This window comes from Rattus norvegicus, chromosome 11 (genome assembly GCF_036323735.1).
Source record: "Rattus norvegicus strain BN/NHsdMcwi chromosome 11, GRCr8, whole genome shotgun sequence".
NCBI lineage: Eukaryota > Metazoa > Chordata > Mammalia > Rodentia > Muridae > Rattus > Rattus norvegicus.
The window spans coordinates 28,041,146-28,102,093 of NC_086029.1; the positions used below are offsets into that span (position 1 = coordinate 28,041,146).

The window sequence follows — 60,948 nt, forward strand, 5'->3', positions numbered from 1 at the left end:
TGCTGGAGATTAGTATTAAAGAAATCCCTTCAGTAATGGAATAGACATGACCCAAGGGAGACTGCAGAAGTCAACTGCTAACTCCCATGCTTTTCCTGTATCTTAAGTTATGAGATCCCTCAGCAGAACTCTTAATTATATAAGTAAGCCATTGCTTCTGAGATCCACGTGCCAGGCTTCTCATGTCCAAACATTTTGAGGAAGGACCTTATTTTCTCTATTTAAAATTTACTGAATGTCTACACCTACTTGAACACTTTACCAGGCTATCCAACACTAGGTTGATATGTGCATGGTTTTCCACAGGTTAGAATTTAGTAGGAAGCCAGGCTATGGACACAAAGACGAGGCAGTGCACTTTGTACACTTAGTGAAAGAATTGAGTAAAACAGCTATTGGTTAGAAAGGTAAGGGAATGTTTCACTTATGAGGAAATGCATGAGGCAATATTAAACAAAATAGGACTGTGCCACATACCTGGAGTTGCAAGGAAAAGAACAGATATTTCAAGACTGAGCACAGAATATGATAGAATTAGACATGAGAATAGTAGGTATGCCATGGGAAAAGGAAGCAATTTCTTACAACAAAAGTATTAAAGAAGAATGGAAGCAACGAAGAGGAGGAGGAGGAGGAGGAGGAATGAAAGCTCTAGAAGGTATTAACAAAAGGTCAGATTATGAATGAGAATAGTATGTTTGGATTGTATCCCCCAAAATAATATAGCTAGGCTTGGGGGCTGGAGCGATGTCTCAGTAATTAATTGCACTCATTCATCTTACAAACGATTCAGGTTCCACTCCCATTCAACATGGTGTCTTGGAACATTCCGTAATTCCAGCCTAGTGATTAAGATGCTCTCTTTTCAACTTCTTGGGCACTAGTGTACATGGTGCAAAAGAAATGGACTTGTTGCAACTGTAATTAGGACATGAAAGTGAAATGTTAGGCCTGTCATCCAAAATGACTGGCATCCTGTAATTTGTGGGACTACTAGGAACCTGCAAAAGGCAAGACTTAAAAGGAACTCCTAGACAGAGATGCCTGTGTGAAGACACATGATAAAGCCAGAGTTAGGGCACTACACATAAAATTGTGTTGAACTTTTTTTTTAATATTATTTTTATTGGATTTTTTTATTTCCATTTCAAATGCTATTCCCTTTCCTGGTTTCCCATCCATAAATTTCATATCCCATCCCACATCCCCCTGCTTCTATAAGGGTGTTGCCCCACCCATCCACCTACCCCTTCCTACCTCCCAACCCTGACTTTCCCCTACACTGGGGCATCGAGCGTTGGCAGGACCAAGCGCTTCTCCTCCCATTAATGCCCAACAAGGCCATCCTCTGCTACATGTGTAGCTGGATCCTTGGGTTTGTCCAGATGTACTACTTGGATGGTGGTTTAGTACCATGGAGTTTTGGTTGGTTGGTATTGTTGTTTTTATAGGGTTGCAAACTCCTTCAGCTCCTTCAATCCTTTCTCTAACTCCTCCATTGGGGACCCCATTCTCAGTTCAATAGTTGGCTGCGAGTATCCACCCCTGTATTTGTCAGGCTCTGGCAGAGTCTCTCAGGAGACAACTATATCAGGCTCCTGTCAGCATGCACTTCTTGGCATCAGCAACATTGTCTGGGTTTGGTAGCTGTATGTAAATGGACTGGATCCCCAGGTGGGCAGTCTCTGAATGGCCTTTCCTTCAGACTTTTCTCCAAACTTCTGTCTCCAATCTCGTCCTATGAATATTTTTGAGGCCTCTTCTAAGTAGGGCTAAAACATCTGCAATTTGGTCTTTCTTCTACTTGATCTTCATGTGGTCTGTGGATTATATCTTGGGTAATCTGAGCTTTTGGGCTAATATCCACTTATTGGTGAGTACATACCGTATGTGGGTTTTTTTTTGTGATTGGGTTACCTCACTCAGGATAATATTTTCTAGTTCCATCCATTTGCTTATGAACTTCATAAAGTCATTGTTTCTAATAGCTGAGTAGTATTCCATTGTATAAATGTACCATATTTTCTGGATCCATTCCTCTGTTGAGGGACATCTGGGTTCTTTCTAGTTCCTGGCTATTACAAATAAGGCTGCTGTGACACAGTGGAGCACGTGTTCTTCTTATATGTTGGAACATATTTTGGGTATATGCCCAGGAGTGGTATAGCTGAGTCCCCAGGTCCTAATTTTCTGAGGAACCTCCAGACTGATTTCCAGAGTGGTTGTACCAGTTTGCAATCCCACCAACAATGTAGGAGTCTTCCTCTTTCTCCACTCCTTGCCAACATCTGTTGTCACCTGAGTTTTGATCTCAGACATTCTGACTGATGTGAGGTGGTATCTCAGGGTTGTTTTGATTTGAATTTCCCTGATGACTAAGGATGTTGAACTTTTCTTTTGGTGCTTCTCAGCCATTCGATATTCCTCAGCTGAGAATTCTTTGCTTAGCTCTGTACCCCATTTTTTTTCTTTTTTTTTTTCGGAGCTGGGGACCGAACCCAGGGCCTTGTGCTTGCTAGGCAAGCGCTCTACCACTGAGCTAAATCCCCAACCCCTCTGTACCCCATTTTTAATAGGATTATTTGATTCTCTGGAGTCTAACTTCTTGTGTTCTTTGTGCTTGTTTAACGTTACTCCATCTGTAAAAGAAAAAGCAAGAAGGAGAAATGTTCCCTTTTTTCTTTTTGTTTTTTTTTAATGTGGTCCAAAATGCCATCTCCGAGCTCCTCTGTCTGCAGGACATTGCATGGATGAAAAAAGAAAGAATACATTGAAATTATGTCTTCCCAGAGTACCCCATTTAGTGATGGCAATGTCACAATGAAAAATGAGAGTACTAATGCCATGATGTAGACATTCAAATTATTTTGATATTGATATTTTGATGTTGATAAAAATAATTCAGTTGAGACTTTATAAGCATGAAATAGAATTAACCTTCCAGTAGCAAGCCATTTGAGTTCCCAGAATTGTTTTTCTTGATATTTATCCTAATTGAAAAAAGTGATATATATATATATTAAAATTTCCATTCCTATGTATGCAGAAAGACCAAGAAGCATGATATAACTAGAATCAATACTAAGAATATTGAATTACAGTTATTATTTCTGTTAGTTTTAGTTTTATTTTCTCTAAATATCATAAATTATAATAGTGAGGAATTTTATTTCAGGTGCATGACTTCTTTCTCATTCAGACAGGCAAATTACAACATGCCTAAGACTATACAATCTTTAATGATCTCTAATCTGAATAGTTAAATAAGTCTATTTGATATGCAAATGACTTGGTTGTTTTCAATATATCAGGAATATAGAACACATCTATAAGTAAGAGCTTCTTACTAGAGTGCCAGAATTCACTGAAGAGCCACCAGGCACTGCAAGCATTTTCCTCACTTTCTGCAATTTCATTATAACTTCCAGACAAACAGCATGTTATACTTATGCACACAAGTAAAGAATTAAATTAATATACACTATGACATTCATTTCACTTATTGGAATTATATAACTAATAGTGCTAAAAAAATCAGTATACTCAGAAATGTAATGGAAATCTCTAACTGAATAAGATTGAAATAAAAGTTTAGCAAGATTCCTGATCATTTTTAAACATGAAATGTGTGGTAAGAGAAGTTTAAAAATCAATGCAAATATTCAACAGAGACTCTTCTAAACATGAAAAAGAAAACATGATGGGGGAGCTGTATTACCTCTTCTGTCCTTGAGCCAATACATGAAATCATAATCTTTATCTGGAACAATTTTGGGTCATAAAGGAAGTAAAGAAGCTGGGAGGATTTTTCCTGGGGAATACTGACTTTTGCACCTAACAGGAGGGGGAGGACACACCTTGATCATTGGTGACACAGACTAATTGGCTGAAGAACCAGACTGAACATAAGGAACAGAAGAGAGAAATTTGTCGGAGCTAAACAATTTTTCCAAAGATCAAGCCATTGGGTCACTCATTGCTTGTGACTGTGCATGGGAATTCCTCTGGTTAACCAAGGGATATCTATTCCATAGTTTGTAAGAAGTCATTTTTATTTACACTGAGCATAGCAATTAAGTTTGATAATTGCATTAAGTAGAATATAACCAAGAGTTGCAAGGCTGCCAAGGATAACACATCACAGAAATGAATCACTCAGTTTGAAAAACAAATAGTTATTCCTGTTCAACCTCATGCACCAGGATTTGGTTGTATCTTCTTGAATTATTGGCAATAGTGCTTTCCTTGAATACCCCCAAACACTATAGGCTACTGCCAACACCATTGGCTACCCTCAATAACTTGGCAGTAAGATTCCATACAGTTCATATGGCTTAGAAAATAAAGAAATCTAACTCATACTCAAATTGAAGTTTCATCTTCATTGGCCAGTATTCATAGTTCTAGAATCTGCCCTTAATAGAATTATCAATCTGACCCTAGTTACAAGCCCTAAAAAGTATGCTGATAATTTCCTTTAAGATATATCTTCTGGTATATTAGTTACACCAATGCTTGGATATTAACCAATCACTTTTTCATTTGGACTTGAGGCCTTTGCTTAGTTTGTGTTCAACTGCTATGAAGAGATACTATAAACAAAGCAACTCTTATAAGAGATGTCATTAATTGAGGCTTGCTTGTAGTTTAGTCTATTATCATTACGGTGAGGAGCATAGTGACTAGCAGGAAGACATGGTGCTCGATAAGTAGTTGAGAATTCTATATCCAGATCCACAGGCAACAGGAAGAGAGAGGCACTGGACCTGGCTTCGGTTTTTGAAGCCTTAAAAACCCACCCCTAGTGACACACTTTTTCCGACAAGGCCACACATACTCCAACAGGCCATACATCCTGTTCCTCCTCAAGTAGAGTCATTCAGTCAGCATTCAGATGTATGGGCCTATTAGGGCAATTCTTATTCAAACCAGTTTGGGCCTACTCCATGAGATAGAACCTGTATCTACTACTGTCATTAAGCACAGTGACCTGAGAATAGATAGGTCATGAGAGCCATCACTCTGATTCTGGTAGATGATCATAGGAATAATGCGTCTCCTATTAACATACACAGAGATCAGTGCATTGCTGAGCTGCCATCAGAGTTGGTCCTTGCAGTAGCGGGTAATTAACAATTGCCTAACATAAAGAAAATAGAAACTTTGGATCACTCAGCAATAAGCGAGATGTCTTTATCACACCTACTTCCTCGAGGTTCAGCCATATGTTAGAAAACACAGGTGGTGAAATTCTAAGAGCCAGAGATGTTGATAACATTAAGGAAGCAGTGGTTTCCAGACCTAATGGGGCTGAGGAACCAGTAACCTCACAGCTACGTGACAGCATGCATGCGACCCGGACAAGAAACTGAAGCCAGTCAAAACCCCAGCATTAATGGGGGTGGGGGTAGGCACAAAAGCTTATTTCTAGACAAGAGCATATTCAGAAATAACTGCTAGAGAGGGAATACACCTTTTTTGCTAATCAAGTATCATTGAGTATCACAGCAACAACACAGGGTCAGCAGTCCCTATACTTAGGGTTGTTGGCCAACACAAGTCAGATTCCAGGGATTTTGGTCTTTCTCTATAGCTTTTTTGTCTGTTAGTTGCAAGAGAGAGAAAGAACAAGAATTTTCAAGAGGAGCCCTAGATATAGGAGAAGTTGGTGAATGGAAACTGCAAATATATCATATGAAATTCTCAATGAAGAAATTATAAGCAAATAAATTATAAAATAACAAATTTTAAAAAGGAGAGTGAGAACCATATTGAATCAACTGAAAACCTTTGGCACATCTCTTTTAGGGATATATTAGTATTATCAAGTGCAAAGAACCATAGATAATTTTGTACACAACTTCAAAAATCCTACTCAGACCTACTAGAATGGTTCATATTTCTTAAGATTTAAAGTTCATGACCAGACAACATTAAAAACACTTATGTTAGCAAATGAGAGGTTTATAATTAGCAAAGCAGAGGTTTCTTTAGCTCTCTGAAATGGAGTAACATTCACTCTTCAGGAGTAGTGAAGGATGCTGTGTTAGAGTCCCGTCATTATATAACCATGGTACTGACAAAAGTCGTGATGGCCCTTAGAACCATAAAACCAATTAAACACTCATGGAGAAGATTGAAAATAGTAGCAAAGAATATGAAAGAGGCATTGATAAATCACAGGAAGTTTTAAAGTGTGTTCGAAAGTTTAGATGCTAATATTGAAAGGAAACAAAACCATGGTCATTCAGAGCCTGCCCCACCTGAGGATATATATATACAGCCACCAAACCCAGACAATATTCCTGATGCCACGAAGTTCATGCTCACAGGATCCTGATATAGCTGTCTGCTGAGAGGATCTGCCAGACCATGACAAATACAGAGGCAGATGCTCCCAGTCAACCACTGAACTGAGAATGGGGTCTCCATTGGAGGAGTTAGAGAAAGGATTGAAATAGCTGAAGGGGTTTTCAACCCCATAGGAACAACAATTCCAACCAACCAGAGCTTCCAGGAACTAAACCACCATCCAAAGACTACACATGGCCTGACCCATGACTCCAGCTGCATATGTAGCAGAGCATGGCCTTGTTGGGCACCAATGAGAGGAGAAGCCCTTGGTCCTGCCAAGGCTGGACTCCCCAGTGTAGGGGGATGCCAGGGTGGGAAGGAGGGAAGGGGTGGGTGGCTGGGTACGGGAAGGGGGATAACATTTGAAATGTAAATTTAAAAAATCCAATAAAAAATGGCAAAAAAGAAAGTCAGACTGCCTTTACAGGAAATGAAAGAAAATAACTTTCACAACTACGAATGCTACTTACATGCAAAGTTGCTTTGCAAAACCTAGAAGATACGTGGTGAGATGCCTTATGGTTTATTTTACTCTTTGCTTGGAAAGTTTTCTATTCTGTGATTAATAAAAGGTCCCAGAAACTGGTGGAATTTTTAACAAAGTCGGTTGGAAAGCACCAACGTCTCTCGTGCTTTCTCCGTGGTAACCAGGAGAAGTGAGAGAGTGTGTACTGCTCATCCAAACGTCCTTGAGCATTAAGTACTACCAAACTGTGATACAAACGAACAAACAAAATATGTCCCATATGAAGCTTGTGAAAAATGCCCAATGCCAAAAACTCTGGCTTAGCAAGCCCAGAGGAAGCAAATATTAAAAATACCTTAAGTAATTCTGTTGTTGTTGGGTCACAGAACCAAAACCAGAAATGTCACTTATAACAATGTTCTGACCAATTGTGAATCAATCGATGTGATTATTTGGAATCAATAGATGTGCAATGTTTTTTTTCCCATTGGGTTTTTTTCCACTTCAAACCTCCAGTGTTTTACAGAGGCCTCTGATGCTCACACAGAGTAAGTTCTCTAAGCTACTGACTCATAAATATCCAACTTTCACTTCTGAACAGCACTGAGTTCTACTCTGCCTATAACAGCTGTTAGAAAGACACCTTACTGTCTTTCGTAAAGCTGCTTACTGAAAGTTATTCACTGTTTGTGGCATAAAGGGTTGTTTTTGTGGTAATCAAGTCCTTTTCTTCAGGTGATAATTTTAAAAGAATCTGTACCCATTAGTTCTTCTATAACAAAGTTGACTCATGAGCATGAACCTACCAGCACATCTTAATCAGCATCCTTTATAGCCACTACTTTATAACTCAAGAGAAGATACCTAATGCTGTCTGACCTATTTTCCAGCCGAGGATCTTTTCACTGGAAAGGGTTTCCCATACACAGGAAGCCTATTGCAAGCCATATCAACAGTCAGAAAGATTTTGTCCAGTGAGCCAAGCTTTGTCAACCACTGCCCAAGGACCTTAATGTGTTAAATCATGGTTTTCACTCTTGTAAAGGGATACTGAATATGTAAGTTAATGTCCTGCAGATTTTCTTACTCATAAGAAAGGAGGTTCATAGATTTGATTTAGGAAACAGTTCACCATTTTAACAGAATAAAATCTCCCAGGATTATTCTTTTTTCAGATATTGCATGCACTAAAATGTATCATGCAAATTCACTTCGTTTTTCTCGGAAAATACTCTCTCACATAATAAGATGGCAATGTTTTACAGTTTTACCATTGCAGTGTATGTCTCAGGCAATGGTTGCTTGTCATGAAGAAACTCAAAGGCAATTTCTTTTCCAGGTTATATTTTTCATCTTCTTTCCTCATATACACATTAGGAATTAGCTGTAATCCCAGCGTGCTGCTTTGATAGATGGCGCCTGTATTTTCAGAATCCATCCTGCTATCCTAATCTCAGCCAGCCAGCCATGCTCCTTATGACTCTCGCCTTTGGTGTTCTTCAGATCTGTAGAGCTCTGAAAGTTATTGATTATGCAAATGCAAGAAAATTTACTCATCAAATAGTAGCACACATAAAATGGGAAGTGGCCTAAAAAACCCAAAGAATATTGTTTTAACGGGAAGCTGTGCCATTAACTGCTACAACTATTCTATTCCTGTTACAGCCTTTTTTTCTGATGTATTTATCACCGCGTGGGAACAGTTTAATCTGTTCCATACAGGGAGAGCAGGAGGAAATCTCAGTGGCCTCGAAATATGATGTCCCTTGCTGCAAACAACTGATTTAAATTTCCTGCAGGTGGCAGGTCTAACTTTTCTTTTCTTTTTCTTTTTTCCCAAAGAGGAAATAACCCTTCTCTAAAAGTCAAATTTGTTTTGAAAGCTGTGGTGTCTTTAACCACTTCTTTTTTTTTTCTTTTTTTCAGTTTTTCAGTTGACACTCTGTCATGACTTACGGTGAGTGGCATCAATCATTCTAAGTTCTTACAGAAAATATTTTGTGGTGGTTGACTATCACATGCGAGAAACTAAGTGCCCTTTGCGGGTGACTGCACTGATACCTCTGATTTCTTGCCAAATCATTCAGAATGCCGCAAATCCATTAAATCTCTCCACGGGGAGGGGAAAAAAGTCCCCGCATCCTAGAGAGAATTTATGAGTTCATTTCAATCACCACAAATGAGAGCCACCCTTAATATTCATTAGCGATTTTTACAGTGGCAATATGCATTATCTATTCAGATGCCCCTCTGAAAGGCCAATTTCCCTTGAAACCCTGCATGGCTCCCAGCCACTCTGTGGAAACAATGGCCTATGTCCAAGTGGAATGGGGGAATCAAATGAAAGACATTTCCCTATCCACTGGTAATGACTCCATTAAGCCATGATGGTGACTACGAGCTCTCGAGTTTAAAAACCAAAGGGCAGAGTTGGAATATATGCTCAAGTCATTGTATCACTTCTCCCTTCTCATCTGTGACCATATGTCCTAAAGTGAATGGGGCTTTTTGGTTGACATCACAAAAGATGACTTTTAAAACTGACATTTCTTTCATTTAGAGAACTGCAGCTGCGGGGTACATAGTCTGTGAGCCTGAGAATTTTCATTAATCTCTGTCTGCATTTCCCCATTGTTAAAGCCACCATCCCTTCCTCCGCTGTGTTTCCCTCCACACGGTCTCACCATATGTCCCAATCTTGTCAAAATGCAAATTGATTGCCTCACTTCATCCCTTTAACAAGCAAATGAGAATGGAGCAAACAGAAGTCAACATCCCCATTTGTACAGCTCTCCCTTGTTCTTAGAAGATGACCCATACAACTCAGTGTAACTTACAAGGTCCTGTGGGACCTCTCCCTTAGTCTTACCTGGTGCCTCCTCTCCTGAGGGATTTGGACCCCATTCATCCTCACAATTTTTCTATCATTTTTATTTCGCGCTAATTAAGTTCAACTCATTAGACTTGAACTCAACTAGCCATATCATCAAAGTGTTTCCTGATCCCTTGGCTAGGTCAGATCTGCCCATTAAAGACTCCATGGAACCACATAGAGATAATAGCTATTATCCAAGTTACCGATTCATGTTTTCGTGTGAATATTTTCATTTTTGCCTCTAATTTAAATTTTGAGTCATTTAAAATACTCAATATTTTATTCTCATCAAGAACAATGTGAATATTCCAGTTTTTTTGAACAAAACGATAAATGGGTTCTCACTTTTGAGGATTTTTATACATTGTCGTAGAGTCTTTTATCTGGGTGACATACAGGCTTGGCTTTGGGTTAGGCAGAGGTTAGCTGTAATAAGGGCATATTTCTAACCCAATTATTCATCAGTATGGTTGTATTTTATAGCAGGAAACCATGAGATGCATAAAGATTGTACACTGAATATTCATAAGGAATTTTAGAGTGAATTCAACTACTTGTTTTACAACTACCCAGGAAGGAAGGGGAACATGAATTTCTTTCCTTCATTTTTCATTCTTCTATGAAAAATACTGTTATGACCTGGAGTTATATCCTTACCCTGAAATAAAATCTCATGAATTGTGTACAACATCAGGCTATGATAAAGTAGATGAGTTTTTAAAAGCCAAAGTCACTTTACATGTGTGAGGCATTGTGAACACAGTGATAATTTGCCATGTCGAAGTGCAGTGTTGAGGCCAGCATGCTCCCCAGTCCTGAGTTTTGTCTGAATTCCCCAGAGACTCACAGGCATAAAGGCACTACAGCACTCTGGGAAGGCAAAAACAAACCTTATTTACTCTGAATATTTATAGGGAGGTCATTCTATCTTTATGGCCCATTAGAAAATTAGAAAAACTGAAGGCACGAATCTTGAAAACTAGCAAAACCCAGCAATGTACGTTCAAGTCAACCTTCTCACTTGGGATGCCAAGTTGCTGAAAATTGCTAATAGTGAACCTGTAATAGGAACTATTTTAGTCATCTCTGTGACCTCAAAATCTAAGAAAATATATGTGCTCTAATAGATGCAATGTTCTTGTTCGTTTTTTTTTCTATGCAATAAAAACTGGGATACACCAAGTAATTTAAGAATTCCATAAAAATAATCTGAAAGGTACACTTCAAGGCCACTCACTTGTCACCACATATGGAATTTGCACCAAGAGTTTCTTAAGTCGCATTTATCTCTACCTAATTAATAATTGAAGAAGACTTTGTTATATAAACCTTTGGACTAAGATTTGGTCTTATATTGGTATCAGCACTTTCATTACCAGCTATAGAACATCAGCCAATTCACTCAATTTGGTTCAATTTTCCATCTGTAAAATGGCAATCAATTTTGCCAAACTCAGATAGCTAATGTAAGATTGATAAAAGGCAAGGTGGAAACTCTATTTAGCAACATCACAACCTCTCACTTAGAGTTTGTGTATTCACTTGTGTCATGCCATTATATACTGTAAGTTAGGATTGAATGTCCTCATTTATTACACATTAGTAAAGTAAGGATTCTAACATCTCAAAGTCATGTTGTTTTCATAAACCTTGGGTTCTCAAAGGCATTGTCTTTAAATCGAGATCTGCCACCAGGTCCTACACTATGTGGTTCTCTAATGTCTTTGACTTTCGTATTTCAACCACTGAAATAAGGATAATACCACCTCACTGATTGCTGACACAAATAAAGAATTCATGAAACCTACTGACAGCCAGTAAATGCCCAGTTTCTTGAGGCCATGAATATCATCATACAGACTCACACATGTGATCACAACTAAACCGTAAAGATACAAACCAGTCAAGGTGTAATGGTGGGTAAGCGTGTGTGTGTGTGTGTGTGTGTATGTGTGTGTATGTGTGTGTATGTGTGTGTGCACAGATGTGTGTATTGCGTGTATGTGTGTGTGCACATATGTGTGTATTGTGTGTATGTGTGTGTATGTGTGTATGTGTGTGTATGTGTGTGTGCACGTGTGTGTGTATGTGTGTGTATGTGTGTATGTGTGTGTATGTGTGTGTATATGTGTGTATGTGTGTGTGTGTATGAGTGTGCATGTGTGTGTATGTGTGTGTGCATGTGCGTGTGTGTGCACGTGTGTGTGTGTGTATGCGTGTGTGTGTGTAGTTGATAATGATAAACCGGAGGGATCTGTTACAATGCAGTGATTTACACTCGTTAGCCCTCTTCCACAATTTACTTTAGCTTCTTTCATTTGTTTTTTAAGGAATTGATTTCTTGAAATGTCTTCTCTCTGTCTCTGTCTCTTTCTCTGTCTGTCTCTTTCTCTCTCTCTCTCTCTCTCTCTCTCTCTCTCTCTCTCTCTCTCTTTCTCTCTTACAAAATTTTGTTTTTATTAACTTGAGTATTTCTTATTTACATTTCGATTGTTATTCCCTTTCCCGGTTTCCAGGCCAACATCCCCCTAACCCCTCTCTCTCCCCTTCTATATGGGTGTTCCCCCCCCATCCTCCCCCCATTACCGCCCTCCCCGCAACAATCACGTTCACTGGGGGTTCAGTCTTGGCAGGACCAAGGGCTTCCCCTTCCACTGGGTGCTCTTACTAGGCTATTCATTGCTACCTATGAGGTTTGAGCCCAGGGTCAGTCCATGTATAGTCTTTAGGTAGTGGCTTAGTCCCTGGAATCTCTGCTTGGTTGGCATTGTTGTTCATATGGGGTCTCGAGCCCCTTCAAGCTCTTCCAGTCCTTTCTCTGATTCCTTCAACAGGGGTCCCGTTCTCAGTTCAGTGGATTGCTGCTGGCATTTGCCTATAACATAATTATTTTAATAGTTAATATTTGATAATTCTTCTCTGGATGGCATGGCCTATCATAGCTCCAAAGAATGAAAATGTTGACAGTTCAGTTTTTCTGGACAGGAAGTCCTAGAAGGAACACAAGTGAAGTGAATTCACATGTATGGTTGCTTGTTCTCTCTGACCTTGTTGGAGTTATAACTGGTGTTGTGTCCAGAGAACAAAAGGGAGAGGGGAAGGTAGGACAGAGGAAGTATAGTCTGTCGGGGAAGCATGAAAATGAAACCATTAAACCTAAGATAGCTTGTGGAAAGGAACCAAGCATACATACATGTGAAAGGGGCTGACAGTGGTCATTTGAGAGCAGAGAGGAAAGAGCACCTTTGAAAGAACAGGTGGAAATTCTGATGTACTGCTCTTATGAATCTGCTTAGTGTGTAGACTGATTTCTTCCATCATATCACAAAATGTGGGCCATGGAAACAACTTGAAAACTCTCGCCTGTCCTAAGCATGAGCTAGAAGCTGATAGAGGTTAAGAAAACAGACCCGACAAGATCCTACTAAGTGAAAACACGGAACTCCCAGCTCAGCCGAGTACCTTCCTTGGGATGGTAACAGCCAGAAAGGCCGCATAAAATATGTCTTGGTCCTTACCTCACTTAGTAATACTGAATGAGGAAATGTTTCTGCCACGAACGGTAATTAGGCAGTATGTGCTATTCTGACCATTCTCACTATATGAACCATTCATCCTCTCTTTTCCCAGAACTTGAAGTCCATCTTCAGTGACTGGCTTTATGGTGTTGACCACAAGAGAATGTTGAGCTCCAGCTATGAATGGAAAATTTTCCTATGGCCCAATAGCATATGTGGATCCCTTCAGATCGGTGTTCATTGTCCTTCTTTACCTTGAGCCAACAATGAAGCTGATTTCAACTTTCTTGTGGAAGCCAAAAATTAGGTTATAGTTCATTATCGTGACTATGATCCATGTCCCTTTATGTTGACTTTAGAAAGATTTTGTTGTAAGGAATGTCAGCTCAAGTTTCTCCTTAATTTGGCGAAAGTAAGGAAAAAATTAAAATAAAATGGGGAAATCTTGTGCTAATCTGTATTGTCAACTTGACAGGATTTAGAATCAGTAAGAGGCTATTCTGTGGGCTTGTCTGTGGGAGAGTTTGTAGGCTTGGTTAATTGAGGTGGGAAGACACACCCTTAAGTGAGCTGTATCATTGTGACATGAACTAAAAAGAAAAAGCTGAGGACAGCATTCACCTTGCTCAATTTCCTGACTGCGGGAACTATGGAACCAGCTGCCTCAGGCTCTTGTGTCCATGCCTCCTCTGTCTCGATGCAGGGGACACTCAAACTGTGAGCCACTATAAACCTTTTCTTTCCTAAGTCACCTTTGTCAGGCATGTTATCACAGCAACAAAAAGTAGGGGAAGGAAAAGTAACACATTTACACAAGAATGTCTTGTTTTCTGTACCAATTTTGGAATTACATCTGAGATCTGTTTTTCTAACTAACCTTCATGAGCGTTCTGTGGTGAGAAGTAACAAGCTTCAGCCCCCAAAATCACACTGGCTACAATGTTATGTTTCAAGAATCTAAGTGAACAATATCTCTATTTACCTGGGACTTCGAGAATAATACTCCTCACAGGGCAATTACATTCTCTCACTTTATCTTTATTTCATATTGTTAAATATTTTTATTTGAAATGATATTTAAACATTTATATGCACTTAGAAATTATCCTCAAGTTCAACCTAAGGAATTTCCCATGAACCTGACAATATATACTGTTAGAATTCTTTGAATTTTAAATGGTTCTTTCAAAGGCTTATTTTTTTATGAACATAAAATCTGTATGCATGTCTGGCTAGATCTTTCCCAAGATACTTGATACACAAATAATGCAGGATATTTGTGGCCTAGTGAATTTTTACACAAAGGTATGTACTTCGGTATTCTCCATTTTAAACACTTCCTTTCAATGAGATAGCATAGGCTGTCCACTATAAATATGAGATAGGAGCTCATCTGCCTACCGCACTACCCACACTCATTCATATCCTCCTAACCTCCGCAGCTCATACACTGAGCAGCTCAAGAGGTGCTTGACAAGAATTTGTCATATAAGAGAATAACGAATGGGTGTATATGTTGTCTTTAAATCCTTCCCATGTGTAAATGCTGATTCTCCCTCCACCATGCATTATATGGATGATAATCACAAATATGTCATGTAGACTCTTCATGATTAACGCTTTGTTCCCATTCATTTCAAATTGTCTTTAGAATCATTTTTGAGGTTCATTACTTTCAGTGCTGAGTGTAGGAAGTGTAGCTGTCTTTTTGTATCATACTTTCTACTTTTCCTTTCAAATTTTTCAATGTATTTATAATGCCTTTAGTTTTTCATGTTCTCCAAATCTATCAGCATAACTGCTCTTTCTATTACTGCATAATTCTAGCATCGATAAGGTTTTTGACTCAGTCAACAAATGATTCTTAATGATTTAGAGCTGCAACATGACATATTAAGCATGGGTTAATACTCATTGGGTCAAAGAATATCCTTCCAATGAGACCACAGACCTAACATCATCTGGTGAGTTAAATTCATCCTTTTATCTTCCCTATTTCCACTTTGCTTTCTCTGTGAAGTTCCCGTATGTGTGATTCATTCTCACAATCATTTTTAATTTGTAAGTCACTCCTTGATTTCTTACTAGTACATTCACTAGTCCCAGTGCTTAGGAAGTCATCAAATAAATAGAAATAAAAGGCAAAAATGGGGAAATCATCCACATATTAAAAGTCTGGGAGAGAGAATCCACATTTTACTCATATCAAAGATTGTATGAAGCAGACAGAGACATGATAAGGCATATTTGATAAATCAGTTTATCCCTAATCCTATGATCTTGAGGGGCTCTTAAAATTTTGCAAGGTGGCTGTGGCATTACATGTGCATTCTGGATGTCAGTTTGGAAGTTTCTAAGAAAACTGGGAATAGTTTTATCTTAAAACCTGGCTATACCACTCCTGGGCATATGCCCAAAAGATGCTCCATCATCCATAAAGACACTTGCTCAACTATGTTCATATCAGCTTTATTCATATTCCAGAAATTGGAAACAACTTAGATGTCTCTTAACTGAAGCATGGATACAGAAATTGTGGTAAATCTACACAGTGGAATACTACTCAGCCAATAAAAACAAGAAAATCTTGTATTTCACAGGCAAATGATAGAACTAAAAAATATCATCCTGAGCAAGAAAATCCAGACCCAAAAGGACATGCATGGTATGTACTCACTTATTAGTGGATATTAGTCATAAAGTACAGGATAGCCATGTCATAATCAATAGATCCAAAGAAGCCCAATAACAAGGAGGGTACAAGAGAGGATGTTTGAATATTTCTCAAAAGGGAAAACAAAATAGATATCAGAGATTGATGGAAAGAGGGAACTTGGTGGAAGACAGGATGGGGAGGGAGCAGTGCAGGGTGGGGAAGATCATATGTAAGGAGAACAGAGGAGAGAGAAGGGAGATGGGCTAGTGGGGCAATCTCTAGGACATGCTAGAGACCTGAGATAGGAAGAGGCCACAGAGAGTCTAAGTTGAGATTCCTAGCAGTAGGGGATATGGATCCTGAAGTGTCTACTTCCTGTAGCCTGGCAGGACTCACAGTGGAAGGATGCGGACAACGACCCACTCACAACCCAAAAGTGGTCCTGCCTATAAGATGCACAGGGATAAAGATAAAGCAGAGCCTCAGGGAAGGCCAACCAGCTAAACCTTTCTCTGACACTATTAATAATACTTTGTAATGCTTGTAGACAGTGACTTAGCAGACTTGTCCTTTGAGAGGCTGCACCTAGAAGTCAATGCAAAGAGTTGTAGAGACTCACACCCAAACGCTAGATGGAGCGTGGGGGAGTCTTAAGGAAGAGTTGGGAGAAAGATTAAGGGACACAAAGAAGACAGGGACTCCACAGGATCACCAACAGTGTCAACTAACCTGGATGCTTGGGGCACCCAGAGATTGACTCACCAATCAAAGAGCAAGCAGGGGGCTAAACCTAGGCCCTCTACATATATGTAGCAGATAAGCAGCTTGGTTTTCTTGTGGGTTCCCCAAATAATTGGATCAGGGGCTGTCCCTGACGGTTGCATGACTGCCTGCCTGTGGATCCCATGCCCCTAAATGGACAGCCCTGTCTATCCTCAATGGGAGAGGTTGTCCCTAGTTCTATAGTGACTTGATGTTGAGGGGAGGGTATTGACAAGCAGATGGGCTCTTCCGTTCTAAAAAGAGAAGGGGAAGGGGAAATGGGGGTACTTGTCTGAGGGGATACTGGAAGGAGAGGAAGGGCTGATATTAGGTTGTAAAGGGAATAGATTTAATAAAAAATTTTAAATCCTCCTGTGGATGAATCATTACTTTTTTTTTTCCGGAGCTGGGGACCGAACCCAGGGCCTTGTGCTTGCTAGGCAAGCACTCTACCACTGAGCTAAATCCCCAACCCCTGATGAATCATTACTTAAGAGTTCCCATGATCTGATTATGTTTCAAACTGCTCTCATAGACACACCCAGAAGTGTGTTTTCCATTATCTCATAAGCCTTTCCCAAGACCGTCAAATGGACAAGATTAGGTACATTAACCAGGCAACCATGTGACCTGTTGGTTGGAGGGTCAGGTAAGATCAGTGATGCTGGGAGAGGATTCCCAAAAATGTCAGAACAGAAAAACAAAGAGGAAGACAGACACAAGTAACTTACATTGGTAGCAAGGGAAACCTTGAACATTTGTAAGGGACCTCTAAACAGCTACAGGCTTAGAAATGAACTGATTTACCTAACTTACCAGTTTTCTATGGCAGTTTGTACACTTATATATCACTTAAGCAAAACACTGTGTATTCCAAGAATAATTTTACATTTGATAGTTGTCCTCTATGGCTCCTGTTGCAACCAGAAGAATAATAGTAGAGTATTTGGTTCCTTTTTTATTAGATGACATAAGTGCAGATCCTGTTCTTCACAATGAAATAACTTCATTAAAAATATTTCTGTTATCCCTACTTTCTGTTTGTTATAGCATGTTGGTGAATGGATGCAAGATATTCTGTTCCCTCAAGCCTTTCTCATTGTCAAATTCTTTTACCCAGCACTTGTTTTTCCTGGCCTCAGACACTGTGGGCAAACTTTCCGTATTATACCCCTGCTGAGTCATCCAGTCTCTCTTCTGTTATCTGTCCTAACTGATGTGGACTCTTTGTGGCTCCTCACTTCACTTTGTGTTCATTCTGGATTCTGATTGGCTTCTTCCTCACGGATCCTTCTTTGCTATCACTTTCAATTCACATCGCTATAAAAACAAATTTCCAAACATTTTGGGTGTGTTTTAGCTGGCTTTTTGTTGCTGTACTAAACACCATGAACAGAAGCACTGTGCTATGTGGGAGAAAAATGTTTATTTGATTTATATTCCTAATCATCCATCATTGAGGGAAGTCAGGGTAGACTGGCACTGAAGTGGAGACCTTGGAGGAATCTTCACTGCTTATTGCCTTGCTCCAAGGCTCAGATATAGCTTGCTTTCCTGACAGTGCCACCCACAGTGGATTGACACCCCCTATGTCAATCATCAACTAAGAGAATCTCATATTTACATGGCCATAAGGCAATCTGGTGAGGCAGTTTTTTAATTTGGGTTCCTCGTCCTAGACAATGCCTGGTTGTGTCAGTCTGTAAGGACAGAATTGTATAATTAACTTTTCATCTTTTTTCTTGTGGCTTCCAAGAATTAAACTAAAGTAGTCAGGCTTAGTGGTAAATACCTTTACATGCTCACCCCACTTCTACTTTAATATGATAAAAATATTTTGCTTATCCTTTTTATCAAACTGAAAACATGTCAGCCAGATTACCAACCATCATAATATTCTACTCCAAGTAAGGCTCGCTTTTTTGTAACCCACAAACACTTTGCTTCATACTCATATTTCCTGTGAACCTATAGCTCTCACTCCTTTTAACATACAAGCACCATAAGTATCCATCATTCTCTCTTAAGAATTGGCTCTAAACACTTGTCTTCTCCATCATTTTGAGATGCCTTCACCATTATCTCTCTTCAGTTGCATACAAAATCCTTTCTCCAGAGCAGCAGTCTCATACATTAGAAAACACAGACAGCAGTGGTTTTTCTTTTGATGTTTCTCTCACAGTGTACACACGTTTATAAACCTGATTGACCCCTTACCCGTCTCAGCTCCTATCAACTCCACAGCCACTCTTTAGGCCCTTCAGATCTTGCAAGCAGCTAGACAGTTTCTGTACCTCATTCACCTGTTGACTTCTGTGAAGCATCCTTCACAGAAGATGTATTTCCATGTGTGATTCAGCTTGCTCCTGTTCTCAACCAAATAAGATGCTGCTTCTTTCTAATCTTAACACAAACCTCTGCGTTGTTTAATTGAGGATTAGACTTCGGTGCTGTTGACTGGCATCTAGTTTCACTTTTATCACCTGAGTGGTCCTATTCTTTGCAAATCATTACTTTGTGTATCATTAAGGAGACATGGAGCCAGTAGAAACTGAAGTTTATGTACACAATTGGAGTTAGAGAGTTAAAGAGGGGGTTTGATCAGGTAACCTCTCGTGATCATGTCTGTGCTGGGTTGGATCTTCAGAGCCAGCCTGGAGAACACAAGCCTGAAAAGGGACTTTGTAGAATCATATATGAGGGAGGAAGTGTTAGGACTGCTCACCCTACCTGACCATGCTGATATATATATATATATATATATATATATATATATATATATATATATATATTATATATATGTGTGTGTGTGTGTGTATGTGTATGTATGTATATGTATATGTACATGTATACATATGTATATGTATTGTATGTGTATGTGTATATGTATATATGTATAATGTATATATGTATATATTCATACTTTTTACCCTTTAAAATCATCCAAGTGTCACCTCTGACTATCTGTCATTAATAGTAACTCTATTTCAAAAGTACACCTTTTCCCTTAACACTGCCTGCCTTCTGTACCTCTGTAGAATGAAAGTGAAATAACCCCAATAATAACTCTGCAATTACTATAGAAAAAAGACCAGCTATGCTAAAATGAAGCAGGGTAGTTTTCGCTTGTTATCATTATGGAGTATAGGTGTAGAATATAAAAATAATAATTTGTTCTCATTCCACTTCTTTTGCTCTGGTGTCTCAAATCCCTGAGTGTAAGTGCTCTCATTAAGTTTACCAAACCAATTTAACTCCAACATGATCTTGACTAACTCTTCAAATCCACGGAGGCTATCCTGTCACAAGTGCTGAATGTTACCATTTGAAATTCCAAGCATTCAGCAGATGTGTTTGACCTTCTAGCGGGTAAACTCAGTCATTCAGTTCTGTATTAAGACACACAAGATCATTTAACTAAAAAGAAGACAATGACTGTGTTTGCCTACCACAAGCCCTCACACATACCCAAAACTGGTATTTACAATTCATTAGAAAAACTTTGGTTGTGTGAACAGAAAAACAAAAAAGAACTGTTATCAAGATGCCTGGAAATGAAGCATGGGGAGATACTTCGGTGGTTCAGGGCACTGGCTGCTCTGTCACCCACACATATGATGACTCACAACCCTTTCTAATTCCAAGTCCTAGGGAATCTGACACTGTTTCCCAAAACACACACACACACACACACACACACACACATAAAAAGAATAAATGTTTAAAAAAAATTAAAAAGTATTTAGAAACAAAGCTCATTGTTTTTTTAAATCATATTCATTTAAGCAGCAAATTCTACTCTTATGTTTATTTCATTCCATTCTAGGGACGATGGACTTACAAACTGCTTACAGGAAGTAAAGACATGCTTAATTCCAGGACCTGCTAGAATATGGCAGGCTCCATGGAGTAATATATGTTTTAGCTCTCTAACATAATGCCCAATTATCTGATGCCACATAGTAGATGTGAATAAGTGTCTAGTGAATGTATAATGAAACCGTAAGGTGCTTATGTGAGCTAGGAGTTTCAATGTTAAGAGAGATGACTTCTGTCTGGTATGGTCTGGCAAGGATTTCTAATAGATAAAGCATTTTACGTGAGCTTATGAGATGGAGAAATGGCTCTAAAAGTGACCCACAAGGAAGGGGCCATCACGCAGAGGCAGGAAAGCTCAAGGCAGCTTTTCGAAATCCCCAATGGTCACATTGGCAGTGCAGCACTGGGAAACTGTACAGCATGGCAATGAGATGAGAGTGAACAATTAGACTGAAGCCTGTCTTCCAAACTGGAAAAGCCAGAGCCTGGGGTGCAGATTTTATTCTCGAGGAAAGCCTGAACATTCCTGCCTATTCAGCCATGTGATGGCTTTGACATTTGTGACAGAATCCGCATCCTTGATCTTGCTTCTGAAGCTACCACTGTCTTCAAAAATTGGATCCAGTTCATTATATTGGGATCTCCTCTGGAAGAAGCTGCTGAAAAGTTGCCTGCCAACTCCAGCTGCCCCAGAGAAGGATGACAGAAGAAAGATGAGATCCATCCCTAAAAGTGGTCCTGATAAGGCAGTGCAGTTAACCTCACTGCTGTCACTCCTTACAACTGTTACAGACACCAGTCTGATGGATGAATGTAAAGATAGATAGATAGATAGATAGATAGATAGATAGATAGATAGATAGATAGATACATACATACATACATACATACATACATACATACATACAAACATACAGATAGAGATATATGATAGATACATATAGAGATTATATAAATATGATAGACAGAGATATAGAGAGATATGATAGCTAGACATAGACATGATATAGATATATAAATATGACAGATATAGACATTGTAGAGAGAGGATAGATAGATACATATATACATACATACATACGTACGTACGTACATACATATGTACATACATACATACATACATACATACATACATAGGTAGATAGATAGATAGATAGAGAGAGAGAGAGAGAGAGAGAGAGAGAGAGAGAGAGAGAGAGGGGTAGATAGATATAGAGGGATATCATGGTGCTCTACTCGCAGTGACCTTAGTGTCCATCCTCAGACACGGTTTTTACTTACACTTGTGTTTGCTTAGGTTTATGCATGGGTGTCTGTGAGTACATGCACTGGAGTGGGGAATTCGGGGGAGGCCAAACAGCATACATTTCCCTGGAGCTGGAGTTACAAGCAATTGAAAGCTATCTAATGTCTTCGCTGGGAATAAAACTTGTGCCTGATCCCAGAACATTGCGAGTTCTTCACTTCTGGGTCTCCTCTGCAGCCTCAACCTCCAGAGATCTAATGAGCAAATCTTACAACATGGGAAGAGTTTCAAAAAAATGAGACTTTTCAGAAACCTTTACAGCATTATAAAATATAGTTGCTATCTAATAAGAGATTAATCTTTAGAGAAAATGGCATAGAACAGGCTTCCTGGATACACACAGCTACCCCATTAATCCTGCACAAATAAACTGAATCATTAACTCAAAGAAAATCAAGGTACAGTGCACACCTAAGGAAGGAACTTAGAACCACGATAAAATGTCCTGAGTCCTAGACAATTTATGATATTTAATGTTGGCTTCTTGGGATACCTTGTGCATTTAATATTACTATTTTCATTTCACAGTCGAAAAAACTAAGATTAAAAGGTTTGAGTAATTTGTCTAAGCTTAAGAAGTAGCAGAGCTAGAAGCCAAATCAAATTTGCCTATTTACAATGTTATATTCTTTCTCATATAGTCACTCCACAATCCTGAGTAACTTAGTGTATGAAAAACACAACAAAATATTAACTAAAAAGAAAATCTCCAATATATGGCCACGTGAATTCCAGATATGGACTCATATCCTCTCCCTGTTTGACTTCTGACTTTTCCTAACATGTCTGTGCTGTAGTTTCTATACATGTGAAATTATTAGGAAATGTTACTAGCATAATCTAGAATAAACCCTTGCCCTGTAATTATTGTGTGACTGAGATGATTTAATTCACATGAAAGGCTCGTGAGAAAGGCAGGCCCATTCTTCATTTTGGTTATTGTTGGCCGGAGAAATCTTACTAGAACAGCAGTCGTTTAGACAATACAACGTACATTTCCTTCATCCTAGTCAGCAGCTAAAGCCCACATTCAACTAAAAAGAAGCTTCTAGAATATACCGCCATGTAGTATATTTTTCTGAGAAAGAACATGTACATCATTAACAAATTATGGAAGCCACAGGCGTGTTTCTCTGGAAGCTCAGTGCAGCTCTGGTGACTTTCCTGACTGATTAACGTGGTGTTACCTGTTTCTCCACATCAGTATGAAGCTTCAACGTATGCGGTTTAAAAACTTACCCACGTACTTAAGAGATCCATATCTGTGTAAGAAGCTTTGAGACAAAGATGCTGACAAGCGGAACAGCTGCTCCAGTGTCCTACTTGGGCAATTGGGAAATCGGCGCTTGTCCAGAATGGGTTTTCTGGGAAAGGTTTCCAGTTCCTCCACTCTGGGACTTCAACATCGTAAGGAGACATGGTGTCCCCCCCATTGTGCCCATTCAAAATGCTGGTTCTACTGCGGGATGCAGAGAGAGATTCTGGTCCTGCATTCAGTTTTTGGCTTTTCCTTGTGTCCATGTCCACATCCTTTTTTCCTTGGGATTTGGTAAATTTCACACAAGAAAGCAATGTGTCCTCACCAACTTCTGAAAGATTAAAAAAAAAGGCTAAAATAATCAAACTAATGGTTCCTCATACACAGAAAGTGTATATACTAGACTTTCTTCTAATTAATAGAAATGGGTGAACAGCAAAGGATAAGCCAGGAAGTCAGTCAGTTTCACAAAGTAACATATCTTTAAATTAAAGTTAAATTGTAAGTTAAGTCATATATCTTTAAAAAGCAAGCACATTTGGCATACGAAATTGTTCCATGAAAGTCAATTTTCCTTAAACTTTTCAGAATGGTATCTGTTGATTACCATGAGTTAGATTTGAATGAATAGACTTACATGCAGACGGTATGTTGAAAGACACTTGAGGAAAAACTACAAATCGAAAAACACCCTTGTATCTTATAAGCATAACTGGGAGTGTTTCTATTCATAAATATTTTAATTTTTGAGGCCATATGTATAAGAAATTGTCATACGGAAGAAAATGAAATCATTTGCCTCACTTGAAGAGCTGACATCTCAGAGGATGGAGCTGAAATAATATTTGCAGTCAGATTTTTATATTTTAATATGATTCCCCAGGGATATTTTGCATAGTATGTTTCTCATATATTTTTCCAATAGTGAGAAAAAGATGGCAGGAAGTGGAAGAAGGTATCGCATCTTCAGCATGATAACGTACACTGGTAAGGTTGATTGTGTTCCTCATGGCAGCAAGTTTGATGAAATGACCAGTGTCCAGGGAGAACCACTCCTAGGGCTTGTACATGGAACTGGGAGCAGGATGAGTCCTATATGGACTACGATTGTTAATGTTTAATTTAAGAAATAGACACAGAGAGTAACAATATTAATGCAATACACAGTTAAAATAATATAATACACCTCTCTGTCTTTCTGTCTCTCTGTGTCTGTGACTGTGTCTGTCTGCCTGTCTGTATCTCTGTCTGTGTCTCTGCCTGTGTCTCTGTCTGTGTCTCTGTCTGTGTCTCTGTCTGTGTCTCTGTCTGTGTCTGTGTCTGTGTCTGTCTCTCTCTCTCTCTCTCTCTCTCTCTCTCTCTCTCTCTCTCTCTCTCTCTGATGGTCCACATAGTCAATAAAGCATATCTTCTAGATAAAGGAATGACTTGCTATTTGGCTGTCTAAATGCCTAGAAGAACCAGGACATCCTCAGACGTCAACATCTATAAATTGTTCATTAAATTTTCCACTCATATTTTTCTGCCCTGAGTTGATCATGTCCACTCAATGTTGTTGGAAACAGAACTGCAAATGATGAGATGCTACTGTCGCCTATAACTGACTCCAGGTACAAAAATGTCCATCGCTCCAAGGTAGTAGCTTGGCGTGTTGAATCTCGCCTGGTACAAGTCAAAGTTGTGCAAACAAACAAACAAAAAGAAACTTGTTTTCAGGCTTTTGTAAATAAATAACTAGAAATGAGAGGAGCATGGCAGAGGCTCCTTCTTCACTCACATAGAAAAATTACAAAAACTGTTTTCCTGTGGCGTAGGAATGAAGCACAGACACAGACAGTCCATACTGCTCCTCAAAGTCTCATCCACAGATTCTCACCTGACTCCCCGTCTTCCTTATGAGGGAAGGGGTGATGGGGTGAAATTCAGGAATTGCAGCTAGGACATCTGTTTTCAAATAACAATAAAGAAAAGGCTCAGACGTCAATAATTCCGTTAAGACTGTATCAGAACAGACTTCACTAATACAGGAGTGGCCAGTCTTTCCTCAGAGACGTTGGGCTGCCTGGTGGGCTGATTACTCACGGGGGTCTATTAACGCGGGTTTCACCTCTTGCAGGCTCTGTACCCTGGCTTTTCTGATCCACAGCCATTTCTGCAGTCGATTTAATGTCCTCATTGATCCCACTGGGTCACCACCTGATTTTATGGCCTAGCACAAACACAGCCCAAGATATAGTCAAATTATTCTTCATAAAAGATTAAATATAAAATATGCCAAGATCATAAAAGTGAGGAAATTAATAATGTGGTCTTAAAACTGAAACCCTGGGACAATTGAAGCAATAACTTGAAACTCCACCATATGTTGGGGAATTCGAAATTATAAAATATGCCACACTTAGTTATTTCTACTAAAGCAGAGCAAGTTTAGTAATGTATCTTTTAACCTCAAAATACAACAAAACAGGATGAACACAGAGCAATCTATAAAACGATTCATTCTTGACCAGTATGAGATGCTAGAAAGGATTGTCTTTTACAGCAAAAGAATGTTAGGTTATCAGGCTTAACACTGTTATAAGGAAGTATTAGAGGAAACAGACAGAACACAAGGAAAGAGAAAGAGTACATTCCAGGGATTAAAGAAAAGATCCCTCGGTTCTCCTTTTATGGATTACTATAGAGTTGGACTCTTGTGTTAGGTGATGTTTAATGCTAACACAAGGAGGCTGTCTGTGTGAGTTTGGGGCAGTCTGATCCATCAGAGTTGGAGGTCGGCCAGGATAAAAGAGTGAGTCTCTCTTTCAAATATGAATGAATGGATGGATGGATTCGTAAGTGAATGAATGAGGAATGAATTTCTGGAGGAACAGCAATTCATGTATGAAATGTTTTCAAATATACATTTCATTAAATGGCCTTTGCTTTTAAAAAGACACACATTGAATGGGACTAAATACAGTTACGACACACCACAATATGTCCTATTGTATCAGACTCACATCATGGTACACACAAGAATAATTAACATGGTAAGAACAATTTCTAAATAAATTGTTATATTTATTTATTTTATATATGTAGGGGACAATGTCCTGTACATAACACAGAAAGTCTGTATGTGGTCAGAGAACATATGCAGTAGGGGGTTCTCTTCTTCCTCTACGAGATTAAAGTCGAGTCGTCAGGCTTGGTGGCAAGTTATGTACCCACTGAGCTATCTTACCTGCTTTGCACCAAGATCTAGAGATTCTCTGAACGAAATCAGCACTAGTGTAATGTTGGTGAATTTTTAGTATTGCTGGTTTTGGGGGAAATTTAATGCTTCATGTGTTAAGTTTCATATTAATTTGTATTTGTATTTTGTTCTATTAACATATGTGAGGATATATTTAGATGGATAGATGGATGCATGGATGGATAGATATATAGATAGATAGATGGATGGATGGATGGATGGATGGACGGATGGATGAATGAAAGATAGATTATTTACAGAAATTTTTGGACTAAAAAATATTTTTCTCTGTTTCCCTCTCATTCTTTGATTGATCGGCTGACCCACGGCAGCTAAATAGCTATTGCAGTTTGCAAACTGTCACTTGTTGACTTCCCTATCACTATGTGCCCGTGGCACCTCAGAGGACATTTTACGTTCCTTCACAAGACGCTGTATGCTCGAAGAAGTATTCGATGGAAAAAGCTGTCAGGCATACAAACATTTCCAATATTTATAATCAGATTTTATTTTGCTCTTTAAGAATGACTTTGAACAACTGAAAGGAACCTCACGCTCCGTCTGTATAATAGCACCTAAGGAAAAAATGTGACATTTTGTCAGCACACACCATACTGCCTGCATTAAATAAATGGGAAAATATTGAAATAGCTTGAATCTTTCAAAGAGCACTGTGATGTGATATTCTTAGATATGCAAAACCCTCCCTCTCTTTCCAAAGGTCATGTTTGGTTCAACACAATTTCCATTGCTATTTATTTTGAGTATTATTTTCTCAGCATTCCTTCCCACTGCTTTCTGAGTTCCTTTGCTTTATAGACCTCTTACAATTCAAAATAAGCTGTTTTCTCATCATTAGCCCCTTCCAGAAACAGTAGGCCAACGCCTCACAGCCTTTTCCTTTTCTGTGCTTCTTTTCTGTGGCAACCTTCTCCTGCAACCAAAGCTTAATTGTGACACCGAACATTGGCACCTACCTTTGTTTGGCTCAGTAGCCTCCTTTCCCCTACTCTGTAAGAAAGGCTTTTATTTAATTTGGGGAAAAGTGTTATATAGCAGGGAAGGTGAACTTCATGTTAATGATTTGCCCCCAGGCCAAAAAGAAGCATTTGGAAAGTGTCTAAATTCTGAGAAGAGAGATTTTATGGCCCAGAGGTTTGACAACAAACTGACCTTTTATTATTTTCTTCACACTCTGTAATAGCCTTTTTAAAGCACAATATTGTTATTTTTTGTTCACTAACTCATCTTTGAATTACCACTTTTCAGTCTACCGCTTTTAATTTTAGCTCTATATATTTAGGATGGCAGTAGACACTTAGTAAATATTTGTTGTATATATTTTTCCTAATAGATTATTCTTAATAAACTTTTAAATGGAGCCACATAATATCTGGACTATTGGTACTAAGTAGCTTAAGTTAATATACCATAACAGGTTTTTTAGATACTAAAGTATCTATTAAAAAGAAATTTTATAAAAAATATTTAAAATAATTGTATTCATCTTTATCTCCTAATCTGTTACCCCTAGGTATATAATAATTATAATCCAAATTTAAAGCCATGTGACCCTTAAGGTGACCACCCCAAGATTCAACTTAATGATATTTAGTCAAGCATAAAACTTTATCCAACAGCTATGTAAGTTAGGCACTCTCTTCACATTTTGGAAGAATGGCATTGAATAACAAAACAAGGTCACTGTTTTCAGACAGTTTGTTTTCTACATAATCCTATAGAAGAATATATAAATAAGAAAATGCGACATGGGTCCTCTATTAGGAGTTAAAAGACTGCATGAGTGAGGCCAAAGAAAGGGGTTTGTTAATTTACACTAGGTATTTAGCACAGTCTTCTCTGAAAATACTAAAATGAAGGCCTTGTCTTAGTCTCATTTCTGTTACTGTGACAAGTGCCCTGATTTAAAAAAAAAACAACTTGGGGGAGAAAGAATTTGTTTAGCTTACCAGTCCCAGTTGCAGACCATAATAGCAAGAGACTAGCAGTGGCAGGAGACTGAAGTAGCTACTTACATTACATCTACCAAGAGCAAATGGCATCATTGCTTGCTTGCTTCTGCACAGCTAGCTTCACCTTCCCATGCTGTTTATGACCATCTACCTAGGGAATGTTGCTACCCACAGTGGGCTGGATCCTCCTACAACAATCAAGCCAGTCGTTCCAAAATGCTCATAGGCCAACCTGATCTAGATAATTCCTCATTAAGACATCCTATCCAGGTCATCATAGGTTGTTTACAGTCAAAATTAATGATGGCACAGATTTGATTGAGGAGAGTGGCCAGCATGTGAAGGATAATGTTGGGGGCAGAAGAAGATCAAGAAGGATCTGTGATGAAGATTCTGAATAGCTGAAATAGGCCAGCCGGACAAAGAGCAGAAGAAAAATTACAATGTTTAAAAGCTGGAATTCTGAAAAAACTCTTTCTTATGAGTGTTCCCCAGAAGAGAAAGAAGACCCCAGAGGTGGATAGGATCCTTCAGGGAAGTCTTTGTAAAGTACATTGAAGAGTACTCAGACTCAAAAGGGAGAGTCACAACTTGATTTATATATTTTTTAATCTTCCTTGAATTTTCATTCTCTTCTTTTTATGAACTTTCCCAGTAACACTGAGATATACTGGGATATCAATGGATTGTTTTTTACTACTTTTTTCCAATTAATGTTTGTAGGGATAGATAAATAGATATAGATGGCTATTCATTCATATATATATATAATTATATATATATATGTATTCATATATACATATATGTGAATATATGTAGGGATTTCCTTGCAGGAATATAATATATTTAAATACAAATAAAAATGAATACAAATAATTTGTAGGAGTATATATGTATTTTTTTCAAACTCCTCTACTCCTTGATGTTTCACAATCTTCAGCAGAGGCCTTCTGAAGTACTGGTCTCCACTGGTTCTTTTTATAGTTATTCCTTTTCTAACTTATATGCATTGGCAACTTCCTTTTCTTGGGCCAACCTTTGGGTTCATTCTGGAGCCTCCACTAACATCATCATTCTTTTCTGACATGCACTCACATGCACACACCCAGACCCAAATTTGCTACCATCACTTAAATGACAAAAACTCATAACTTGCATCTTTCCCCAAGATTCTATTCAGAGCCTCAGATTCCCATAGCAGACAGGCTCTTTAAAATGATTTATAAAGATGGTCAAGATTAGTTTGTAGCCTTTTCCCAAGAAGATGCTCATCCAGTCTTCCTCACCTCACTGAATACTGTCTTCATCAACTTAACTGAACAGTTCATAAATCAGAGCACAGTATGTCTCACCTCCAACTTGAGTCTCTTCTTGAATCTATTCCCTTGTTGCCATCTTCACTGCTACAGACTAGATTAGCTTCCTCTCTAATTAAATTTCTTTACACTGTTGTCTTACTTTGTAAGGCAGAGTCCTCTTTGAAAGCTGCAAATCTCCACTCAAAATGTAATTGTATGTAATTTAAAATATGCTTTCATATGTACATATTTATTGTGTAATATATCTTTCTTTGTATATGTATTTAGAAGTATGGGTGTTAAAATCTTTTAGTTTATTTTGCTCATACATTTTTATATATTGCAAAAAGATTATTGGGAATGCTAAATTAAGTATATCTCATTGCCTTATACTTTGTGTAACTTAGGGATTTAGGATAAATATCAGAAATAGGTATCAGTGAATTATTGAACTGAGTTAATCATACAATCACATTTTATGAACTTGGTTAGAAATTATTAGACATATAGTCAGCCATCTTACTTTAAAACAAAGAGAAAGACCTAAGTGACTTAACCAAAGAAAGCCACTTTGTTAACAACAGAACCAGGGTGATAATCAAGTATTCTGAACTTTAGTTCAATGTTTGTTCTTATAAGATTTTTTTCTAAGTGAGTATAATAACCAGAGACCAAGTACTGATTTTCAAATCAAGACTAACCAAATTAGTACTTCATTTATTAATTAAAAAGTGTTCTAGTACAGAGAGAAAGTCATAGGTTAATAGGCTCATCAATATACAAGCAGATATCTACATTTTCATAGTTTTATATAAAGAGATATGTAGATCATAACTACTTGCATGTGCTGGATGGATGAGCATTCAAATCTCTTTTGCTTTTACCCATTCCTACTTCAGAGGTGATCGTAGGCTTGGAGAGATTCACTGAAACACACCATGGAACTGTCTGAACCACACTGACTTCACTGCTTAATGAACCAAGTTGATTCTTTGTCTTGTCTTAATTTCTGATTTATAAGCATGCTCCTCTCTAAATCATCATGTTTAAAAAGTGTTGCCAAGGAGAATCCCAATATATGATTTATATACCATAGAGAATCTATAAACCAGAGAGAGTCAGTATATAATCTATAAAGGTATAAATCTATATACTTTAGAGAATATATATATACTATAGCAAATCTATATACTATAGATACTCTGTAGAGAATTTATATGCTATAGATAGTCTATACACTAGAGTCTATGTGCTCTAGATAATCTATATACTATAGATAATCATTAAACTATAGAAAACCTCTATACCATAGAGAATCTCAGTCACCTGAAAGTTACCATATATAATTTCTTCAACAGGACAAAATACTGGTTGTATTTTATTAAATCTATGTTTTGTTTTTTTTGTTGAATGACCCTGTGATGCAAACTATGAATGAAAACTGCAGATATGTATGTGGGCTTGTATGACAGATTCTATGGACTTGACATCCTCAATAGGCATTGACAGTTTTCTCTGCATTGCCTAATCTTACAACTCTCACAGTTATTAAAACTTTAGCCATTTACAGAGTTTGAGAATGTATTTTTATGATCAATATATATTATATGAAAATTATTATGTAATTTGTATAAAGTTAAAAGGTTAGTATGAGTTTTTCTCCTAAACATCATATCAGGAAGTTTGGTTTTTAATTTCATGTATTGAGTTTGCTACAATGAGAATGTATTATTTTTGTGACTCAAAATTTTATAATGCTCGGTGTCTTTTGAACGCAGATTTCAACAATCAAATCAGTCTGTGTTAAACAGACTGGAAGACCTCAGCTTACTGCTGAGTTATTCCTACCAAGGGATTATAAACACAGATGTTGTTTTCATGGTAAAAAAAACAAATTAAAGAAGATTTAATTGTTAAATTATTGACCCCCAAATTAAAATCTCCATTTTGTTCAGACAAGAACTTTATTTGTAACCTAAAACATACTCTAAAAATTAATTTGTAAGTTTAGCATAATCTGCAAACCTTTCCCAACCCAGTGGACAGTAACAAAGTGAAAGATCACCACCAGAGTCATTTAATGCAAATTCACAAAAACAGGCACCTTCCAGAGGTTTGTTTCACTATTTCTCAGAATTACAACCAACTCCAAAGACATTTTGAAAGTTATTTATGTATGCAAAATAATATTGATTAAAGAAATAATTCTGGTTGGATGGAAAATTATCACATTGATATTAGACATTCAGTCATGATTATGATTATATAATTATCATTTAATGATAGAAAATGAAATTAAACTAAGCCTAAATCATCACTCAAAATATGGCTAAGCACAGCAAGAGAATGCCATTACAGCAATACGTAATAGAAGAGATTGATTAGTTAAAACAAAGCTCTCATATGCATATTCAGCCATTTATCACTCAAATTTCATTTATTTACTGAGCTCCCAATCTGTGGAGGATGCAAGGAGAAAGAAACCTTTTCTTAGCTTTTGAAACTCAGTGCTGTGAATGACTGCAATGCAGTGTAATCCCCCTTCTAGAAGGTGAGCACTTCATTTCCTGGGATGCCTTACACATCTCAATGTCTTCATGTGTACAAGGAATATGTTTAATCAACCCAAACCACGTGATAGGGCAGGTTAACTACAACTAACACTGTTTGTTTTGTTTAACACATGAGAAAGATTATGTGGGGTGGATGGGGGTGCGGTGCCTAGCTAGAGGATTTACAAGCATTTTAGAGCTAAACAGTATTTAGAATCTCTAACAGGTCCTTTATGTGAAAGTCTTAGCCTGTGGTATAAACAGAAATTGCCCAAAGAAGTCCTAATTCAGGATCTCCTTCCCCTACGTCCCAAGTGTGTTGGGAGCATACATAATCTTAGAATAAGGTGGCTTCTGGGAATGCGGTGAAGAAGAGGGTTATTAGTAGATGAATAGCCCTGTCTTCCAAGGCATGCAAAATTTGCAACTTCATGCCGTTTCTACACTTCTGTAAGGGGAGCCACACTGCTCTTTGCATGTTGGCCTTTACATGGGAGGGCCTAGAAGGAACATACAAGCTAGCAGAAAATTGCCAGGATTACACAAGAGACAGATGCAAAAAAGAGCCGTGCTGGTTTGAGAGGAACATCATTCTAATTTCCTGTATGATGCTCCCTGTTGTGAAATTTTGAAGAAATTTTTAGAACTGTTCATAAATTTATCTTTTAGTTGCACTTCCTACCGGAACAAAAATGTTTAAAACAGAAAATGTAGGAACTAGCATCTAAATGAGTTTGAACTAGTTACTTATGGGTTTCTAATATTAGGAAAAATATTCAAAAAATTAAAAAGAAAAACTATGAGAAAAAAACCCAGTGTGGTAATCAGAGATGTTGTGCCTTGACACTATTTTGTTACTGGCCATGTAAACTTAAGTGAGCAAATCCACTGTTTACACTCCAGGTCCTTCCTCTTTAAAGTTAAAAAAATGCTTTAGGGAACTTCACTATTACTCTAATAAGCCCATAAGTGCAGGGACACAAGGCCTTCTGTTATTTTCCATGAACTCTTGGCCTTAGCAAAGTGGCAGGGGTGGCAAGAGGCTTGCCTCTCTTCTCAGCACACACAGGAAGAAGAAGCAGATGGCTGTAAAACTGAGGCCAAGTAGACCAGGGCTACAAAGCCAGACCCTATCCCCAAAACTAACATTAAGGAAGAAAGGAAGGAAGTGAGGGAGGGAAGGAGGAAAGGAGACAGGGTGGAAGGCAAGGGAGGAGGAAAGGAGGGAGGGAGGGATAGAATAAAGGAGGGGAAAGAAAGGAACCAAGGACAAATGGAGAATTAGCTAATGTGGACCATAGGTCACCACATTTTAAATAAATGGTTCCTAGTACAATACTTCACTTTAAAAAATGAGAAAACAAGAGTCAGCAATTTGTCTTTGGTGGTCAAAGAGTACAGTTCAGGAGCAGTCTCATCTACTTCCCGGGATTCTGCTCTAAGGCGTCCCAACCCCACCCCATATGCAAAACTTTGCTTTAGTTTGTTAGTTTTTTCTTTCCCTAAGTCACTGGGATACACTTATTCTTTTCTCTTCCCTCATTTTTTAATATATAACTACTTATTAAAAACTCAAAAGCCACGAGAGGAGCAGAGGCAGAGCGTCAGAGAAGAGAAGTGGTATTTAAATTAGACCTACTCAACATGTCTTTCTATTCAGCAGAGGTCACAAAGCCTGGACCAAATAACAACAACAACATCAATACCTCAAAACCAGCTGTGAAGAAAACTTATAGCCCCTTAAATGCTAGCAAAGTGTTATTCATCTGCTAATAAGACTTTGCATAAAGACATTTCGAAACTATTACATTCATACCTACATAAAAAAAACAAAAACAAAAAAAACTTGATTTGCTGAGGTATTTATTGACAGAAAATTCTTCAAGTCTATATTAAAGTTCCATAAAAGAAAAGCAGTTATTTGAAGAGTTGTATAATTTTGATTGTGGTGCTCCCTCAAGCCTGTCTGGAACCCGAACTATAAATAGAATGTATAATTTACTCAAGTTTATAATCTCTAATCCTTGCCAATGTGCGTGATTGTCCTGGATATTTTCTAGACTTTCTGAACCATGTCCTTTCCATGAACTCCTGCCCCTGTTGAGTTTTCAGATTACATCTTGTTGGACCACAGGAAAGACTCCAAGGACCTGTTCTATCATTACAGAATTCCTTGCCTTTAGAATCTGGGAAGGAATATGTTTTAATCCACCACATTTTAAGTTAGTTTGCCACGTTCAATAGATAACTACCACAGTAGGTAGAGTTGATAAAAAGTACATGATATAAGACACACAGTCAATATGCAGTATCCTTTTCTTCCCTGACGTTATCATGCCCATCCTGGGTACTTGCAAGCATCACCTGAACAGGTTCCTTGGGTTCTTTGGTTTTCTTTTCTGACATATGGCTTTTTCACCTTTCAGATTTGTCTGGTAAAATCCACAGATGTGTCTCTCTTGGCAGCTTATCAACACATTGTAACAGATCCTTAGTTTCCACAGTAACCCAGTACAATGACATTGGTTGAGCTCTCTAGAATCAGTCCCAGTTTGATCAATGCTACCCTTCTTAGCAATAATATGCGCCAGTAGAAATCATTTTGAGACAGAAGACAGTTAATGTGCCATTTATCCATCTTCGATCTGTTATTAATTTCATTTCAATCTCCAGAAACAAATGATTTACTCTAGATGATGACTGTAGCCCACGAAGCAGGGGGCAAGTCTGGTTTATGCAATCAGAAGTCTCAGCCATCCACTCCCTACAGACAAACCTCTCTGACTACATAGGTGGAACAGTCAAACTTGAGAATTGTCCAAAAGATAAAAGATAAAAGAGATTTTAAAGATAAGATAGACGAGTCGGGAAGTTAAGAATATACTGAGCTTTGTGGAACGGAAAACTGTACAGTGGCTGAAGTGTGCAGGCAGGGTTCCAGGAACGTTAGTGTAGACCTGGCTGCTGTCAAATGCTGTTGCGACATCTCCAGAACACCAACAAGCAGTCCAACCAAGCTCAGGGTCTTCACCTACTTTCGCCATCCCTCTCCTCACAGTTGGAAGATGGCTGCTTGCTGACAAGATACAATGTCAAACTCCAGACACAGAGCAAGCAATTTAATCCTCATGAGATTTTAGTTATTATTCCCCCCTTGAAAGGCCTCCCAAGAAATTGCTTTGAGTGCCATTGGTTAGAGCTAGTACCCATGCCCACCTCTAATCATAGCAAAGGTCACAAGGTCAAATATTTAACCTTGCATCTCTAGTCTTTATCTTCAAGGAAAATAACTCAATATGTGTATGGTATGATCTAATCCCTAATATATTTGAGACATTTACTTCACTATGTAATACGAACTGTCTTAGGATTTGTTCAATTGGTGAACCTTATAATTTTCAAAATACTGGGATTGCATGTTTGAGCAAACATGCGTTACAATCAATATTTTGGTAGTTACAATACAAGGGAGTATATACACACATGTATCCATATACACGTATGCACATGTATTTGTAATTAATTTTTGTTGACATAGTTTTTTTTTCCCTGCAAAGAAGCTCAAGGGAAAAATATTTGGCCCTTGTAAGGGGTGCCTGACAGAGTTTTCTATCACCAGCAATGAAGGTACTAAATGGTATCCCACTTTTCTCTCATGAATATGAATGACGCTCTGAAGGCTGAATGTAACCTAAAAATTTACGTGAGAAATGAGGCATGCAACATTTTTGAAAATATATTAGCCCAAAGTCTGTATGACTGCATATTTTATGCCCTTTTCAATATGCTACAAAAGATCTGAGCCATCAACTGTCTGCTGCCAGAGAAGACCACACAAGAGCTGGGATACAAAAGAAATGCTGCGAGCCAAGTCCCTCCAACACGTTCTTTATGGTCAGTGTAATGGGCACTGCAGAGCTAAGCAAGCGCTTCGCTTCAAACTCTCCCCGACTGCACTTCCACAGATCTGGTTCTCCAGCAGACATCCCAAGCCAAGCATGCATACATCTTCACTGAGTGGCTGGCTCTAGAAAAGCATCCTTAAGCATCTTCTGTACTTGCTGCCTAGTCCTTCTGAACCTCTTCTATCCTGAGACCTCCCTTTCCTTTGGGGAACATGAAGGAAACGTCTTGAGAATTTTCTGTCTGAGAATGGTTTATGCTAGAATTTCTTATGGTGAACCATACCTGTAATCTTAGCATTCTAGAGGCTATGACAGGAGGCTTGTGATGATGGTAAGACTATCCTGAGCTAATAGCAAGTTCCAGATTACCCAGGGCTATATAGTAGCATCCTTTCTCTCTCTCTCTCTCTCTCTCTCTCTCTCTCTCTCTCTCTCTCTCTCTCTCTCTCTCTGTGTGTGTGTGTGTGTGTGTGTGTGTGTGTGTGTGTGTATTGAATTCCAGACTGTCTGGCCTCTCTCTCTCAAATGCTAGATGTATATAATTTTCATGATGATGTAAATAATCAACCTCACTTTTCCAGAAGACTATTATCTTCTAAGATCAGACCTATGCCAAATTCAGACTTGATCAGTGAAAATATATGGGCACCATATCTATGGATAAGTGCCACTGACTGTCCCAATCCCAAAGAGTTTAATGGTTGAATTCCAGAGCATCAACCAGAGATTCCCACAGAACTCCCTTCCTTGGCTGAGATCATGTCCAGGGTTGGTCTTAATGTTCTGTTGTCTTTACAATGTCTCTGTGGGTACCTGACACAGAGGGTCTCTAGATTGTCTCCTTATGCAGAACAGTGATGGGACCCATAGTCAGTACCAGTTCCCACCTTTCCCCAGGGACAGGAGCGTCCTCATTCATGTCAGATTTGTTTCCCCTCTGAAAGTGGATCCTCCCATCTTTTTCTTTGGTCACAAGGAGCTAATAAATCAATAGTTTGTATAATATTGTTCGTTAAGCCCAAGCACTATATCACACAGATAAATATTTCATACTTAAGGTCAACTGTATGTCTATCATAAATAAGAACAGAATTATTAAAGATAGATAAATTTCCAAATGAGGATTACAGAATGAGATGGGGCCTTGTGTATCTGGTGCTGGATATGAATCCCTCACATAACCTTTAGCAATAAATTACATGGCACAATTGGAAGGTCACTGTTCTAGAAGTTTCTCATCTTAGCTAATTAAGGCCTCAGAATGAAGCTTTATAACTCAGCAGTTCTATGAACTTACTATATTATTTTGTCCTTTCTCACAGATAGTTAGATACTAAGTGATATTGATGCTAAAAATCCCAAAGAAAGATTTCCCTTGGTACACAGCACAGCTGGGGGGAGGGGGGAGCACATCCTGTAAGGATGGGGAGCACATCCTGCAACGCAACCATTATTTCTTCCTCACTGTTGGACGATGCTTCACTTAATACTAAATCTGAGTCTTATCTGAAATTAGGAAGACGGGGCTACCTATCTACCAGCTATACTTCGGAAAGTGTCATTGTGGGAGCACAAACAACAGAAAGACAGGAGAAGCAGAAAGAAGAAAGAGAAGAAATGACAACTATATTTTTCAAGCATCAACGAAATGCCAGTCATGAAGCTAAGTGCTCTGAGTGCAGTATCTCACTTTATCTTTGTGACAGCCCTGGGATGGAGAGACCTTTATGGACCATTTTACAGTGATGAAAACCAAGGCAGAAAGCATCCATAAATTGCCCAATGCCACACTAGGGTTTAAGAGCCAAACTAAGATTCAGAGCGTGCTTTGATTTTAACACGCTCCGCCAGGCAATCCAAGGAGAATCCCCCAGAAGGTGGGTGCTCCAGAAATGGGTTGGCAAGACTCAACCCACACCCACCCCAGAAGCATGAAATCAACCATCTGAAGCTATAGCTGACTGAAAGCTTATAGCTGACTGAAAGCTGTGGTCCACTGTCTAGTTCCCTGGAGAGCTCCACATTGTCTAGGACATAAGATTGGCTTTAGATAAGAGAACTTTCTTTCCTCACCTAATCAGCCCCTTCACAATCCATGTTTTGAATAGCCACTGTCTATTGATCAATCAACTGGACCAATGCAGGCCAGTTCTAAATTTTCTAATAAAATGATCACAATGATTTAGAAGTGGTCCAAGGCTGTCTGAAAACATTATAAAACAGCCTGATGCCTGCCTTGGCATTCGGGGCTTGCATACTTTTTCTTGTTATAGGATGAAGAGCAACTACTTGGCTGTGAACTAATACTGATTGTGACTAGGGAGACTCAACATTCACACATCTTGGTTGCTTGAATTCTTACAGTAATCAAATCAATTTTCAAAGGGCTAAACTGGGAGTCACAGTAGATGAGTTTCTGTCGGATGTGAACATAAGGAGGCATGTGCTCCACACTGAAGGATGCCAAAGATCTCGAAGCAGTTAACAGAGGTCTCATCAGAAATACTCCCCGCGTAGTAATTTAACAGTCCCGGAGGTACTTGACAAAAGGTTGCTGAACATGGTGTTCTGCATAATCATAATGGTTTATTATCTCAAGGCGACATTTGATTTTTTTTTCTTTTTCATTTGTATCCCAATTCACAAGAACATGAGCTCAGCAATTAAAAAAACAACAAAGAACATCTAAATACAAAATCGCTCGCTAGCTATCGAAGTACTAGGCACTGTGCTGGCTGGATCATAGAGCTCAGCTATAGAGCAGTTTTCCCAACATCACGTAAATGCCAACTCTTCATATCGCTCACCTGATACGGGGTCTCATGTGACTCTTTTTCTTGAACAATATGTTTGTTTCTCCTCAAAAGAAAACCATCTTCATTTATTAGATCTAGGAAAAGAGATAAAGGTTACAAAACAAGTATCAAAAAATATAGTTTGGGAGTGACTTCAGTGATGGAAAGCTGGCTTAACATGTGAGAGGCTCTGGACTTGGAACCCAGCATGATACAGAATAAAAGAAAAAAGAAAAATTTCAAGTTTAGGAAGTTCAAGTGTAATTTAATAATGCAGTTTTATTTAACCAATTAAGACATTGCATTGGCTTGGTCATGTTTTCCTTTGTTGTTGTTAAATAAAGATGATCTGCTTTTATAAGAAACAGATCAAAACAATGTCAGTTTAACAAGTCAAGCCTCAAAATTGTCATTGATCATCTGGGCCCTTAGGTAAGCTGTGGAACCTCCCTGAGATTCAACTCCTCTTCTCCTCCCAAAGCTACTTCTAGCTCTGAGACACAGTGATTCAGCCAGTAACTACCTCACCTGTTTCTAAGCGGCGTTTTCTACCACTGGCATTTTGAGCTTCATTAGCTCAGGTCTTCTCAACATGAATTATTTATGTCAAAAATTGTTTCGTACATGGTTTAGTAAAAGCTCTGGCTTTTGGCATCCATTTGCTTGCAGCTAAATGAAACCTTTTCAAAAGTAAGAGAAACTCCCTTCCAGCTCCTCTGAAAAGGGGCTTCGTTTATTTAAGTCTGAAACACACCGCATGTTAAAAGAGGAAAGGACTTCATGGATCACCTAATCTAAGCCTTTCATTTTATGAATGAGAGCACTGAAACCAGCCACCAGACTAGCGACTTTTAACATTTTGCATTCTTCTTTCTCACATTCAAGGCCCATCATCCTGGCACATGGAAGGGAACACAGATTGTCTCCAACTCTCCTTCTTAGCTATGGTCAGAAAGATGCAAAAAACTCAACAATTTGTAATAACAATGGGCTTTAAATAAAAGCAACCATGATACAGAATTCTAACAAAAGCCTGAACTTCACAAGGATCTAGTTTTAGGATCTTGTTCTTTGAAGCAGAGTCTTCTATTACAGGTTCAGGATGCTAAATGTTAATGTTTTACAATTAATGTTTTTTTCAATTCCTGGAAAAATTTCTCTTTGTGTCCAGTTACTCTTTTGTCGATCTTTTGCATTTGCATATCTTTAACATGAACTTTGAATGGATCCTCCTAGGGACACATTCTACTGGGTGTGGAAAAGATTAAGGTAGCCTCCTACTCTCTCATATCTGGAATCTAGCTCGAGACTGTAGCTATGACTACCTACAGTATGTCTGCATATGACCACAAGGTTTCCGATGAATAAATCAGGCCTGATGCTATGGATGGAAACTCATTACTAAGACATATTAAGACACATGATTATCCCTTTTCAGGTCCCACCCCCTCCCATTCCCCTTCCCCCTGCTTTGAAATGTAAATACATAAAATATCCAATAAAAAAAAAGACTCATGGTTCTTTTTATTTCATCTTTATTAACTTGGATATTTCTTATTTACATTTCGATTGTTATTCGCTTTCCCAGTTTCCTGGCCACCACCCCCCTAACCCCTCCCCCTCCCCTTCTCTATGAGTGTTCCCCTCTTCATCCTCCACCCATTACCACCCTCCCCCCAACAATCATGTTCACTGGGGGTTCAGTCGACACAGCCAGAATACAGCAAATACATAGGCGAATGCCATCATTAAACCACTGAACTGAGAACGGGACCCCCGTTGAAGGAATCTTAGAAAGGACTGAAAGAGCTTGAAGCGGCTTGAGATCCCATATGAACAACAAGACTCATGGTTCTTATTAGAGACATAGGGTCATAAGGATTTGAAAAACAGATGTTCTTCCAAGGTAAAGAATGAAAGATAGAGATAACAAAGAGCAAAAATAAAAATGGTATGGACAGTGATTTATAATTCAAAACGAATGAAACAAGACTATGCTTGAGCTTGGTATTGGTCGTCCCTGAGAACTGTTCCAGACATAGTGTAAGAAGAGGTAGGGCTGATGAGTAACCGTGGCCAACTACTACTGAGCACTCAGAAGCCAGTGCACGAGCTTGAACATGACAAACTGGATCAGTGCTGCGAGTGTAAATCTCTGCAAGTATCCAATCGCAAGTATTTTGATAAATCAACTCAATCAAGGAGATGGGGACTCTCTGTAATGAGCCAACTGACCAGCTATTTAACTAGAGGAAAGCCATGGCCCTCAGCTCACCCTTCTGAATTGTCAGACCGGAGTTCAGGATTGTTTCCCTGGTATTTTCAAGAGAAAGTATGGGTTTTAATATATTTTTATCTCACTTTAAAATTATTATGGAGTCTCAAACAAGATTTTCCTCAGATTAAGTTTTCTTATAGTTAACTAGAGGCTTGAGAGAACTCAGGAATTAGGACGGGACATTAGTATTTATAATTGCTTTTTCTAAAAAAATTAACCATTTTGTATGTATATTATATATACATATATAATATATGTCTAACATATATAATGTTTATTATATGAGATTTATACTATACATGTGCATATATGTACACACACACACACACACACACACGCATGCACATATAATCCACCTGTGACATAAATGATTCTTTGCAGAGAAAATAAAATACTTATAAAGACAGTAGAAACCTGTATTTAAGCAGCACAAAAGCAAACAAGTGAATCAGGAATCAAGCAGGGGAAAATCCCCAAAGATGACAATAACATTCCCTCCCATAATATATTTTCTTCCGAAGCTTGAAGTTGTTTCTCCTTTACCATGAAATGAAGTGTAACCCAAAAAACAGAGAATCTAGATGAAACCCAGTGACTCGATGCAGCAATGGACATGGATTTGATTCCAGGACTAGAAATGGTGTCCAGAGAGCAAGTCATGTTCTCATGTGATGGCTGTGTGTTGCCCACACTTGAAAACCAACCATTAGTAAGACATGTCGCTAATAGGGAATGGCACATCCATGTGTCCCAGTGTAGAGTACAGTCAGAGGCCGGTCTATTCTGGACCATGGGCCAAACAGAAATGAGAAAGCTTCTATATGATTCTAGCCACCAGACTTTTAAATCCTTTATAAGCACCAACATCCACCAAATAAAGCTTCAGACATCAGACATGAATCTTGTGACTTAATTCTTGACACTGACTGAATTTGGTGAGCTTATTAAGTCATTGTTCTGTAGACAATACAAGGGTCATAGGTCCAGAGTACTAGATTATGAGGACATGCATATATCACTGCAAATGTCTGTATGTATAAGAATGTAGCATTCTAAGACTGAATCCCCAGTGAACTAGATTGTTGGGGGGAGGGCGGCAATGGGGGGAGGATGGGGAGGGGCACACCCATAAAGAAGGGGTGGGGGAAGGACTAGGGGGATGTTTGCCCGGAAACTGGGAAAGGGAATAACACTCGAAATGTATATAGGAAATACTCAAGTTAACAAAGAAAAAAGATAATATTTCTAATATATTTTCATCAGCACTTAAAATCAAATGTGTTAAGCTTTCTATTATATTGTGTTAGAATGTTTGATTTAAAAATATTATTTGAGTTCCTAATGTAAGTTTTATTAAAAACTCATTGAACACATTCGAAAAAAAAAAGAATGTAGCATTCTGCATAGAAAGTGAGATTTATCTTATGAGAAAAGCTGAGGGAAGTTGTCCTCTCTAAGGAAGAGCACAGCAATTGGTTGTCCAAAGCTAAAAAGTCAAGCCTGAAAGCATGCATACCACAAAAAGATTGATCAGATTGTATTTAAGAATGTGTGTGTCTACCTAAGTATATAGTCACACAATAAGAATTAGTGGGGAAAAAGCTGTAAGTTTGAAATAGAGTAGGGAACAATGATTTTAGATGGTTTGGAGGGAGGAAAGAGAAGGAAGAAATCTGATATATAATATATAGTCTTAAATATTCCAGAGAAGATGTTGAGCAAAACTGATTAACTTTAAAAGGTTAAATGATCATAGTAACTAAATTTTAGGATAGATGAACGTTTCAAATTGATAGCATTCAAGTGCTAAAGCAGACCTTAGAAGATGCTAAGACGGGGCTGGGGATTTAGCTCAGTGGTAGAGCGCTTACCTAGGAAGCGCAAGGCCCTGGGTTCGGTCCCCAGCTCCGAAAAAAAGAACCAAAAAAAAAAAAAAAAAAAAAAAAAAGAAGATGCTAAGACTTTCACTTTCCTCTCCACCAGTTTTATTTGATAATAAATATTACAAAACCGTATGCAGATAAGATTTATTTCTGAACTAACCCTATAGTGATGTAAGTGGAATTAAAATTCCTTTTATTGATAGTCAGGCTTCTGGACTTTACTTCTTAATATCTTACTACCTTTACTAACACGTCAATTCTTTTCAACTATAACTTATGAAATAGGCTATCACTGTCAGATTGATTGATCTAATATCTCTAAATCTCCAAAGCTTTCTTATTTATTTTGATTATTAAAGTAAGTGTTAGCTAGTATTCATTATATATGCTATAAAATGAAAGAAAAAAAACCTAGTTCCTGAAGTTATTTTACTCTTAGCGTAATTTGATTTTAGGTAAACTCCAATTCTTAGATTTCAAAGTTTGCTCTCGGATTTTATCCAGAAAACAAAAGCCATAATAAATATAAAGATTTTCTATTTGATGTCGACTTCAAATTGAATCCTATGAATAATTTCCCTTGTTTATGAAGCTAAAAATATGATTGAACTAAATTACCGACTAATTTAGATAGACACCTAACCTATCATCCTTTTCCAGTTGGAAGCCCTAAGCAATCCCTTTCCTCATGTTCATTTTGCAGATGTTGTCTTTTCTGAGCACAAATTCAGGATTAGATCAAACACTTCTTAGAAAAAAGAAAATGGACGAAATAAACTAAAGATCTTTGCTTCTAGCACTGACCCTATTTTCATGATTTTTGTTTTCAAGGATAAAATATGTTGACACTGCACTACATTAATGTCACCAACAAGTAAAATATCTGACACAGATCCTCAGCTAAGCCCAGTTTATAAAAGTTTGACATTAAGGTCTGCAGAAGTGGCACCACAGGTAATGACAGTGGTTTCTTTTCTTGACTGGGTATTCCCAGCCCAAACATGGTGGCCCTCAGTCACCTCTAAGTCCAATTCCAGGGGACCCAGTGACCTCTTTTTGCTTCTACATGTACCATGTGTGCACATGTTATACAGATGCACACACAGGCAAAATACCCGTACAGCAAAAAACAATTTAAAATGTTTAGCATTAGGCAAACAGAACCTTTAGGAATAATTCCTACTGATATTATATATGCATCACTTAGAAATACTGCTTTGGGAGGATGGCCCTGTTGGGCACCAATGGGAGGAGACACCCTTGGTCCTGCCATGTCTGGAGCCCCCAGAGTAGGGGAATGTCAGGGCAGGGAGGTAGAAAGGGCGTTGTTTGGAGAGGGGGAACACCCTCATAGAAGGAGAGAGGGATGGGACAGGGGGCTTATGGATGGAAAACTGAGAAAGGGAATAACAGTTGAAATGTAAATAAAAAATATCCAATAAGAAAAACAAATACTGCTTTGAAATTAAAATGTAGAGAAATGATTTGTTGTTCTTGCTGTTGTTGTTGCTGCTGCTGTTGTTTTTGTTGTTGTTGCTGCTGCTGCTGCTGCTGTTGTTGTTTGGCTTATAACCAATTCTGGAAGAGTTAATATCATTCCCCAAGCATCTCTGTAGACTCCCTCCTGCTTTGCAGTAGCTGTCTTTAGAATTCCTTTTAGTGTGCTATAAAGTCAGGCACTGTTATGGCAGCCACCATGCACGTCCCCATCTGCACCTCACCACACTAGCACAGCCTGCCTATCCTCAGGCACAGTAAACTGCTCTTAAGTAATTATGCAATTAACAGCTTAAAAGTAGTGTTTAAAACAAGAAAGAAATATTATGGGTTGATATGGAGGGCACTAATTGCTTAGAAATACTCTGAGTCTTGCAAATGAAGTTAGTACACCCATAAAATTCGAGCCTGCAGCTTGTGGCCTCCTCCCTCACTCAGTCTCTGCCTTCAATTTATAATGGCTCCGACAGCCGTGGTCTCAGGCCATCAACTCCTCTGAGCATTAATCCCTAGGTAATGTCCTGTGGCTCAGCTGCTTCTGCTTAGAAGTGTCTGAAGAACTTCTTGGATACACACACACACACACACACACACACACACACACACACACAGAGAGAGGGGGGGGGGAGACAAAGCCACCTGTTACTGTAAAATTATAAAAAATACTGTATTTTATCCCGCACTAGATCTGGCACCAAAGTGTCACAAGGTATCTGGTAGATATCTTCATCTCAGACAGCAAAGCCTCTCACCCGCTTAGCTCCATCCCTATCACACTGTTGATGGCCTCTCTCTGAGCCTGGCAACAATCTCTCTAACCATCTAGTTCCCAAGGCAGGCTGCCATAATGCCAGAAACACACATCCCAATTCCATGGTGGCTTAGTGTCTCCAGCTGCCACATACTCTCTTGAACTTAAATCACCACATGAAAGAACACACAACACAATAACCTCTGATCTAATTGATAAGATATAATTGTCCACCTAGACATACAAAGTCCTGTACGCATCCATCACTTAAGAACATTCATAACAACCTGTAAATGTGCAGAGAGGAATGTTGTTATAAAAATATAAAAAATAAAAAAGTATAGGGTTGCCTTTTACCCCCACTAGGTCCAGCACCTCAGTGTCCCAAGATATCTGCTAGATATCTTGGCGGAAACACATCCCAACTCCGCGGGGCCGGCCCAGTGTCTCCTGCTGCTGCACACTTTCTTACACTCAAACCGTCACATAAAAGAACACACAGCACAATAACCTTTGGCCCATTTGATAAGATATAGTTACCCACCTAAACATACAAAGCCCAGTACCATCCATGCCTTAAGAACATTGATAACAACCTGTAAATACACAGAGCGGAATCCTAACGTCACCTGCCATGGCTTCTTTCCCTCTCTCTCCTGTCTCTTCCTCCTTTCCATTCCAGTCTCCTCCTCTCCCTTCAAACTTTTCTCCCAACCATCCTTCCTTCTCGTCTAATGACAGGCCTCCTTCTACCCTGTATCTGCCCTCACCTGTATTTTACAAATTAAATGGGGAGAAAGTTCTGGTGAAGTCACATGAATCCAGAGTACGTGACTAGGCAGCTGTTCTTGAGGCATCAAAATACAGATAACTCCAGGGCAAACCACAACAGAGGAATCTTAACATCAGCCCCCATGTTCTTTCTGCTGCTTCATGTGGTGTGCGTGTGTGTGTGTGTGAAAAAGAAAGAGAGAGAGAGAGATAGATAGATAGATAGAGAGAGAGAGAGAGAGAGAGAAGGCGAGAGAGTTATTCAAGAACCTAGGTCATATCAAGATTATGTACAAATTTCTTTTCAAAAAGGCAAAGGTTGCCAACCAGAAGCACCTTACCTATTGCACCCATGGCACCTGGGGCACCTATGGCACCCATGGCATCCATGCCACCCATGCCACCCATAGCCCCTATGGCACCTATGGCTCCTATGACCCCTATGGCAACCGTGGCACCTGTGGCATCTGTGGCACCTGTGGCACCTGTGGCACCTGTGGCACCTGTGGCACCTGTGGCACCTGTGGCACCTGTGGCACCTGTGGCACCTGTGGCACCTGTGGCACCTGTGGCACCTGTGGCACCTGTGGCCAGGGACTTTTCTGCTTCATCACTGCAGCTCTAACTGAACTACTTGCCTTGTAGCATTAAATTACAAAATGTAAACAAGCCATCGTGGGGATTAGAGTACTTCCTGATGAAGCTGTATTTGTGGCGATACACAGCACAGCTCCGGCTTCCTTTTCCACAGATCATCTAAAGTGACCTGAAATATAACCTGCTTAGTGAAAGACACGATGGGTGGACACAAGTAAAGTATCAGGGGATAGAGAAGAGATCATTTGCTCTGTCTTGGACTTCTATCACTGGTGTCTATGTTGTTAGATAAAGTCCATTCTAAGGTGATAACATTGAACATAATCTTTCATTACGATTAAAGAAAAATATTTCAGATAATCCACTAATATTTCACTTAGATTTTGCATAAAATTTTAAATATTAGAAATTGACTAAAGTGATTCACTAAAACATTACCCAATCTTGAATAAAGTTGTTCTATTTAAAACAATTATTATTTTGTAAACAATAACATTTTATTTTTTTAAATCTACCTCAGTATATAGTCAAATTATTAAGCAATTACTGGGAAAACATATTAAATTCTCTTTGTCCTAAAGTATTAAAAAATTTAGGCAATCATCATCAAAAAGCTTTGAATTGTCAATAGTAATAACACTGTGTACTTCCTAATTCAATAGCTTATGAGGTGGGATATAAAGCAAAGCAAGTTTCACACATACCTTTGTTTATATTTATGAAATAGTAAAGCTTTCTCCTTTTAGTCATAGTCTTTCCAAATTAAGCAATTATAATTGTGGGCTCCATTGCTACTAATAAATTCATTTATACCTGAGTGCTAATTCAGTTATTAAGAAACTTAAAATTAAAAAATAAGGTAATTTTTACTGGTATTTAGCTATTTCTCCTGAATTATTATAGAAAAACCTAACAACAATAAAATAAAAATATTGATATCTTTCTAGATTTGTCTATATATGCTGATTTTTACAATATTTTAAAATTATTGACATATTAAGTTTTTATGTATTATTTAAAATTGAATTTTTGCCTTTTTCCTCACCTGGTAACTTAGCTGGATTTTACTTTCTTTCTATATGTGTAGCTGTATATATGTGTATATGATGCACATACATATGTATCGATATGCATATATGTCAATAATTCATTAATATTTATTCTATCTTACCACATTTGCTATTCCTATTTAACTAGGCCACAACATCCTGCTTATTTCAATAGTGAAACATAAATCTTCCTAACTGCCCTTTAAACTACTTTGAGAAAAGACAAAGTCAACGGAGCTAAAGCTAGCAATTACCTGTCAGTTGACAGGGCCTCCTGAGGTGGGAATCATGCACAGTCTTGCTGGGTTCCTGCCAGGCTGTGTCAGTCACAGTTGTTCCTCCTAAAGCAAATGAAAGACTGGTTACCAGCATTCACAGTTATACCCGTCGCGTATGTAAGGATTTTGAAATCAAGCAATCTGAGCACACAGTTGTAACTTGGTAGTCATTAGCCCCTTGTATGAAATTCTAGGCACTGAACAGTTGCCGCAGGCTCCTCATTTATGTATATAAACTCCTAAGTATTCACACAGCTGTGGTAGAACAGTGGTCCTCAGATGCTCCCTAGGAGCTTACAATCTATTGTCCCTTTAGAACTTTCTTGAATTTACTATCGTTCTCATGCATAAGTTACAGTGACCCAACCTTCAGTATGCACGATCATCCTAGCATCTAACATGTAGACAGAATGTGGAGTTACAAAGTTTCATGCACCATCAAATCCTTAGCTAGAAAGACTCACTCCATGTCCCTTGCACACTGGAATAAGCCTTGACAGATGAGGGACAGCTCCCAGTGACTGAGAAGCTTCCCCTCCAAGCCACTTAGCAAAGACTGCCCATTCTGCAGTCTCTGTCATACGCTGACACAAACACATTGTAAACCGTGAAATCACAATGGAGCACAGACACAACTCAACACTCTGGGTTCTGTCTAAAGTCACTGGTACTCTGTGGACACTGAGTCTACAAGACAAGAGATTGTCTGTACTAACCAATGCCAGAAGGGCATCCAATCTGACTAAAGTGCAGATGTCCTTGGTAGATTAAGATCATCACTTACATCAGTAGAACTTTCTAGATAGTGTCAGGGGATCAGTTTTTGAAAAGAGAGGAAAAGGGGAATGAATTCCAGACTCCTATGCTTTCCAGGGGGTGGGGGGAGGAGAAAGAAGGATTACCCACAAGTTTACCCACTGCTGTTAAAGAAATGTTTTTTCTTGTTGCTATTGTCATTGCTCTGGTTGGGGTAGAAAAGAATCTCTCTCCTCCCTCTCCCTCTCCCTCTCCCTCTCCCTCTCCCTCTCCCTCTCCCTCTCCCTCTCCCTCTCCCTCTCCCTCTCCCTCTCCCTCTCCCTCTCCCTCTCCCGCTCTTCCCTCTATCGATCCCACTACCCCTCCCTCCTCCCCTGTGTATATGTGTGTGTGCACGTGTATGTTATGCACATGTGTCTATTTGTAGAGCATATGCTTAGATACAGAGGCTGAACCAAAAGGAAATCTCTATTATGCTCTACCACCATCCCTTGAGACAGTGTCCTTCAAGTTGGTCTGGCACACAACAAGTCCCAGTAATCTTTTAGTCTACAACATTCCAGTTACAGGCAGTGTGCTCATGCTCAGTTTTAACAGGGATTCTAGAGATTTGGAGACAGGGCTTCACACTTGCATATCTGAGACTATTACCCACTGAGAAATCCGCTTCTGCACAAAATGTCCTACTGACTGCATAACCCAGATGGTTTGGTACTAAGAATGTATTAAAAATACCACTCCCAGAGTACTGCTGTGAGGAGAGAAGAAAGGGGAAAGGAGACAGGAGAGAGGAGAGAAGAGGACAGACTGCTGGCCCATGCATGACCTTTCTATTGGATATATTATTTATTTTCATTTCAACTGCTATCTCCTTCTCTGCTTTCCCCTCCTGAAGTCCCCTATCCAATTCCCCCACCAACCCACCCACTTCCACCTGCTTTCCTTGGCATTCCCCTACATTAAGGCATCCAGCCTTCACATGACCAAGGGCCTCTCCTTGTATCTTGTATCAGATATGCCATCCTCTGCTACAAATGCTGCTGGAGACATGGGTCCCTCAATGTGAACTCTTTGGTTGGTGGTTTAGTTCCTGGGAATCTAGGGTTCTGGTTGGTTGATATTGTTGTTCTTCTATGGGGTTGCAAGCCTCTTCAACTCCTCCAGTCCTTTTCCTAAATCTCCAGTGGGGTTCAATTGTTGGTTGCTCACATCCTCATCTGTATTTGTCAGGCTCTGGCAGAGCCTCTCAAGAGACAGCTATAACATACTCCATTTCTTGGTATCTGCAATAATGTCTGGGTTTGGTGTCTGTATATGGGATGGGTCCCCAGGAGTCATGACTTTTCTAAATGACATTGATAAAATTTAATTTTTAATTAAAAATGAAAAAGAACTAAAAAGTTAGACTCCAGAGAACCAAATAACCCTATTAAAAATTGAGGCACAGAACTAAACAAAGAAGTCTCAACTGAGGAAGATCAAATGGCTGAGAAGCATCTGAGAAATGTTCAGCATATTTAATCATCAGGGAAATGCAAATCAAAACAACTCTGAGATTACAACCTTATACCAGTCAGAATGGCTAAGATCAAAAATTCAGGCCACTACAGATGCTGGTGAGGATGTGGAGAAAAGGAAGACTCTTCCATGGTTGGTAGGATTGCAAGCTGGTACAACCACTCTGGAAGTCAGTCTGGAGGTTCCTCAGAAACTTGGACATAGTACTACCTGAGTACCAAGGTATACCACTTATGGACATATACCCAAAGATGCTCCAACATATAACAAGGACACATGCTCCACTATGTTCATAGCAGCCTTATTTATAATAGCCAGAAGCTGAAAAGAACCCAGATGCCCTTCAACAGAGGAATGGATACAGAAAATGTGGTACATCTATCAATAACAATGACTTTATGAAATTCTTAGGCAACTGGATGGAACTAGAAAATATCATCCTGAGTGAGTTAACCCAATCACAGAAAAACACACATGGTATGCACTCATTGATAAGTGGATATTAGCCCAAAAGCTTGGAATATCCAAGATACAAATCACAAAACACATGAAACTCAACAAGAAGGAAGGCCAAAGTGTGCATGGTTCTGACCTTAGAAGGGGAAACAAAAATACTCACAGGAGATGTGGAGACAAAGTGTGAGCAGAGACTGAAGGAAAGGCCATCCAGAAACTGCCCCATCTGGGGATCCATCCCATATAGAGACACCAATCCCAGACAATATTGCTGATGCCAAGAAGTATATGTTGACAGGAGCCTGATATACCTGTCTCCTGAGAGGCTCTGCCAAAGCCTGATAAATACAAAGGCAGATGCTCACAGCCAACCATTGAACTGAGAACAGGGTCCCCAGTGGAAGAGTTAGAGAAAGAACTGAAGTAGCTGAAGTGTTTTTGCAACCCGACAAGAACAACAATATCAACCAACCAGATCTTCCCAGAGCTCCCAGTGACTAAACCACTATCCCAAGAGAACACAGGGATGGACCTATGGCTCCATCTGCACATGTAGCAGAGGATGGCCTTGTTGGGTATCAATGGGAGAAGAGGCCCTTGGTCCAGTCAAGGCTCCAATGTAGGGGAATGTCAGGGTAGGGATGTGGGAGAGATTGGGTAGTTGGGTGGGGAGCACCCTCACAGAAGCAGGGGACTGATGTGGTAGGGGTTTTCTGGAGGGAAAACAAGGAAAGGGAATAACTTTTGAAATGTAAATGAAAAATCCAATAAAAAATAAATGTGGCAAGCATAAAATAAAATTTTGTTTATGTACACAACATAAAAAAATGAAACAGAAAAGTCAAACCAAACCAATCACCCATTGTTATTATGATACTGTGGTGGAAACTGACCAGATTTGCTTCATAAAAAGAAAATGGAGTGAACATATTTTTAATTTAAAACTATCCTGATTCTTTTTCATTTACTCTCACATTAATAGATCTGAAAAGGTCTGTAAGAGGCCACCTTGAGCACAGATCAACAAAGCTAAGGGCTAGAAGACAATTAGCCAATAAACTGCCAACAAAACCATTCTTTTTAAATATAAAAGAATTATACCAAATAAATCAATGATTTATTTATTTTATTTGTCTAATATTAAGAAGAACCATATTTCTTCTTAATTTTTTTTCTCCACACTTCAGTGACAACCAGAATTGCCTTTCATTGATCATTTATTGCTTTGTGGTCATGGCAGCAGATGGTAACATCATTGGGGAAACTGAGCACATAATTTTTACAGAGGATTTTAAGAATCACTAACCAAATATTTTGTCTTCAGGTGGAAGTTTCTGGAGTGACCTAGAACAAAAGAAGCAGAAACTTAGATTTGAATTTAATAACTAGGATATTAATCAAAAAGAAACTATAACATATACTGTGATTTTTAGAGTTGAAATAAATTTTACCTCTTGTTGAGGTCAACTATGGCCTTGAATTCTCCTGATTTTAGATGATAAATCATAGTTATGAAAATACAATCTGCATCTGGAAATTTAGGATGAATTAATATCCATGAAACATGAAAAGGAAAAGAGTTGAGCTATTTCTACATATACTAAAGAGCAAATAGAAGGAAATCAATTTTCATCCCTAGAAATCTGCAGGGACTTAGTTTCAGACATTTCCTCTGACACTTCTTCTTCCACTGTGTGTGTGTTTGTGTATACATGCACACACACACACACACACACACATACACACACACATACACACACAATCACACACACACACATACACACATACACATACACACACAATCACATACACAGAGAGAGTGAGAGAGTGAGCAAGCAAGAGAGGGAGAAAGACAGAGAGAAAGAGAGAAAGAGAGAGAGAGAGTCAGAGACAAAGACAGAGACAGAGACAGAGACAGAGAAAGACAGACTGATAGAGATCCAGATCCACCCAGATCATATTTGCATATAATCTATACATGCCCTCTCCTATTTCAAATAATTTCTAGACTATTTGTGGCGTTTGCATTATAAATAATATGACATTAGTTGTTTCAGGGTTGTTGAGAATTATGACAAAATTGTGCTAATGTTTGTTCAATACAAATATAGCTCCTCAAAAATATGCATATTATATCTATGTCTACATATCAAAGAATCCATATAGAGGGTTGACTGTAATTGTAAGTATTGCGATGCTGATGTAAATTGTATCATATCATATAATACTATATGATATTATACATATATTGTATATGTACACATATAGCCATTATACTCATTATACTCTATAGGAAGGAAAACATGTATGAACAGTAATTAGCAGTTGCTGCTGAGGTTTAGTTAGAAAGCGGATGCTTTCCTGTGCGCTCCACAGCACTATCAGGTCTCCCTGAACAATCTTATCATGGCAGAAATAGAGATGAACAGACAGGAGTAATGTAATAGAAAGTACCCACTCCCTGGAAAGATACAGAAATATACGCAGAGCTCTCTCTCTCTCTCTCTCTCTCTCTCTCTCTCTCTCTCTCTCTCTCTCTCTCTCTCTGTGTGTGTGTGTGTGTGTGTGCATGCGTGCGTGTGTGTGTATGTGTGCTGAATCTATTGCATCTAGACATTTAATCAAATTTTTTGAAAAAAAATACACGAAAGAGCAGAAAGAGCGTGTATTAAAAATGTTACAAGGCCTGAAGCATCAAAGTTCAAAGACTTCGCATGTATAAATCAGGATCTACCACAAAAAAGTGGAGATAAATATATAAAAAGGCATGAACCAAAGCACTGTAGTTATTTGGACCCTGATTGACATAAGTCAACTCTGAAAAGGCACTTGAGCCAACATTGACCCTTTTACATCTCCTCTACACGTGGGATAGTCTGTGATTTTTCTTGTTTGTGTTTAGTGAAGTACAGGTATTGTGATTACAAATCTACATAATAGTTCTTATTTTACAACTACAGATTGAAGCATGAAATCATATGTATGAGTTCTGCTTTATAAAATTACCAAGTGGGGATGTGAATCAGGGACCAAAATGAGTAATGATAAAACAATATCGATGCTAGTTCAGGCTTGACGGTGTGAACTCATCTTTACTATTTCTTCTTTGACAAAGGAGAGCAATACGATGATTGAAGCAAGCAGTTTGATTTGTATGGGGAGATAAGTGCACACATCCTGTGCACACAACCAACGTGGTTACAGCTTTTTCTCACTGTTGATAGTCCTTAAAGCCAAGTTTAGCCTTTTCTGTAAACCTCGGCATTAAAGCTAATTACAAAAGTTTCTTTTAATATACTAACATAATAGTGACATGAGGATTATGACTAAACAGCCAATATCTGACTTGAGTTAAATCCCACTCCCCAATATGAAGTCCATATGCTACACTGCTCAGGTGGAAAAGAGCTTGAGAGTAGATAGGCCAGTTATCTAGAGGAAACACAAATGCTATTGTTCCACAGCAAAAAGAGGAGTCCTAATGAATTCTACTGTGCTCAAAGGTCAGTTGAGGATGGAGGATACCAAGGAAAAAAGGTGCTCTGTATGAACAGGATCCGAGCACATGAGAACTCACAGACTGATGCAGCATGCACAAGGCCTGTATGGTCTGGACAAGATGGGGTCCTACAGCCAAAGGGAGAAGTGGACACATAAGGCTTTCCTAACACAAAAGCTATCTCCAATTCTTAACCACTTGCAAATAAAAATTTAGTTTTCTCCAAAGTATCTCCTTGGAGAAACAAACTATTCTTAAGGATAGCCACAATCCCAGCAGCAGATGGACAACAGCAAATGAACTTATTTTATCTTTTTTTATTTTGTATATGTATGTGTGCCTGTGTGTGTATCTGTGTGTGTGGATATGTATGTGATTGAATGTGTGTCTGTGTGTGTATGTATGTCTGTGTGTTTGTGTGTCTGACTGGGTGTTCGTGTATGTGAATATATGTGTGAATGTATGTGTGTCTGTGTGTGAATATATGTGTATCTCTGTGCATATTTGTCTGTGTGTTTGTGTGTCTGACTGTGTGTATGTATATGTGAATATATTTGTCTGTGTGTGAATATATATTTATCTCTGTATATCTGTCTGTGTGTTTGTGTATATGTGTATATGAATATGTGTGTGAATGTATGTGTCTCTGTGTGAATGTGTCTCTGTGTGTATCTATTAGTTTGTGTATATGTGTCTGTGTGTGTGTGTGTGCACGCACACACGTGTGTGTGTGTGTGTGTGTGTGTGTGTGTGTGTACATCTTTTTGTGAACAAAGGCGTATGTGTAGAGTCTGGAGGATAACTTCAGATCCTTGCCTAATAATTTGTTTAGGACAGGGTATCTTTAATGTGTCAGGTAAGGTTACTGCCACTATTTAAATGAGATGTATCCCGTAACTTTTAGGCATTTGGACCACCCCTCAGTTGGTGGCCATTTGCGAAGGATTCAGAAATGTGTATTTGCTAAAGGAAGTATGTCGCTAAAGACAGGCTTTGTGGTTTTAAATGACTCATGTCACTTTCTGCTTTTTCTCTTGGCTTCTAGGTTCTGGTTCTTCATGTGAGCTAAACTGCTGCTCCAACCTACATACCTGATGCATGGTCACATGCTTTCCTATCACAGTGAATTCTCGTCTCTCTGGAACCAAATGCCAAATAATGTCCTGCTTTTACAATTGCCTTGAACATGAACAAAAATAAAAACCTGTGGCAGAAGTTGGAACCAGGGGTCGGGTATTAGAGAGACAGACCTGACCATGTGGATTTGTCCACAATTACGGAAAATTTGGACACTTTGGACTAGAAAAGTAGTTGAGCACTCTAAAGAGGGCTCAACAGAACATTCTAATAGGAGCTAGGAAGACAGTAGTGCCTAGGGTCTTGGGGGCTATGAAGACTGAACACAAGAGGTTTTGGGGAATCAATATTAGCAATTGGACTAGGGACTATTCTTGTGAGGATAGGGTAAAACATAGGACTACTTTTTGCCCTTCCCCTAAGAACTTGCCTGAGCTTAAATTTTAAAATAATGGACTAATTTCTTTGGTGGAGGAGATTTCAAGGCAGCCTGATACTGATTCTGTCACATGGTTATTTGAAGAGAACTCTAAGCAGATCTACAATGAGAAAAGAGCAAATAGGGCAGAAATAAATACAAGTTAACAAGTCTGGAGAACAAAAGGACACTGGAAAGTTTAATGTTCAAACCAAGGTTTGTGCTGGAAGAGAGGCTGTAGTTGTTACGGAAATGTGGACCATTATGGAGAGGTCAAAATGCATTTGGAATAAAAGGAATGGCTCCTCCCTATCTCTCTAAGACCACAACCAGCTAATCTTCCAGTTTGTGAAAGGACATGGCCTTAAAGGAGTTTCTGTTTGTCCAAAGCAATAACAAACACAAGTTGCTGCCAATGGGATTCAAGGAGAGGTGGGCTCACCCCAAGTTGACAGCCAAACAGGACAATGTTGTCCATCTAGGTCTGGCTTTAGAGTGATAAAGAACACATGAGTAAATGGGTCATGGCATCTTCCTCTAACATTAAGGAGAGCTGCTGAGGCTAGGTATGTGTCAGGGCAACCTTGAGAGGCCACTGGGTAAAGCTATATAAAATATTCCTGGGTTACATTGAAGACCATAGGATATTGACACGTCCAGGCCATGTAATACATGTCAGAGAGAGCTGCTCACAGGGAGTAGAACCAGCCCAAGAGAAAGAGGGTCACAGGCAGCATAGATGAAAGGAAAGAATTATCTAAGCCTTACACATTGTACATGGGGACTGAGTTTCCCGCTGGTTTTTAATATTTCATTGGTCTACTATTTTGTCACTATGCCGTAGCCCCCAATCTTCCCTTCTGAAAACTGTAATACGTGTTCCATTCTAATATTTGTTGGAGCGTGGACTTTGCTCATTTTTTTATGGACAAGGTTAAAATTAAGAAGTTGCTTTGAATCTCAGAAGATGCTTTGGAATTTGCTTATAAGTAGTGTTGCTATTGAAAGACCATGGTACCTGTTGAGGTTCTAAATGCATTTGGCATTAATATAGGGCCCCAAGACTATGAGAGACCAGGAATGAAATGTGGTGGTTTGAATGAGTCATCCCCCACAAATTTTAAGTATTTGAATACTTGAGTTGTGGGGGATTAGGAGGAGTGGCCTTACTAGGGGGAATAAGTTAGTAGGGGCAGGCTTTGAAGTTTCAAGTTTCATGCCTTTCTGAGTTGTCTCTTAGTTTCCTGTTTATGGTTCTAAATGTGAGCTCTCAGCTACTAGCCCAGTTAATGTTCTTGTTGTTTGTGCTCATGCTTCCCCACCATGATGGACTCATCTCTCTGGAGTCATAAACCAAACAAGCCCTTCATTCTACAGATTGCCTTGATCATGATGTTCTATTGCTGGAACGGAAATCCTAAAGAATTCTCTGGTGTCCACCACCTGTTTCACTATAGGAGCACTGAGCCTGTGAATATGGTACTTTTATACCTGACTTTATGTGGGCTCTGGGGATGTAACCTAAGGTCACCATGTTACAGGGTGAGCACTTTGTTCACTGAGACATCTCCCAGATTCAAGTAATAAAATAAAAATAAAATTTTTAAAAATTTAATACAAAATGCTTAGGACAGGTATCTGGCCTGTGTTGAGAACTCAACAATGTCTTCAATATTTGTTTACCTAGTGTGTGTCTAGGCATCTTGATCAATTAGATTGATATTGAGAAAGTCATAATTTGGTCAGCAGTGGACATTATGGAATCTCTAACTTGTCAAAATACCAATCAGAAGCCAATAGCTACAATTCCCTTTGAGTACTTGACCTAAAGGTATTAACGTCCCTATCCATATAAGAAAGAGTGAACAGCTGGATGAGGTAGAGGTGGGTTAGGGGATTGGGGTACACATAGGGTTAAACAGGGCCCTCCTGCTCTATTTAAAATCTTTCTGTTGTGATTTACATCACTGGGACTGGGTGATATCCAGCCACCTCTCTCAGGGAGAAGCTCTGTTAATCAATCAATCATATACTATGGGTGCATTTATATTCTCAATTGGAAGAACATTGGGGGTGGGGCAGAGAATAGATGCAAGCAGAGTGAGTAGAGCAGGAGAGTCCAGTCTCAGAAGAGAGAACTTTGCACAAATAGTATTTGGTCTCAGAGCAATCCAGGGTGCGAGGAAGCTGTATCCCGTGGCATCAGCAATCCTTCTGGAAGTTTCCTCATAAAGCAGCTTCCTGTGCCCATGCATTTCTTGCTTATTAGCTAAAATCCCATTACCTTATGCAACATGTTTGTGTCACAGCTTTTAGCAGCATGCACCACGGAATGTAAAGCTAGACCTGACCTAAATAAGCAAACCTCTTTCCAAACGCATTTCTGTTTGGATTAGACTTCCTTAGAAGATTAAATAGGTCACTGATAGACACATGCTTGGAGTAGATTCCTGCTTTAACCCAAGCCTACTTTAAACACATTTCTTCTTCTTAAAATTTAATTTTTACATCCATGCCTATTGGAATGGCACAACCCAAAATTGTGGTGCATCAGCAGAAACAGAGAAATAGTGGGTAACACACACCCAGATTTGGGCATGTCAGAAGAAAATAATTCAGGAAGTCCACTAACATTCTACATTTAAAGCTACAAGAATTTACTGCTTACCAAGTAAATTTGACTTACGTTTTTCTTTTGGGGTTTTCAGCTTCAATATTAGAAACTTCCTATTGAATAAAATAAAATAATTAGTCCAAGGAAATAAGGATATTTGGGTAGATATATTTTATCTTTGAATGTAAGCTAACTCTAGTTCATTCTGACATTTTCCTCATAAAAGACTACTTTTTCTCTGTTATTTTGGTGATGTCTCATAGAATCTTGATGTTTTGGTTTTCCCTCTTTTTGTTTTGTCTTTTTAACTTTGGGTGTGTGTTTAGTGTTGTAGTACATACATGTGTCGTGTATGCTACATACTTATGTATGCATGTATATGCAAGTATAGAGGCCAGGAGAAAATATTGGGTGTCTATCTCTGTCATTCTCTGTCTCATTTCCTTGAAGCAGTATAAAAGAAACATTTATTGGCCTTATGTAATTGTCTTCTCAGAGGTTTACTGCTGAATAAGCTCACCCTTTCCAGTTCTTTCTGAACTCTAGCTGGCTGGTTATTGGTTGGGATTACAGGTATGTACTGAAGGATTCCATCCAGAGGGATTAAAGGTGTGCACTGAGGGTGAGTCTGCATTCTAGCAGGATAACACAGACCTAGAAGGTCTTGGGAGAGTTCAGAACAGCCATGTTGCTTGATTAAAATTCCTCTATAATACAGGATCTCTCACAGAACTGGACAGCCACTGTTTTCTGTTACACTAGTGGTCAAGAAAACAGCTGGGTGGCCTTTCAGCCCTCCTTCCCACAGTACTCCTCCAGTTTTGAGTTGCAAGCATGTGTATTTTGATTTGGTTGCTCGGGGTACAAATTCAAGTCCTGATGCCTGTACACCTAGCATTCTTGCTGACTGACCTAGCCCACATTCCTATAACTTAGAGGAACAGTTACTAAGATGTTTATTTTATAAACTTTCACCCATTTAAGTAAAAATAGAACTTAAAAATGAAAATATGTAATTTAATCCTCAGGAACTTGGCCCACAAAGACCAAGGGGGAAGTAAGTCTGAGTATATTAATTATGTCATAAGCTATCTTTTGTTGATAAAGACTCTGAAAGCAGCCTGTCACAATTCCCTAAGGGTCCTAAAATAAGTCTGTGACTCGTCTGACCTCTTCCTTTCAGCATCTGAATGTGTGTAAAACCCTCACATTGTAGGACAAGAATATGTCACCACATTTGTCTCCGACCTTCCAATAGCTTGATTTTCCTTCAGGTACGTTTAAGAGTACTTCTGATTCTCTACCTTTTCAGCCTCTTCTTTTCAAATCCATGTGTGATGGGAAACAGATCTTGTCCCAGAGAGCTTGCTTTGTTTGTTTTGCCAGATAGGAATTTACATACCAAGGAAAATTGAGACCAGTATTCCATTTGGGGGATGAGGTAGATATAAAGTCTGAGAGGAGAAGTTGGTTCTGTTACTCAAATGGTTAATCCTATTAATCCATGTCCAATTCAATCTGATACAACCTGTGCCCTACACAGGGACTATCGAACATTCTCTAACTCTTACAGTGTGTGGATCCAGATATCATTGTAAAGGACACATTGAGCAGAGCCCTACTGAAAATGTATATGTTGAAACCATCTTTGAATATGAAGAACAGCCTCTTTGACAAGTTGGAAATGTGGATCAGCTCCAGGATAAGTAATAGGAAACACAGTGCTCAAACAGATGTTGGATAGGGCCTGTGCTCATTGGCTTACCAGGGGCTTGCCACCAAGTATAGAGTTCTATTCCGGGGGTCCACATCATGGAAGAACAGAACTGGTTCCTTAAGATGTCCTATGAACTGCACACGCGCACACACACACACACACACACACACACATACACACACACGTACACACACACACGTACACACACACACACACACACACCTCCTGCACACATACAAACATTCACTACATGAATAGATAAATAAATTCAATAACTTTTTTTTTATTAACTTGAGTATTTCTTATATACATTTTGAGTGTTATACCCTTTCCCGGTTTCCGGGCAAACATCCCCCTCCCCTCTCCCCTTCCTTATGGGTGTTCCCCTCCCAACCCTCCCCCCATTGCCGCCCTCCCCCCAACAGTCTAGTTCACTGGGGGTTCAGTCTTAGCAGGACCCAGGGCTTCCCCTTCCACTGGTGCTCTTACTAGGATATTCATTGCTACCTATGAGGTCAGAGTCCAAGGTCAGTCCATGTATAGTCTTTAGGTAGTGGCTTAGTCCCTGGAAGATCTGGTTGCTTGGCATTGTTGTACATATGGGGTCTCGAGCCCCTTCAAGCTCTTCCAGTTCTTTCTCTGATTCCTTCAACGGGGGTCCTATTCTCAGTTCAGTGGTTTGCTGCTGGCATTCGCCTCTGTATTTGCTGTATTCTGGCTTTGTCTCTCAGGAGCGATCTACATCCGGCTCCTGTCGGTCTGCACTTCTTTGCTTCATCCATCTTGTCTAATTGGGTGGCTGTATATGTATGGGCCACATGTGGGGCAGGCTCTGAATGGGTGTTCCTTCAGTCTCTGTTTTAATCTTTGCCTCTCTCTTCCCTGCAAAGGGTATTCTTGTTCCCCTTTTAAAGAAGGAGTGAAGCATTCACATTTTGAACAATAACATTTTTAATAGATGTGGGGATCAGGGATTGAGCCCTGGTGTTGGCTTAGATATATTAACAGACCTTT

At 38.9% G+C, this 60,948-nt stretch overlaps 1 long non-coding RNA gene across 1 annotated transcript; it reads right to left on the reverse strand.

Annotated features, from left to right (window-relative positions):
* Positions 1-38,260: 38,260 nt before the first annotated feature.
* LOC134480953 (uncharacterized) lies at positions 38,261-52,049 on the reverse strand. Its single transcript, XR_010056006.1, has 3 exons — positions 51,916-52,049; positions 47,856-47,942; positions 38,261-38,870 (listed from the first exon to the last, which is right to left on the reverse strand). It is a non-coding gene; the product is annotated as an uncharacterized LOC134480953 (long non-coding RNA).
* Between the last annotated feature and the right edge of the window lie 8,899 nt (positions 52,050-60,948).